At 41.6% G+C, this 72089-nt stretch overlaps 1 long non-coding RNA gene and 1 other non-coding gene across 2 annotated transcripts; both read right to left on the bottom strand.

Annotated features, from left to right (window-relative positions):
* Positions 1 to 42612: 42612 nt before the first annotated feature.
* On the bottom strand, positions 42613 to 48004 carry LOC103277823 (uncharacterized). The gene is made up of 2 exons (XR_010002891.1): positions 44401 to 48004; positions 42613 to 42747 (listed from the first exon to the last, which is right to left on the bottom strand). It is a non-coding gene; the product is annotated as an uncharacterized LOC103277823 (long non-coding RNA).
* On the bottom strand, positions 45148 to 45333 carry LOC134297269 (small Cajal body-specific RNA 16). Its single transcript, XR_010003997.1, has one exon. It is a non-coding gene; the product is annotated as a small Cajal body-specific RNA 16 (non-coding RNA).
* Positions 48005 to 72089: the final 24085 nt, after the last annotated feature.

The raw sequence follows: 72089 nt of genomic DNA, 5'->3' as shown, positions 1-72089 counted from the left end.
ATGTCCCTGAAGGCTATGTGCTAAAAAAAATTCTGCCACTGCAAATGCTTGGAAACATTTCCAACCTAACAGTTGCCATAGCAAATGTTAGAAAAGTAAAAGAAAGAGAGAAACTGTAAACTCTTTGCATGATTCATTTAATGTATTAAATTTTGGAAAGTAGGAAATTCTTATGCTCAAACAATTTGAAAGCAAGTGCTTTTGGAATATCTTATATGTCATAACTGCCCTTCCTTGTGTCCTTCCCTGTTGTCTTGGAAATTGTAATTAGTGGCAATTTCATAGTTTGTTGTTTTATTTCAAACCAGACTCAGAATTTGTTCCTAATTTGAAAATATTATTTATAGACTAACTAAGGCATGACAAACCAGAAGTTATTAAAAACCCATTGGGCCTGGAACCAGAACCAGAGTAGATACCAAGGCCCCACTGTAATGTAATAAGTTACTCTCCAAGCATAATGTAATATGTAATCCAAACTGTCACTAATGAATAAAACCTAGTAAGTTTTAAAATATTTTATAAAGAAACAAGGACTGGTGAGAAAGCTTCAGTGGAGATACCGTTTCTCAATGATGATAATAATAATAATAATAATAATAATAAGAAGAAGAAGAAGAAGAAGAAGAAGAAGAAGAAGAAGAAGAAGAAGAAGAAGAAGAAGAAGAAGAAGTTTATTTGTATCTCCCCGAAAGGGGACTCGGGGCGGCTCACAGAAATATCAGATATAAACAATAACAATGTACAATACATCAACAAACAATGATATGCACCAGTAGTAGCACTTACACATTAACCAGAAAATTAAAAAAAACTTATTAAAAACATAGAATTAAAACCAGATCAGCAAAGTGCACACTATAAGTTGTGAATTCAAAATGTAGATAAAGTGCTACAAGTTCGTTTGAGGTCAATCTGGGACGAGAGGGGCCCTGAGCCAATGTCAAGTAACTCTTTCAGGAATGGATTTCCCTTACTAGGAGTAGATTTCACTCACATCCTGTTGTCTCGTCCCCATTTTTTACCATGAGTCATTTGTAACTTGGATGTTTATAACTCGGGGACTGCCTGTAGTTCAGAAGCACACCTTGATTTTGTCATTTTACATAAAAGACATTATTTTATTACACCACTAGCTGTGCCCGGCCATGCGTTGCTGTGGTGAAGTATGGTGGTATGGGAAATAAAGTATTGAGGAATTGGTGGTAGTTAAGGTAAAGGGTAAAGGTTTTCCCCTGACATTAAGTCCAGTCATGTCTGACTCTGGGGGTTGGTGCTCATCTCCATTTCTAAGCTGAAGAGCCGGTGTTGTCCGTAGACACCTCCAAGGTCATGTGGTCGGGTTACCTTCCCGCCGGAGCAGTACCTATTGATGCACTCACCTTTGCATGTTTTCGAACTTCTGGGTTGGCAGAAGCTGGAGCTAACAGTGAGGGCTCACTCTGGTCCCCCAATTCAAATCTGCGGCCTTTCAGTCCAGAAGTTCAGCAGCTCAGCGCTTTAACATGCTGCACCATCAGGGGATATTATTTCCTAAAGGTTGTGAATATACAATATTTCGGATTGTTTGGGTTTTTTTTGTCTGTTGGAGGCAAGTATGAATGCTGCAATTAGGGAAAATGATTGCGATGTAATGGCCTTGCAGCTTTAAAGCCTGGCTGTTTCCTGCCTGAGTGAATTTTTTGTTAGGAGGTATTAGCTGCCTCTGATTGTTTCCTGTCTGGAATTCCCTTGTTTTCAGAGTGGTGTTCTTTGCGATATTTTATGTACTTTGCAATATTTTATGTGAGCATAACACGGCCGTAAAAGTGGAAAACTTGGGATTTTCTCTAAGCCCCCCTTAAACACGCACAAAATACCTGTACTGGCATGGTGGTTGGGTCCAGTACTAGCATGGCCCTTGGCATCTGCTAGGGTTTTGGTTCCACCCCATGGATACCAAAATCTGTGGATGTTCATGTTCCCATTACACACAACGGCATAGCAAAAGAGTGTCCCTTGTATAAAAAGAAAACATCAAGGTTTGCTTTTTGGATTTTAAAAAATATTTTCAAGCTGTGGATGCTTGAATTCGTGGAATACAGAAAGCTGTTTGTACTTATTCTGCTATTTCCTATCTAATTATCTTTTATTACTTTTCTGAGGAAGGAAAAATCCTAGACTAAATAAGTCAATTGCATAAAAGTAGAAAATTCCTATTAAATATCTCTAAATATGGTCTTGAAAAGTAACTTATCAAATAAAAACTATGATCTGTCACACAAGACAACCTTTTTGCTTCTGATTTTGAAAGGCAATTTCATTACATTTTTTGTTATTTAGAAAAGAGAAGCAGTTGCCAGTAATTACATTTCTTGTAACTTGTTATGTCTAAGCTGTGTTCACCACCCATACATTACAACTGTTATCTACACTACAGAATACCAAGAGAAATGCCTTCCAATTGGGTGTGATTCATCACAAATTTGCCATGCTACCTTTGTTTTTATGGCATCTACTGGCCTGTTACTTTCCATCCATTTTAGCAAGGCACAACAAGGCTATAATTACATATAGTGCCTATAACTCCACCCAAAATTAGTGCGAGCTGTATTAATGCTAAGGTTCAGCCCTAAGGCTTGTAATTTTTTTAAAGCACTTGTGTACTGTACTGCTTTGCTTTGTCCTACTGCCCATACACACCCAAAAAGTAGGCTAGATAATAAAACTTCCATATTAGACTCATATGTCTCGTTTCATAAGTGAATATACCTATCACTTATTTGCTTGTCAAGGGTATGTGCAATCACAACATATTCCAAAACTGCATGTTCCAGGACTATAACAACACCATTTTTGAGTGGTTAAACGTGACCACTCCTTCCCAAATGCCTTTTGTGAGTAAATCACACTCCAATTCAAAGCTTTTACGAGCTAACTTTCTTTCCGTGTTATTGGGCGGGCACTGGATGGTGTTTTGTTTGTTTTTACAGGTAAAATCATTCCCAACACCCCATTATGTTTGCATTTTTGCAGGGAAAGATTGAACACAATGAGCAAGCCAACCTTTCACACAAATAAAATTCATCTGCAACCAGTCCTGTAAATATACATCTCCTGTTGAGCTTTCTGTCAGTTCCACTGTTCTTAGAATGCTTTTGAAAACTGCTGCTAAGATACTCAAGAAAGTAAATATAAATAGTCCACATACTTTTACATGGGGAAAAATCAGTATTTATACTACTGTTGAGTCATTTCTTGTAAACAACACAGAAGGATATTTCTAGATGACTACACAGCAAGTTACTGGAGATTGTGAAGATTAAGAAGTATTGCTGGTTGTTGATTATGAAAATATAATGCATTAACCAATTGCTTTTTCAATACCCAGAAATGAGAATTCAAGATTGTATGTATGGTGCATACTTGGAAACAGAATACAATATTGATTGTTCAGTCTTAGGGTATACATCTTATTAATGGCAGTAAGGGCTGGAATGAGTCGTGACCTATGTAAGGACACTGCTATCACGTGGTTTTTTTTCTCAAGCTTTTCGCATTTTAGAGCCCAGCTTATAATGCCCAAGATTTGCCTAACTTTCTCACCATCACTCTCAAAAGCTGCTGTCAACAAAAGGATTTTTATGCTTGCTTGTTGTTTATAGTACTGCTCCAGGTTTACGGTTTGGACGAGGTGTTCAGTAGACTGTAGACCAAGCAAGAAACATCCACATGACAGAGATTTCTCATTGAATCAAGAAGTATATTAGACCATTCCTATTTCTGTGCCCTTTGACAACAGTCTGATCTGTAGGAATCAGCAGATTGACTTATTATGATTTTTGGAAATAGACTTTTCAGCACCTTCCAGTTATAATAATTATTAAAGCTGGTCCAAAGAGCTGCAGCCAGGTTGCTAACTGGGGCTGGCTACAGGGAGTGGACAACCCCCCTGTTGCAGCAACTCCACTGTCTGCCTGTCTGTTACTGGGCACAATTCAAAGTGTGGATTATGACCTTTAAAGCCCTAGACAGTTCAGGTCCAGGCTATTTGGTCGACCGCATTCCCTTGTACGAACCTGCTCGGGCTCTGAGATCTTCAGAAGAGGCCCTTCTCTTGGTCCCACCTCCATCTCAAGCTCGGTTGGTGGGAACGAGAGAGTGGGCCTTCCTTCTCGGTGGCTGCCCCGCAACTCTGGAACTCCCTTCTTCCCAGGGAAGCCAGAGTGGCCCCCTCTCTGGTGTCCTTCCAGCTGCAGGCTAAACCCTTTTTAATCAAACAGGAATTTAAAGATGAAAGTTTTTAAGATCTAATATGGAGGGTGCTGTGGTTTTTAACTTTGAATTTGTTTTAATGATTTTTAACTGCGATTTTTAAAATACTGTTTATATTTAATCCTGTTTAAATGTTTGTATAATTGTATATTTTAAATGGTTATGCTGATGCTTTTATGCTAAGCCACTTTAAATCCCCTTTGGGGAAATAAAGTGGGGTATAAATAAATATTATTATATTAATAATAATAATAATAATAATAATAAATAATTAATATAATTAATATAATATAATATTAATAATATTACTATTATTCGGATGATCTGCGCGCATCATCCGAAAATACATCACACAGTCCTAGACACTTGGGAAGTGTTCAACTTGTGATTTTGTGATACGAAATCCAGCATATCTATCTTGTTTGCTGTGTCATACAATATAATAATAATAATAATAATAATAATAATAATAATAATAATAATAATAATAATGATGATAGGTCAAGAAAAGGGTGCCTATTAGATACCTCACTAGGCTTGTCAGGGTTGCTACCTCATCAAATCCACATATTTGATTTGTATATTTTGCAATTTATAGAGTAAAATCAACACTAATTATTGCACTTTCACTCCGGCTGGATATCCACTGTCATATAATGCAGTTCAAATTGCATTATATAGCAATGAAGATCCAGCCTGTGTTTCAACTTTCTTACAGTTGTTATAGTTCCAACTGATTTAGAAGCAAGAACCAGCATAGTGTAGTGCTTTGAATGTTGGAGATGGGATGTATCTACACTGCAAATTCAATGCAGTATAACACTGCTTTAACTGCTCATCAGGAGCGGCCCTAGGTTTTTTTTAGAATGTAAGCAAACCTAGCCCCCCCCCCCCCGCCGAAATTACGCCCCCCCCCCAACTTACTGGCGGAGGCGGTGGCGACCATTGGGTCGCTTGCCGCAGAACAAGGAAGTACTTGGTATTCTCACGAGATTTCGTGAGATTTCTGTGAAATCTCGCAAGATTTCGTGAGATCTCGCGAGATCTTGCAAGAATACCAAGTACTTCCTTGTTCCACGGCGAGCGACCCAATGGTCGCCGCTGCCGCCACTACCGCCGCCACCACTTTGAGTGCACACAGCAAGAGCTGCGCCTGAAGTGGCGGCTTCATGGGCCTCCATAAAGAACCGGCCCTGCTGCTCATGGCCTGATGCTATCGACTCCTAAGAATTGTAGTTTTACAAGACCTTTAGCTTTCCCTACCAAAAAGGTGCTGGTGCCTCACTAAGCTACAGCTCCTAGGATTGTGCAGCAGTCAGCCAATTTAGTTAAGATGGGATTAAACTGCATTGATTCTACAGTGGAGATGCAACCAAAGGCTTTGGAGACCAGAATTCAAGTCTCTGCTCAGCCTTGGAAATTTCCTAGGTGATCTTGGGTGAGCTACACTCTTTCAGGTTCAGAATAAGATAAAGTAAAACTTCCTCTGAACAAAATTTGCCAAGAAAACACCAAGGCTCACCATAAGTCAGAAATGTCTTGCACATGTCAACAACACAGTTGAAAGTCAATAATGAATCATATTTAAAGTGCTGGACTTGAAACAAGATCAAAGTTAAAATCTGCTTGGTTATGGAATTTATCATGCGAAGTTGGTGAGGTCAAATTTGGACTAGGACATGTATCCAATCGAAGAACACATTCACCAAGGGTTAAACCAGCCTCAGAAAGGATGCAAGTATGGATAGCGCCAAAAGTTCAAGTATAACCACATATCGTATAGACATGGGTTTATATACATTCGACGGCTATTCAAGTTTCCCGCTCCGCCCGCTCCTGTCCCTGATGGACTGGCAGAGGGGCCCACTTGAATCGGTGCCTTAACTGGCCAGTGCTGCAGTGACATTACCACCCTCAGGTGGGGATTTCAGTGTATTGTTCAAGTCAAGAAATATAAATGGGTTTTGGGTCGGCTTTGATTGTCTTAGTCTTTGGCAAGCATGAAATCAGTTGAGAGAAAGCAAGAATGTGGCCTTCCAAAACAAAAGGTGATGATTCTCTTCATTCAAGTCTTGGGTGAAAAGAAAGGAGTGCAATGTGTGCACATCTTTTGGGCTTCTGTTTCCACGGCCAGCCACTTCTCAGCTCAGTTGAGGTGATCAGTAGATACGTATCAGTCCAATGATATCAGATCACGAATGGAAGCCTCCTGCTGGGCTGCACACGTGCACACACACACACACACACACACACACACACACACACACACACACATGAGTCTTTTGATGGTCACTTTTATACAAAGGCTTCGCCTAACCTGAAAGCCCAGGAAATTCCTCTGTGAGGTCAACTAGAAGGCGATGACCCCGTGGCCGTTTCTTGCAAAAATCATGTTTTGTTAATATACTTTGACATATAGAAATATAGAGAAAGAAAGGACGGGATAAAAGATATAATGTGGCCAAAAAGCAGCAGAAAGGGGATAGAGTGTAGGCAGGGGCAACAGAGAAAGATATATATTATTTTTTAAAGCTTTGTTGCCTCTGTAAGAGATCTGCTGCTGCAGACCTGGTTTTTACATGCGTTATTATCAATCAGCACATATATATATGGACCTTTAATTTTAAAAAATGAGAAATAAGCTTCTGAGGGGGTTGACAGCTGCTGGTCCGTCACGAAGACCTTGTAAAGGGAAAATAAATAATTTCATTGTATTTTGTTTAGGTGTTCTTGGCAAACTATACATCTCTGTAGAGGGGGGTATTGTTTGACAACATTGGGATAGCATACTTTTCAGCACCCCTCTGTTATAGTGTTGTGGGGAGAGATAGGGAAATTGTCTGGGTACATTGCTAGTTCAGCACAAATGAAAGAACATACACACACCTCCAGTAGTGTTCTCATGAGATCACTACTTTTGCCCATTATTTTTTCACTGATAGAAAAATGTTACAAATCCATGAAAATATTACAGGAGGCCCCTTGGAAATACTGTTATCTGATTTACAGGGGAAGGTGTAGAGGAAACCAAGGATGATCAGCATTAATTGAAAGGGAAAATGTGGTGAGATTTCACTCAGAGATACAGTTTAAAGTTTTCATTAGAACTAAAAAGCAGTATAGTAGTTTAACCTTGACAAGATATACATTCATTAATGCTCCTACCCAATTATTACTTTCAAATTGCATGTAAGGTGATGACAAATGTTTGTACTGTTTACATTTCCATTCTCTTTCACCTCTAACATTGCGCCCTCCCGGCACCTCAGCTGTGAATATTTGAAGGAAAATATACATGATTCCCTTCTACTTTTCCCTACAAATACATATTTATATAATTTTGTAGGATACTGATGTTACTTATCCGGATATATAGTTCTTTGTTTGGCCCATTTCTCCCCTAAACTTAATGAAAAGACAAGACACAGACTAAGAAGAAAGACAACCCATACTGTAGTATAGATTTTAAAATTACAGTATTATTTTTCTGTAGTAGAAAATGGTCTAGAATAAACATGGATTATTATTCCATACTGGAATGAAGTGTCATTCCTTTTTTATATATATATAACTAGAATTTACAGCAGTACATTAACAGAAACTCAAGAAAATTTGTGATGTTACTTTTAGATATTAAAGAAATTTTCCTGACTCCCCAACAGTGTACTGTTGGAAGTTCTAGCATTTTATTTTTAAAATGTTCTGATAAAGCAATGATACTACCTTGCAGTATGGAATTAGTAAGAAAAATAATCACCAAGTAGTCACTTCCTGTAAACAGGGAACAGCCTCTGAAAATGGGCATCTATTCAGCTAGCCGGTTTTGAACAGCTATAACACTGTGCAGCATAAAGCTGGGCAAAGTATTATTATAGGTTTCATGTCAGATTTCTGTGTGAATAGGTTAGGTTGCCCCAAGGCAATACTTCACATTCAACAAAAGTATGTTGACAGCCTATGATGGCTAAACAGGCTGTTGCCATCGCAACCACATATTAAGCCAATTGATAGAGGGCTGTTCTTTGGACTCTTTTTTTAGTGCAAATAAGTTTTTTTCAACAAAACAGAAAAAAACTCAAATTATTTAAAAAGGGAAAAAAGAAGGGAAAGATGGGAAGCATCATGGAATATGGTATGTAAGTTACAGAACCATGTTAGTTAAATGGTTCTACACATGAGTCTATTGTATCGTCAAAGACATAGAGGGGGACAGAGTATCTTTATACATATTCTTTGGTGTTGGAAGTGAAGTAAAATTAAAAAAGTTCCAACTATGACATCTTCTCTAACAAGAGTAACAGATTATCCTTCAGGATCAATGTTGATTTTTAAAATCTTATATTGTCCCTTCTTTTATTCTGTTTTCATTTTTTTAACTATCAATAGGTGTGTGTTAATGTCAATATCAGTCTTTCTATCACAGTCATTGATATTTTCTGATAATTTTACAATAACCTGTCATCCCTACAATCCTCTCCTTTCCTAAAGTAGAACATTTCCTTTTGTATAGAAATGTGCTCCAACTTCTGATCATTTTAGTTGTTTTTTAAATATTGTTGTTCCTTTTGCAATGAAGATGGATCCTTATTTTTTTAATCTCAGGCAAATAGAACTGTATCAAAGCTGTGCTATAGTTTTGTACAATAGTGTTATGATACTTGTAGTTTATAGTTTCAATTTATTTTTTAAGAACTAATAACATTGGTTTTGCCTTTTCCCTTACTCTTACATTCCACTTCTGTTTGGTCACTGTTTTTATTCTGCTGGTTTTATTTTTTTTATGAAATGTATCTTTTATGAAATGAAATGTAGAAAAAACACAAATGACAGTGTGAGCCAAATGAATTCTGCTGCCAGTTTTCTGACTTCACCTTCAAAACTCAATACGCCATTGCTCACGTTTTGCGCAGACCAGCATTGGTACGTGTCCAAGGTTCAAACCTGACTCATAGATAATTTGGAACACCATCCATCGCCTTGGCAAGGTTGCTCCATCTCTACTGCTTTTGAATGGATACAAAATGTAGTGAATGACGTCATTCCCCAAATCACGAGGCTTTTGAAGCGGCAGTATTTCTGCTGATGACACAGAAATGAAAGCATGAACAAGGGAAGCATGGACTTCCCAGAAATTGAGCAAATTGCCAGTCTCAGGAAATAAAAAATCCAGTAAACATTTTGTTTAAGGAAATAGGATTTGGCAACATTTTTGAGCATTTTCATATTTAAAATTTGAAATTAAAATGTATCCACTACATTTTAATAACTTGCATCTGGTGCAGTCAGTTTCCTGACCCAATGACTCTATTTCTTCTGCCCGCACTCCAATTCTCCCAAGGGCCAGTAGATTGTCTAAAATAAAGTTTTGTTTTTTTTTAATTGAGGGCAAGAACTGTGAGACGAAGAAGGAGGAGATGGTAGAAGTGGACCCCCCTTCCCCCCCGAACTACTGGTTTGTCATGAGTTTGGAACAAAGTCATATGTAAAAGCAATGGTACTTTGCTGGTATAATGAGTAACAGCTTCTAGTTATTGTAAGAGAATTTTAAGAAGCATTTTGACAGGAAGTTTTCAAGTGTTGTCCATGTTGTTGAAAACAAGGGAAAAGTAAGCCATACAAGCAGTAATACAATGGCTTAACTTTTTTCCCATGACTATAATGAGTAACAGGAACAGGTTAGATTTTAAACACAATACAAAAAACAGCAGGATTAATTACAGAGCTGGATTGATCAGCAGCCTGACCTGTATAAAGCAGTATTCACATCCCTTTAATTGAAAAAATTATCTGTATCCTGTCCATTTTAACCTTTCAGTGTATCAAAAGTGATCGTTTCCCTCATGCAATTGACTCTTTTGCTAATTATTGTAAGGATTATTATCTTCCCCTCTTTTGATATCATCATTCATTATCAATTTTGAAGAAAACAACACACACAAATGCCATCTGTAACCTTTGCATGAATGAAAAGCCAGGAGAAGTTAACACAGCAACCTGTGCTTTTCTCCCTATTGAAAGGATCCCACAGTTGTTGCCTAAACTCACTTCTTTCCAGTTCCCCTTCCTGGCCTTGGCACTGTGTGCCTGCTACTCCTTTGGCTTTCTGTTCTCTGCAGTTCCTCCATTACCTGTCCATTCCGCTTCTCACCCACCCATGTGGCTGACTTTCCCAGTGTGATAGCACTGGCTTCTTCTCATTGCTGCTGCGCCTGCTTCCTTCTCATTTCCACCTCCTGCTCACATGGCAGCTGTTCTTCCTTCTCCTTGCCAAATTTAGCTGGCAGGGCCAAGGTGCCATTAAAAAAAACCCAAAAGGACAGGGAAGTGATAGGCAGTGAAGAAGATGTCTATGAGATGGGATCAGCAGCGAAGTCTGAATCAACAAAAACACTTGAGTCTTCATTTTCCACAAATTCTTATGTCAAATGCAATTTAGTAGTCTTAGGGTGCATGGGCACTGTAGAATGAATGCAGTTTGATACCATCTTATCTGCCATAATTCAATATTCTGGAGTCCTAGGAGCTGTAATTTGGTGAGGCACAGCATTTTATTTGTCAGGGAAGACAAAAGGCCTTATAAAAACTACAACTCCTAGGGTTATATAGCATTGAGCTATTCCAGTTGAGGTGGTGCCAAACTGCATTAATGCTATAGTGTAGATGCACTCTTAGAGTGTGTCATTGATTCCTTCTCTGGATAATTTTAAAACAAAAATTGGAATTGGTTTGTTCTTAAACACTGTCAGAGGTCCTTTAATTGTGTTTTGCTGCAATGTAGTGAATTTGACTGGATGGCCCTTGTGGTATTTTGCAGCTCTGTATACTAGGCATGGGCAAATTAAGGCCTGCAGGCCGAATGCGGCCCTCTGGACACTTACCTCAAGCCCTCCTAATTTTCCCTGTCATCTCAGCATAAGAACACGGTGGCCCACCACATCCTTATGCAGAAAGGACAGGGGAAGAAGGCACACAGCTCTGGAGCCACCGCATGTCTCGCCTTCCACCTAGCATAAAGACAGTGCAAGTGGCTCTGTCCTTATGCCGAGAGGATGGCCAAAGGAGGCATGCAGCAGCGTGTTGTAGCCCAGCCTGAGATTGGGCCCATTCAGCCAGTGATTGTTCCTGCACCAGCTTTGCCAGAGAACTCTGGGTTTGGGCCTGAGATGCAACCAGAGTCTGTCCCAGTGGATTCTGGAACCAGAGACAGAATGGTTGCAAGCAGGCACTTTGAACCACATTTTTATTATTATTATTATTATTAAACTTTATTTGTACCCCGCTAGCATCTCCCGAAGGACTCGATGCGGCTTACAAAGGCCAAGGCCTCAACACACAATATAACAATACAAAACAAAAGGCAAATTAAAAACAATTAAAACAGTATAAACAACAAGCAATAAACAATACGCTAAAACACAATAAAACTGGGCCGGGCCAGAGTAATGGGTACAAGATTAAAAGTGCTGATGTGACAGGTGATATATAAGGCTTCTAGGGCAAGTGCAGAGTGTGATATACGATCTTAGTTCTAATAAAGTGCTTATGGGACTTGGTATTGGAGTTTTCCTATTAATCTGGGAAGGCACATTGGAACAGCCAGGTCTTCAGGTTCTTTCTGAAGACTGCCAATGTAGGGGCCTGTCTGAGATCCTTGGGGAGGGTGTTCCAGAGTCGGGGGGCCACCACAGAGAAGGCCCTGTCTCGTGTCCCCACCAACCGCGCTTGCGACACAGGCGGGATCACGAGCAGGGCCTCTCCAGATGACCAAAGTGAACGCGTGGGTTCGTAGACGAAGATGAGGTCACGGAGGTAGGATGGTCCCAAACCGTTCAGGGCTTTGTAGGTAAGCACCTGCACCTTAAATTGGGCTCGGAAAATAAATGGCAGCCAGTGGAGCTCCTTGAACAGGAGGGTTGACCTCTCTCTGTAAGGGGCCCCAGTTAACATCCTGGCTGCCGCTCGTTGGACCAGTTGGAACTTCCGAGCCGTTTTCAAGGGCAGCCCCACGTAGAGCGCATTACAGTAGTCCAGTCTGGAGGTGACCAAGGCATGGACCACCCCGGCCAGATCAGCCTTCGCGAGGTACGGTCGCAGTTGGCGCACGAGTCTCAATTGTGCGAAGGCCCTCCCAGACACCGCCGACGCCTGAGCCTCGAGCATAAGCGATGAATCCAAGAGGACTCCCAAACTGCGGACCTGTGGCTTCAGGGGGAGTGTAACCCTGTCCAGCACAGGTTGCCACCCTATACCCCGTTCAGGTTTACGATCGACCAGGAGGACCTCTGTCTTGTCGGGATTGATCTTCAGCTTGTTCCTCCTCATCCAGATAGACACAGCGGCCAGGCACTCGTCCAGCACCCGAGAGGTGGAAAAGAGTAGTAGAGTTGTGTGTCATCTGCATAGAGGTGACACCCAACTCCCAAACTCCGGATGACCTCTCCCAGCAGTTTCATGTAGATGTTAAAGAGCATGGGAGACAGAATAGAGCCTTGCGGGACCCCACAGCTCAAAGGCCAGGGGTCCGAGCAGGCGTCTCCCAGCTTCACCATCTGGGATCGACCCTCCAGGAAGGATTGGAGCCACAACAAAACCGTGCCCCCAAGACCCATCCCAGAGAGTCGTCCCAGAAGGATACCATGATCGATGGTATCGAAAGCCGCTGAGATGTCCAAGAGAACCAACAGGGTCACACTCCCCCTGTCCAGCTCTCTACGGAGGTCATCCACCAAGGCGACCAAGGCTGTCTCAGTGCCGTGACCAGGCCTGAAACCAGACTGTGACTGATCTAGGTAGTTGATGTCATCTAGAAAGCCCTGGAGCTGGGAGGCAACCACCCGCTCCAACACCTTACCCAAGAAAGGGAGGTTGGAGATTGGTCTGAAATTGTTCAGCACAGTGGAGTCAAGGGAAACCTTTTTAAGGAGTGGATGAACCACAGCTTGTTTCAGGTAAGATGGAAAAACCCCCTGCTCCAACGATGCATTAATGATCAACACAAACCAGTCAACCAGCCCCTCCCTGGCCGATTTGATTAGCCAAGACGGGCAAGGGTCCAGAACCGACGTGGTTGCCCTCACAGCCCCAAGGACCTCTACCACGGTCTCAGGAAGAACAAGCCTAAAAGAATCCCACAAAATCGGACAAGCAGATGCGTCAATCACCTCCCCTGGCACTGTGGTGAAATTGGAGTCGAGCTCAAGGCATATCTGAGCGACTTTGTCTGCAAAATGGTGTGCGAAATCGCAACACCGAGTTGCTGGGTCGTCAAAAGTCTCCTCCACCACAGGTGGCTGAAGGAGTTCCCCAACGACCCGAAACAACTCCGATGATCTATTTGCTGCAGACGCTATACGGGTAGTCATATAGGACTCCTTGGCTGCCCGTATAGCCACAGTATACGCCCTAAGAAAGGCTGTAGCCCGTGCTCGGTCGGACACGTCCCAAGAACTCCTCCAAGTGCCCTCTAGCCCCCTCCTCGTATGCTTCATCACAGCCAGCTCCCCGGTGAACCAGGGAGACGGCTTGTCATGACGCAATGTGATGGGGCGTTCGGGAGCGATCGTATCTATCGCCCTGGTCACTTCCCTGTCATAGAGATCGACCAGGACGTCAACAGGATCGCCAGGCTCCATGGCAGGAAGGACCCCAAGATTCCTCAGGAATCCCTCCGGATCCATCAGTCTCCTGGGGCGGACGATCTTAATTTGTCCTTCACCCCTGCGGAGGTTTAGGGTCGCCGAAAGTCTAAAACTGACCAGATAATGATCAGACCATGACACAGGAAGGGTGTTTTGTTCTTCCACTCTGATCATTCCACTGTCTGCCACAAAAACTAGGTCGAGTGTGTGTCCAGCCTGATGGGTAGGACCAGCTATAATTTGTGATAGCCCCATGGTCGTCATGGCGGCCATGAAATCCTGAGCTGCACCAGTCAAGGGGGTCTCAACATGAATGTTAAAGTCTCCCAGCACCACCAGGCGCTGGGAGACCAAGGCCGAATTGAAGACCACCTCTGCTAGCTCAGTCAGGGAAACTACTGGGTCGCGGGGTGGGCGGTACACCAGCAGAAACCCCACGCTATCACGGTTCCCCACCCTCAGGTGGATGCACTCCAACCCAGATGCTTGCGGAACAGAGCATCTGACCACGGCGATGGATTGCTGATAGACAACTGCGACCCCTCCTCCGCGCCCCCCCCCCCAGCCTGGCCTGCTGATGCACCCCGAAGCCTGGTGGGCACAGCTGAGTGAGATTTACTCCCCGCAGCTCGCCAAGCCAGGTCTCGGTAATGCAAGCCAGATCCGCCCCCCCATCCAGGATCAAGTCCTGAATGGCAGCAGTCTTACCATTGACTGATCTGGCGTTGATCAGCAAGACCTTAAGGCTAAGGGGACTGCCATGGGGCCTACCACTTCCTACCTTTTCAAGGGTCGCAAGCACTCTGTTGCGCTTCTCCCTAGGGTGTTGGTGACCCGCAAGTCTCCTCCCCCACACGACCTGAATGGTGCCCCCCTCCTCCGGTCCCCCCTCCCCCCCTACATGGTTGGGATCTGTGGCTAGTCAACTTTCAGAAGAAGTAAGGCTGGAGTATAGTCTCCCTTGGGCTTCAGGTAGGGATGCTTCCGATGTTAAACTGGAAGGAGAGCCATCGAGGGAACTAAGTGGACTAAACAGGGGAAGTGTTCTTGGGCGGGACAGTGTGGCTGATTGTGTAGGGACAACTGGGACAGATGGAGTTTCAAATTGGTACAGACCAGGAGGGGCGGATTCCTCCCAGCAGTCAAGGCCAGATCACCAGGTGTCAGGTGGACATTCTACTTTAGAGGATGATAATTAGTTTGATAGGAGAGCAGCGATAACTCATTGGAGGAGGGAATGAGAATGTTTGCGAAGAAGCAAATGGTTGCTTTTGAAGCACTCCAATGAGTAGTTTTCTCATGAGAGAAAGACCTTGGGTTTTCCTTAAAATGCCTTGTTTTCTCTGCCACAGCCAGAGGTGGCCACTTTGCTTATTCAAGAAAGAAGGGTCTTTGCTCTGTGTTCCTGTATCTTGCTTCAAGTTTCAGCCTTGCCTGCAAATCCAGTTGAATATTCCAGTGACTTTGCTGTTTGGTTTTTATTCCAGTCAAGACCTTTGCCTTGGGTTTCATCATTGACTTTATACGTTAGACTACCTTGTAATTAATCCTGTACTCTAGTCTTGTTTTCCTGTGGTTATCCTTGATTCATGCCTTGGAATTAATCCAGTTTTGGACTATGCTCTTCAAGTGGTTTTTATAGACTCTTGCTTCATGAACTTCAAGTACCTTGCTCTTGTGGATTTAAACCCAGTTTACTGATTCTAAACTGTATTTTGCTTTTGCCTGCATATAATCATCAATAAACCACTTGCTGGCTTTATTCTGAGGCTCCAGTGTGGTTTTGAGGTGCCTACGTAGCCTAGGGGTGCAACATGGCTGAGAGCCCTCCGGAGTACTCTCGGCCGTCATCTATCTCACCCACCTCCTGGCATAATGCTGAGAGGACACCCCAAAGATCGGGGGAGGAGGACCAGGGAGGACGATCAGGACAGCTGCCACATGTCTCGTTTTCCTCCCAACATAAGGATGGGGTGAGCATAAGGATGACCCGGGCCCTTCCCTTCCCCCTCCTAGCCCTAGCCTCTTACAGGCCCTCTCCCTCCCGGGCCCATCCTACCCAGCACATGCCCAGCTCTGCCCTCTGGGTCTGACCCCAAGGCAAATGCAGCCCCAAGGCAAAAAAGTTTGCCCATGCCTGCTGTATACAATATCACAAGAATCTGTTGAGTTCACTACCATAGCTAAAATGGCTATCTCCTCATTTTCATTCCTATGCCTGAGTGTCATAGCTTTACGTATATGCAGCATTTGCACACAGCTCTGTAAAAACAGATCTCAACTACAGTAGAGTCTCACTTATCCAACACTCGCTTATCCAACATTCTGGATTATCCAACGCATTTTTGTAGTCAATGTTCTCAATATATCGTGATATTTTGGTGCTAAATTTGTAAATACAGTAATTACTACATAGCATTACTGTGTATTGAACTCCTTTTTCTGTCAAATTTGTTTTATAACATGATGTTTTGTGCTTAATTTGTAAAATCATAACCTAAGTTGATGTTTAATATGCTTTTCCTTAATCCCTCCATATTATCCAACATATTCACTTATCCAATGTTCTGCTGGCCTGTTTATGTTGGATAAGTGAGACTCTACTGTACTTGCAATCAGTCTCTTACCTTCAGTTGCAACATTCCATCATGGAAACTGGGACAGGGTGGCTCTACAATTAAATCTTATCAAGCTGCAAGATTTCACCCACTGAATAAGAACCAGGAAACAATAACAGTCTCATACCTTGCTGGATAACATGTCTAGAACCTGGATAAAACCAAGCCCACCGGGCAATATGCCAGCCCTTTCAAACAGTGGCCAACAGTGTTTTCAACATAAGGCAGTTTGCATAAATTCGTAGCCCAACAGGGATAATCCCAATTAATCCTCTGCTATCCCACTTTTCAATCTGATTTTAAAATGACCCAGTTTTAATCTCCTCTTCCCAGTAGTTTGGGAAGCAAACTACTGTAGCCTCTTCTTACTCAATAATATTTTCACCACATACTGGTGTTGCTTGACTGCACATGTCCTGGTTTCATTGGCAAAATGTTAGAGGGTATGCCATTGACTACATCCCTGATTCTTAGTTGGACTAGGAAACCCTTCCAGTTCCAAAATTTGAAGATTCTAATCAGATTGTTTTGGAATGACAGTAAGAATTCTGAGGAGGGAAAGAAGTTGAGTTGATTTAAAAATGTGCCACCACCCTAAGAAAAGTTCAATCCATTTGCAACTGGAAAGAACCCAATGTTCTGTTCTGTTTGCTAAATATCCATTGCAGTATTTCACAGGAGGCACACAAACCCATACAGATTTGTAATAAATCATCCATGGTTATGGCATAGCATGTGACTTTGGGTGACTTTAGCGATTTCTTCAGTGAAATACAATGTCCTTATAAGCAACTCCGGTCAGCTGTTTCCAAGCCCCAGGGTTTTCAGAGAAGGGGGTGGGGACAAAAATGGCTTTCTCCTTCAGGCATGAAGGGGGAAAGAAGAATCTTAACGATATTCTATTTAACAAGTCTGAACCAGAACTGGATGTGGTCAGGAGGAAAAGCAAAAAAAAAAAAAAAATCTTGTTGAACCACTGCTAAGAAGTTATTTGAACAGTTCCATATACTCAGCATTTCGGGGAGGTTTTCTACAGCATAACAAGAAAAACTGAACACTGGGCCCTTCATAAATTATATACATGGAACAAAATTCCTATTTCTATATTTTTGCATTGTTTATAGAGCTCTGTAGTCTCACCTTTTCTGAACTGAAAAGATAGTTCAGCACCAACCTTTGAGATAATCATATGTCTGAAAACTAGAGTTGATGTTTTGAAAAACAACTGAATATTACATTCCATGAGATGGAGGGGGATGTTGAGTTTTTGTAGATTTGTGATTATTAATACATTTCAAACATACTTAGGTCAAACCTGCCAGCAACTGCTGTGGTGGATGGAGGAATACTCTTTTTTTTTTTTAATTTACAATAAAATGTTGACATTCTGTTTTCCTAAACCCATGCCAATTTAAGTTAGATTAGAAAAAATTGTAAATAAGGAATGATTCAAACTTTATATTTTATAAATATACAGATGTAGCAGGAAGACCCTAATTTAGTGCTACTAATAACAGATGGTGATAGTTATCATAAATAATAGTAGCAGTATTTTGAAAGCCCAGCAATGTCTCTCTATTGAGGAAAGTCCTAATCTCTGAGAATTAAAAGGGAAAATTTCTCTATCACCAACTGAACCATGCCCTCCAACATTACACAGATGAAAACTAGGATGCTCATGGTTGGGCAATATCAAAGTGTGGTATAAAGGATCAGGCCAGGTTACAAGAGGGCAAAAATTTATGAATGAGAAACACACAAAAATTACTGTTTTAAGCACAGAACACATGGAGTATGTTTAAGAAACCCAGAAAAAAGGGAGGAAAGGGCCTATTGGGAAGTTCAAGACTCCACCATCTCCTCCCCGCACCCCCGAAAGTTAACTATGGGAACCATTTCTCATTTCCTCTTTTTACTCTATCCTCTCCCCGCCTGAGATAACTATGAGCACCTTTTCTTCCCTCTCTCAGGCCCCTTCCACACGGGTGAATAAAATCCCACATTTTCTGTTTTGAACTGGAATATATGACAGTGTGGACTCAGATAAACCAGTTCAAAACAGATCCTGTGAGATTTTTGGCCTTGATATTCTGGGATATAGGGCTGTGTGGAAGGGTCCTCAGACTTTTACATTTTGAACTCAATTTGTAGTAATTGATGTCAGTGGAGGGAGGAAAGAAAAACTGGGCTTGTTTTTATACAAATGAGAAAACTGCACTGTGGATGATTTATTGGGGCTGTCTCTGCCAAATCAGGACAGTTAGAGGGCATGCTGAATGCAGCTATATATATATAGAAGGCAAAATATGTTTATTTGTTTGCTTATACCACAAAGTATCCTAACCATTAACCATTTTCAAATCATTGCATAGTTTCAGCTATAAAATCAACCCTATTTTGGAGTGAGAGCCACACACACACACACACAAAAAAACAGCAGCGTATAGATAAAAGCCTTCGGTGGCTCAATGTGTTAAAGCGCTGAGCTGCTGAACTTGCAGACCAAAAGGTCCCAGGTTCAAATCCGGGGAGCGGAGTGAGCGTCCGCTGTTAGCCCCAGCTTCTGCCAATCTAGCAGTTCGAAAACATGCAAATGTGAGTAGATCAATAGGTACCGTTCCAGCAGGAAGGTAACGGCGTTCCATGCAGTCATGCCGGCCACATGACCTTGGAGGTATCTATGGACAACGCTGGCTCTTCGGCTTAGAAATGGAGATGAGCACCAGCCCCCAGAGTCGGATACGACTGGACTTAACATCAGGGGAAAACCTTTACCTTTACCTTTATAGATAAAAAGGATTACATATTGCCCTATAGGTATATATGTATGCAGCACTCATATACAATCAGAAGAGAACAGTACATAGAAAACATTAGCTCCTGGTATACAAAATGGCCACATCATTAGGGTAAAAAACATAGCCATGGGAGTACACCATTGGGACATCCACCCGCTGAGGAAGTAAGCAATGTAATTCATGCTTATATTTTGAACGGGGTGTGTGTTTGTGTCTGTGCCTTGCCTTGATGCTGAAAGAGTGTGACTTCCAAGAAGAAGCCAATTGAAGGAAAACAAAGGAAAGGGGAAAGTTATGATGGAAGGGAAGAAAGACAAAGAAAGAAAGAGAAATTAAAGTGGAAAGTACAAAAATGGCGGGAAGAAAGAACAGAAGAGAAAAGAAAGTATGGAAGATAAAGGAAAGAAAGAAAGTAGAGGTAGGAAAGTGTATGAAGAAAAGCAAGAGAAGGAAAGGAAGGAAGAAAAAAGATAATGTGCATGAGGGAAAGGGAGGAAGATAAGAAAGAACCACAAAGAAATGCAAACCCAGGCAGCAAAGGGAAAAAGGGCACTCAAGATAACTATGTCTTAATACAGTACCTAGCTTATGTACCTATTTTGTCCCATTAGTAAATGTATGCCTGGGCAATCTGGAGGTAACTAAAGCGTGGATCGCCTTGGCCAAGTCAGGGTTCTTGAGGTATGGTCGCAGCTGGCGCACAAGTTTTAATTGTGCAAAGGCCCTCCCGGCCACCACCAACACCTGAGCTTCAAGTGACAGTGTCGCTATATTTATGCCCCCTCCCCCCTTCCCATATCATAAACGAGGGTTGTTTCCAAGTCAGGGACATTGGGGGGGGGGGGTTATTCCTCCAGCTCCCCTCCCCCATAAAATCGACTATCTCTTGCTAGTGCGCCCAGTGGCCTCCTGAATAATGGAACTGTACCAAAATAACAAAAAAGTATTGTAAAATAATTAAAGAACAAAAGGATACATAAATAAATTACAGCCACCACATGTAAAGAAGGTTCAGGTATAAAACTGAAATTTCAATTCATGGAACAGATCCTAAAGTCACCAAAGATATTTTTAGCACAAATATTAGCTTGGTATGCTGCAGTGGGCAAACAAAAACCTCAGGGATTAGTGGGAAGCTGACACACAGCCAACAGCCATGAATCTGGTTGTGACTATTGCTCAATCCAGTGCTACGGTTCTGTTTATGCCAATCGTTGTTATTGCATAGATACGGGGGTGATGGAGATTGGTAAAGATTTCCCATGGATGGGAATTACTAAGGCTGGTGCTTATTTTCATACCAAACAAAGCAAATCCACTTCCATTTTTCCAGGATAAGCGGCCTGTGCAAACACTTCTCTGTCTAGCTTTTGTTCTGCATTGGCAAGCACATTTTAAATGCTGATGTTGGTGGAGCAAACCAGACTAAGCAGTGTTAACTGTATGCTTTTTAAAATTCTGCTGAGAAAAGCATTCTTACAAGCAGCAAACGGCCTTGGTCACATTCTTGGCAGGCAAACAAATCCACTTTCTAATGAAATGTAGAGCAAGTGGAATTTAGGTCACTTCCCAGCTGTGTTCAGTTTATTCTTAACAGCTTTTTAAATATTGAAGGAATGACTGTCTAATGAACTCTGGTCCATTAGGAGTTTTTTTTAACCAGCCAGTGCATTCATTTAAAAAAAATGTTTTGTAACTTTCCTCTCCCATTTTATATATTTTTCATGTGAATAAAGGATCTGACACCAATCATTTTCTTTTGACAGTAAAGGGAAGGCTTCTCTCTTTTCCACTCACCATAAAACAAGTGACCCAAACCCATCTCATATCTCAACAGTTTTCTCTTGTGCTGCTATTTTGAAACAAAACTTAATTCTGCTGTCTTACTGTGGCATTCTTATCAGTTTCCAACATAAAATGTAACAGAATATATAGACCTTAGTTTACAACATATAGACTGGCGGCAGCCCTATCACCGACTTCTTATTGGAGGAAACCTCATGAACAAAGAGTCTGTCTGTACTGGAAATGATCCCCTGCCCAAATTTGTAACAGATACTGACTAGTCAATATGAATCTGCACAGAATAATTTATTTCTTTTATGTATACATAAAGCTACATCATGGGTTACAATAATGTTTAAGCCCCCAGATGTGAACAACATAAGACATAAAAGATATATTAAAAATAAAGCAGAAAGCTCTGTGAATTATAGCGTGTGTGCATGTTACTGAGAACATAGGGACAAGCTGATTCCAGATACAAAGCCCTATCCAAATGTGAACAAAGATACGAGAAGGTCAATAATTCTCTGACCTATAATAAACTTACAACAGGTGCAGCAATGGCTGATGCAGTCAGCTAGCTGATGAGATGGGAGCCAGCCAAAAGGCAAGCTTAACACTACCTGATTTGTTTAATATTGTCTCCAAGAACCTTACTGGAGGAAAGAGGGTTGTTTATGTACAGAAGGTTAACTAGAGAGCTTTTATTTTTATTGGACCAGATAGATCTGCTGTTTACAGGTAACTAGGTCAGGTAGCAAATAAAATAAACTGAGAAGAGATAAAAGTCAGACTAGTCTGCCAATCTCCAATGAAATAAGAGAAGGCTGCATCTAGGGGCCCTTCTACACTGCCATATAATCCAGAATAGCAAGGCAGATAATCCACATTATCTGCTTTGAATTAGATTATCTGAGTCTGCACTGCCATTTAATCCACTTCAAAGCAGATAATCTGGATTTTATACAGCTGTGTAGAAGGGGCCTAAATGATCCCCGACTCATAAACTGCCCAGACATGGTGATAGATATTGCTACTACAATGTATATAAACTTGAATACCATGGAAAGCTTTGCATTTGATAGGTCAAGGGTAAAGACCCCAAATTTGGTCACAGTTGTAGGACTGCATGGGAGAAGTCCTCACTCTTGTGACCCTGGAGCGACTGCCTAACTGAAAAAACATACTTGATATATACTGTAGTGCGATACAGAGCAGAATCCATGCATGAAGGCTGGAAACCCCACATATGGTGGCCCCAATGGTGTGGTAGAAATAGAAACCCTCCCATTTTTTGGCAGATGTGGAACTGATTAAAGAAAGAAGCTCACACATTCTCAGGCATCCTGTAAGTAATAAAGGGACTCCAGACACACTCCAGGCAAAGAGCTCTTTCAGTCCAGCAGGATAGAGGTGGGGGACCATGTGTGTTTCATAGAGAGAATAATACAGGTTATACTTTCTGATCTTAGACATATTATTCAGAGTCAGATAGTAACATTGTTATTTTGTTGTTGGGTGCCTTCAAGTTGTCTCTGATTTATTGGGGTTTTCTTGCCAAGATCTGTTCCTCTGAAGCTGAGAAAGTGTGACTCTGAAGCTGATAAAAGTCATTAAGTTTCCATTGCCAATAGAGGATTAGAACCCTGGTCTCCAGAGTCATGCTCCAACACGCAAACCACTATAAGGTGAAGAACTCAGGGAGTTGCCTGTGTCCTGAGTGAATAGTCTGAGAGACAGTTGTTTAGCACAGTGTTGTTTATAGAGATTATTAGCAGATCTTCGAGATATCAAAGAAAAGACTTCCCTAGCTCATCTTGGAGATGCCAAAGCTGTATATTTTGCCAGTTACTTATGTATTTATGGCTTCCCCACATCGATATAGTGTAGTGGTCAGACAAATGTTGGACTGGGATTTAAAATAATAATAATAATAATAATAATAATAATAATAATAATAATAATAATAATATACTTTATTTCTAGAGCGCCCTCTCTCCCCAGAGGGACTCAGGACAATTAACATACATATAAACTGTATAGGTGTCTGGCTGCTGTGTCGGACTGGATGGGGGCCAATAAATTGAAATTGAATCCAGACAAGACGGAGGTCCTCCTGGTTAGTCGCAAGGCTGAACAGGGAATAGGGTTACAGCCTGTGTTGGACGGGGTCGCACTCCCCCTAAAGACTCAGGTTCGCAGTCTGGGGGTGATCCTGGACTCATCGCTGAGCCTGGAGCCTCAGGTTTCAGCGGTGGCCGGGAGAGCCTTCGCACAACTCCGCCTCGTGCGCCAGATGCGCCCATTCCTTGGGAGGTCTGACTTGGCCACAGTGGTCCACGCTCTGGTCACATCCCGGCTGGATTACTGCAACGCACTCTACGTGGGGCTGCCTTTGAAGACGGCCCGGAAGCTCCAGCTGGTGCAGCGGGTGGCAGCCAGGTTAATAATGGGAGTGGCTTACAGGGAGCGTACAACCCCCCTGCTAAGCCAGCTCCACTGGCTGCCGATATGCTACCGAGCCCAATTCAAAGTGCTGGTTTTTACCTACAAAGCCCTAAACGGTTCTGGTCCTGCCTATCTATCCGAACGTATCTCCTCCTATGAGTCCGTTAGAACCTTAAGATCTTCTGGGGAGGCCCTGCTCTCGATCCCACCTGCCTCGCAGGCGCGGCTGGTGGGGACGAGGGACAGGGCCTTCTCGGGGGTGGCTCCCCGGCTGTGAAACTCCCTCCCCAGCGATATCCGGCAAACCCCTTCCCTCCTGGGATTTAGAAGAAAACTAAAAACTTGGCTCTCCGCCCAGGCATTCAGCGAATAAGCTCACTGGCTGATGTAATCGGGTCGCAAATCTGTAATTGTAGCAGTATTGAATGACTGAGGATGGTGCAATATCGCTGCCTTGCAGCGTTTTAATTTTTTATCATGTTTTAATTGTTTTGTTTTATATTATATTTGTTGCTGGCCCTCGTGGCAGAATGTAAGCTGCTATGAGTCCCCTCGGGGAGAAGGGCGGGGTATAAATGCATGTAATAAATAAAAAAATAAAAAAATAAACAGCAAACATTTAATGACACAAGTACTTCACTTAATATCAAAAGTATAAAATGATGATAACATACTCATTATACTAAAAATTTCAAATTAGAAAAAAACAATAAATTTAAACATGACACTCAGTAAAAACACTATTGCACTGAGCAAGCATATACCTGGACTTAATTAAATGTCCAAGTTGCAGAAAATGTTCAGTATTTGTTCTAGTTTCCCTTAGACCATAGCTGCTATGGGGTGACAATTATGTTAAGGTGATTGAAATAAGTTTGACTTCGATCTTGCTTATTCTGATTTTTCGCAGCTTGGCTTATGTGCAAGAATAGTGAGAATAAAAGTAGAGGAAGATAATCAGGCTTGTCACATTGAAACCATTACAACCACAATTCCCAAACTCTAGTCTTTGATGTGTTTTGGACTTCCAATCCCAGAAGTCTCAGCTGTTTTGACGACTCTGGGATCTGCAATCCAAACTCTTGGAAGACCAGTATTTGGGAAACATTGCATTAGAGGAAAGGTGAGATACAAAGACAATTAGTTTCCATGGTGCTAGAAGAAAAAGGGCCAGGGCACATTGGATGGGCAAAAGTGCTGCTTCTCTTCCAAACTGATGCAACACTGGGGAGTAGGTCAAGCATGGATTCCTTGCACAATCTTCATGCTTACTCACATTATCCATACAATGCTTAAGAAGCTGCTATGCTTTCAACAGTCTCCTCTTGCAATGTGTTTTCTGTCTAATGCAGATTGTATACTATCTCAGAACAACTGTGCATCCTTTATATAATCTCCACTGCATCCAACAGATTTGTATGGCTGGCCTAGTGTTATCGAGCAATTTAAAATAGCAGTGGATAGTGAGATCCAGGCTGCTCTGGGTTAAGCCTGGTGAGAAAAAGAAGCCAATATTCCAGAATAGACCAAGCCGAAGCAGAAGCCACCAAGGTATTTATTTAATTTCAGCTGAAAGTGATGCCAGCCTGCAGTAATCCACCAAAATTAAGCTGAGATACATCATATAGCAAAACAGGCATGTCAAGTTCAAAGTTCCCACTGCCCCCAGCTGGACCTGGCTTGCCATGATTGGCCAAGCCTGGATGACATCAGAGGTCCCCCATGCAAAGGCAGGAGTCCGGCACGCCCCAGCCAATGGGAGAGCACTGCCTGCTTCCGATGCAAGTTTCCCTCTGTCCAATTATGAAAGAGGGGCTGGCAGGTCTCTGAACAATGGGTGAGATGATGTCTGATAATGGGATTAAATATTCCTGATGTGTGGACACAATGACCCTGATGGGTCCCAAAGCCTTTATTGTCCCTTATATATCCAGATGTGATTGAGCCCAGTGTCCCGAACACCAGACTCCCATGCAAATTCCAACAGAAAGTATTGCCCAGGTAAGTATTCAGTGTTTGGAAATTTAAAAAAAGGGGGGGGGGGAATGGCCTTTCCAAAGACAGTGGCATGGTTCTCTGTGACTGGAAACTCCATACTAGGATGGCAAATGTAAAGTATTGTCCAAGCAGCAACACAAAGGAGTGTTGGTCCACCTGGCTCTGGTTGACCTCTGTGTCACCTGGGTCTTATGCGTTCCATTGAGGTAGCTGATTAAATCCAGTCGAATACAAAAGAAGCCTGGCAAGATGTTGGCTGATCTTCCCAGGACAGGAAAAATATGCTAAAGGTCATCACTGGTGTGAAGACCCTGGTGGCTTCTCCAATATTTTCATAAAGTGATACAAAAGCATGAACAAGATTATACATATACACACACATGAGGGGCTGTGGTTACAGGTATATCGTCTACTGGAAGTCTGGTCCCTACAGATTGGGGCTTACATACACACCAAGCCCAGGGAGATACAGGGGGCTTTCCACCTCCCTTGCATTACCCATGGGGAGGAAATATGAAATTATAGAAAAGGATAGTGGAACATCCACATGAGGGTCCAGGAAGGCAAGGAAATCTCTATTAGATAGGCTGGCCTCCCTGGAATGGTAAGACACACGCAGAAAGGATCTGGATGAAAGAGGGAGACCATCAAGATCTCCATATCCACAAGGGATTGGGTTGACACAGGTGATGAGATAGGGAATCTGGCAGCAAGGGAGGGGATTATGGGTTAGGTAGTTAGTGTGTGTGTGTGTGAGAGAGAGAGTGGCAATGAATCTAGCCTCAGCAGATTCTCTCTCCCCCCCCCCCCCCCCCCCCCCCGCTGAGCCAAAGGTGAAACAGAGAAGCAGAAGGCTACATTTCAAATTTGAGAAGGGCTAGATTATAAAATATATTGTTTTCACAGCTTTTCCCTTTTCTATCCTTATAAAACCTTGGTTAAATGTACACAGATTTAACATAAGAAGAGGTCCTTGTTGTGGTTGTCAGTCTCTTTGCAAATTGGCAAAGACTTAACCCTTATATCATTCCAGCCTGGTGTCCTTGGCAAAACTACAAGTTCCTTGACATCACAAGGACATTTTTTTTGCCAGAGGCAGAGAAGCAAATGGTGCCTCCCCAGTTCAAGGTGTATGATGCTGGGGAGAGGGAGGAAGGCATTACTGTTTTAGTATGTGACAAATAAAATCCCACAGACTCCTTCTTCCATCCCTATCTGTACGGATAATAGCAAGTTAAACCAGCTACTGCATTTCATGATATCTAAAATCTGCTTCTTAAGGCAGTCTCTCACTCTGTTTAATGGAAGGATAATTTGAGGAAAATTCACATGTATATGTAGGAAATTATATTTGGATGCTTTATTCTCCATCACTGTTCAAGACTTTAGTTTTGTGACATTTCAGGAAAAGATTACCCACTTAAAAATAGCAGCAGCACAGCAGTTCCTTCTCAATATCTCTCTTGTAACTTGCAAGTCAAATGATCTGTGTCAGATACAAAATAATCAACCCGTGCTTAAAAAAACAAACAAAAAATATTGGTCTAATGTGACTTTCTTCAGTTCATTCCTTCAAGTATCTTTTTGCAATTATTGGGAAGGGAGTTGCCTAGTGGTTTTGTTCCAGTTTCATTGCACAAGCAAATATCCAGGGCATGCATTTAAATGGACACAATTTCTTTTTTATGTGAAGCAATGCCCTGAGGCATCTGGCCATTGCAGCTGTTCCCTTCCTACTGCAAGAAGGGGAGGGGATATTGCAAAAGTAGCCTCAGCCCCCTTTCACCTCACCCACCCCCTGTTCATTAATTCAGTTCATAAAAAGCTTGGCACCAGAACAGACACTTCTATTATCTGGTAAAGAGCAGCTGCAGATACAGAGCCACACACAACTTGCTGGTGGGAGTACAATGGAATCACAGTATAGGCCAGGCTCACAGTTTGAGCAAATTGAAACCTCATGTATTAACTGGATTGGGGAACATGTCTGAATCCCACAAAAGGGATTGAGCTGTACGTGCACACTTTCACGTTCAGTGCTCAGCTCCATGTAAACCAAGAAGAACTAAAGGGCAACACTCTCAAATTGTTTTTACTTCAAAGAATTACAATTCCTGTGCCTGGGCACCCCCTTCCTCCATCATAATGTTGCAGGATAAGTTTTGTATTCTATTGAGTTAAATGCCACTAACCACTCCTGGAGGGCCACTGTCAATCAGAATAGACAATATTGGACTATCGATCACAGACCAGAAAATCAGATAGTTTCATATATCTATCTCCTCTTTCAAATATCCATCTGCAAAGTCACAAAAAGAAGGCGTTTTGAATCCAAACTATCCTAGAGGCAATTGCTTAAACACATTAATGTGAAGCAAAGAGTGAAGAAAAAAACCAGAAAAGCCCTGCTGTGATTAGTCACTGTACCATGAGCTAAGATATTCCAAAGCACATTAATGATCTAGGAACATTGCCTCCCACTAGGATGATTAAGTGAACAAGGAGAGGAAGTAGAAATACCAGTAGATACAGAATCATTTAACAGCACACTAAACCAGAGAGTTGCAGATCAGTTGGGATTTCATACTCCCAACTGCTCAACAAAGAACATCAACAAAATGACCCCCTTTCCCCTAAATTATACGCCTAGAAGGCACTAGATTTGAGATAAACAGAAGAGATTTGTTTTTGTATCTTTGCTCTTTTGGTTGGTAGATCTCAGACTCTAGAAAAAAAGTATATCTTGTAATGAAGACCCCTTGCAACTTTTCATAGGGGGAAATCTGGACATGTAGCCCAGCAGCACCAATGTAATTAAGATGGCAGAAGTTTTTTAATAAAGGAAAACAGACAAGCAAAGAGGATCGGCAGCTTAAGTTTACAAGTAAGGATAAGATTCCACCCTTTCCTATCCTCTGTCAATTCCCACTGACTTAGGCTGTGTCTATAATGCTCCAGATTGGCCCCACAGAGGTGGCCACATGCATCCTTCCAAATCAGGTGCAATGGAAAGCTGAAGTCTACACAGACCAACCAAGTCGAGACTGTGTCATAGAATCATAGAATAGTAGAGTTAGAAGAGACCTCATGGGCCATCTAGTCCAACCCCCCGCTAAGAAGCAGGAAATCGCATTCAAAGCACCCCCGACAGTTGGCCATCCAGCCTCTGCTTAAAAGCCTCCAAAGAAGGAGCCTCCACCACAGTCCGGGGGAGAGAGTTCCACTGTTGAACAGCTCTCACAGTGAGGAAGTTCTTCCTCATGTTCCTTTCCTATAGCCTTGCTGGTCTGTCACCTCACCATCCATGTTGCAATTGTCACTCCTTATGAGCTCCTGTTTGTCATAACCAGCAGAGGCAATCTCCTCATGTTCTTCCTAGTCACACAGGCACCTCTGTTGATGTCAGCAACATACGGTGTCTGCAATGTCCAGGAGTTCACAAGGAGCTCAATAATAATCATCATCATAATCATAATCATAGTAACAACTTTATTCTTGTATCCCACCACCATTTCCCCAAAGGGACTTGGGGTGGGTTACACCACACAAGTTGCCTAAAAACAAAACATAAAATAAAACAAAATTTAAAATCCAATTAAATAAAACATATAGGCATATAAAACAACAACTTTAAACTCAGTTAAAGAGCACTCATCAACCAATGGCAGTATACTACTGTAAAAGTGGCCAGACTGTAAACAACCGGACAGGGAATGGGATGAGTCAAAGCTCTACGGCAGGCTGGGAGGAGCAACAGTGGCAACAAGGGCACAATCCATCCCTTTTCCACTATGCTCTTCAGTGCAGGGAAAGGGAGAAGGTGGCAGTGCCCCGTGTAGACTGCAGACCGGTCTGAATCAGACCTGATCCTGCTGTCTGCACTTCCCCAAAGCCATGGAGATACTCCAATGTTTCAAGCAAACCTGGAGCACCCATCAACTTTTATGAATGTGGAGCTTAACAGGATTAACCCAATTTAACTTGTGATACGTTCTGAAAGTGAGCAATATTGTAGGGAACAGGAGTCATCTCAGGATGAGTCCATATTTTTGTACACATATAGATGAGTCTTTAATTGAGTGCAAATGACATTTTCACTTCAGTTTGTAGCAATTAAAGTACACCGAGAAGAAAAGAGGAGTGGGGGAGGAGAAACAGGGACATTTTAAATGAAGTTAGAAAAGTGTAATAGCAGAGGATTAATCAGGATTGTTCCACAAGACCGGGATAGTTGGAAGGTATGCTGTTATTTGCCCATCCTTGCGTACAGATCTCCTGTGCTTTGTTCTAGTGGAAAATATTAATTGCTGCTCAGATAATATTGTCTCTAGTGGAAAATATTAATTGTCTTACAAAATTGGGACAGTTGGAAGGTATGTTGTTGTTTGCCCTTTCTTGCTCACAGATCTCATGTGCTTTGTTCTAGTGGAAAATAGTAATTGCTTCTCAGACTAGAGACCCAAATGGTTAGAAAGTGATGGAATTACATGGGGGAAAACTGGAGTGAAACCTACATCAATATCCCCTGAGTTTAGGAACCCACAAAGAAGCGGAAAACAATATTTTCTGGATCTTAACACAGCCACAGCATATTTCACCTGTATTTCTGTTTAGTTAGCTCTTCATATCTACAGATTCTGCATCCACAGCTTGAAAATATTATTTTAAACATGAAAACCACTTTATTTTGCCATTTTATATGAGGGACATCACTTTGTTACCTCACTGTATATAATGAACTTGAGCATCCATGAGATTTGATATCCATAATGAATCCTGGAACTAAACTCTAACAGATACTAATGACCCAGAGTACTGAAATGTGTGAATACAAGCAAATATGACATGGGATCATTTTTCTCCATACTAAGATACAATAATTCTTCAGGAGATCCATGCAGTCTCCAAGAATCAAGAGCTGGTCTTACTCCAAAAAGCCTTAAACATAGGTGTAAGATAAAAGTAAAGGTTTTCCCCTGACATTAAGTCTAGTTGCTCATCTCCATTACTAAGCCGAAGAACCAGCGTTGTCCGTAAACACCTTCAAAGTCATGTGGCCGGAATGACTGCATTGAGCACCTTTACCTTCCCGTTGGATCAGTACCAATTGATCTACTCATATTTGCAAGTTTTCGAACTGCTAGGTTGGCAGAAGCTGGGGCTAACAGCAGGAGCTCACTCCCCAGATTCAAACCGCTTACCTTTAGGGCAGCAAGTTCAGCAGCTCGGCGGGTTAACCTGCTGTGCCACATACAACATTGCAGGTCTTGGGCTTTAAAACAGGCATGGAGAAACTGGCCTCGTAAATGTTGGATGTCAATTTTCATCATTTCTCATGAAATATGGGGCTGATGGGAACTGTAGTCCAACACACCTGGAAGGGGAAAACTCCTTCAGAATTCTATATTTGGCAATCTTAAAACCTTTTAGATAAACAATACATTATTGAAGGATTTTGTGATAAGACAAGTATTTTCTTTTAAAAATCCCTGTAAGTTTATATTCCTTGGAGCATTCCTGATGTTATTTTTAAAAAGAAAGAGAAAGAAACTGAAGTTTAGTATGCTAAATTTCCCTGGAAGCCTGTACAGAATAAAATAAGTACTATTTAGAAAAGCAAAGTGCTGTACCTGATGTCAAAACTATCAGATGGTTTGGGCGTGATAAGGATCAACAGAGATTGGTTAGTCCATAACAGCCATGTTTATCATGCTGCAAGCACTGGAGCCAAAAAACGTGTTTGTTTACTAAATGGAAAAAACCATTTGATCTCAGGGGAAATTCTCACCCCTGTATTTTCTAGCTGTGTTTTTTACATGCACAAATTTGTCATCTGGGGAGGAAAAGAGGCAGAGATGTGGAAGAACAACACACAAGATTTAAGCTAAGCAAAAAGAAAGCATCCAAAAATATCTGTCTGGATTTCTCCCCTGGAGGTAGGGCATTTTCCAAATAATATTGAGGAAACTATTATGATTATAGTGGTATCACTATAATACAGTGTAATTACATCGCAGAGGAAAGACTCTAGAAGTGATATTCAGAAAGTGGAGCCAGGAGGCTAGAGATAACAGGAGGAAGAGGCGAAGAACAAGAAACCTCAGGGACAAGCATTGTAGAAGATTACAACTAATTGTAAATAATTTTATCTAAATCTAAATAAATTCAGTGACTGAAAAAAGAGTTTCTAATCTCAGTAAGATGGAACGATGCAATCCATTTCCTCCTGGACAGAGTATAGTCTCTTCATATAATTAAAAAAGTTTGATCTAGAGGTCTTTTTTTGGCATATTAGCATACTATTTTGCCAAATGTTCCATGAGTAACATGGAAGAATGCCTTTTATCACCTCATGATATTAGATGTTGACGATGGAAATGGCAATATCCCCAAACAAGTGACAGAATATTGTCATCTTCTTGGACATGCTACAGGTGACCTTCAAGCAATATTCCCAGAAAAAAGGAATTTCAAGGGAAGAATGGAAAGAGAAACAGTTGAATAGGGATGGATTTACAAATTCTAACCCTTCAGTAGAATATGAACAGAGTTCACAGTCTCTTATGTTTTCATAACTATGTAACAAGAGAATTCTCCCCGAAGAAGATACTGACTTCAACAGAACCAAATCTGGGTAAAGAGATTTACTGTTTTCACACTTCAAGATTACTGCCAATTTGCCAGATCTGCACTGTGTTCCACAACCATTTGAAACTTTACAGCAGGATCACAAATTGCAACTTTCTGTGTTTTATTATAATCCCATCAGTGGGTTTGAGGAAGTGGACTGAAATGCATGATAATTCAAGCTAAAACAAACCACTTAAGGTGCTGATTGGTTTCCACTCCCTTTTTTATGCTGCAGCAATCTTAACATAGCATTCTCCTTGAAAACTCTCCATGGCTAGGAACAACCGCAATTCTGTTCTGGGCTGCACAAGTGATTATGCATCAAGGTCATTAGTCAAGTACACACACCTACAAATATCATTATTTGATACAGAGATCTCTTTTGGCATGTCTTGGGCCAAAAGCATGCCATTTCAATGCCTCCCTCAGCAACCTCCAGCTGCCTAATGCTTTCAACATTGCATCAATTGTAATGTTGTAAAAAGTCTCCTTGATGCATCAGGCAGCTTATTTTGGGCTGTTTGTTTATGATAAACATGGACTTTCTTATGTAAAGGTATATTTTGCAGACAAAGGAGCTACAGTGAAAACTGCTTTGGGCAGCATTAAAGCACTCCTTTTGACACTTCTGCCTCGCTTTTTCTCCAGGGTATAACATGTTTCAAGCAGGGGAAAAGATTAGCTTCTACACACATGAAGGTAAAAGATATGGACACATTAGATACTGCCTTATAACAAATGACACCACTGGTCCATCTTACATGATATTTGTGGTGACTGCCAACAGCTCTTCACTCTTAAATACAGAGGTATACCCAGTCTTACCTGTATATACCTGGGATTGGATCTAGATTTTAGTATGTAAGGTATGTGCTCATATAGCCACTTTCTCACAAAGTTTCTCTTTTTTCCAAGCCTGCACCAACTTTTGGACAAAAGTAATCACATTCTGTCAAGAATGCCAAGTTTTCATTTGATCACCTCACCCTACCAGCTTTGAAACTGTGCCTTTTCATGCATTTGGGAAAGTGATTTAATGCATGATATGAATCTGAGGACTCAAGTAATGCCACAGCACACTTAGAATGCCCAATATATACTCTCAGTAGTTATTTCCCCTTTAGCCTATTAATAGGTCACATAATAAAGAGACAGACCTTAAAATGGATAATGTATGAGTCTCTAATCCTTTGTCGGACTGCATCTTAAATCCTCTCCATACAGCTTGCTAGTGGTGAAGGATGGTGATAGTTACAGTTCCACGTAGTCTGAAAAACCACATTTCCTCCTTCCCTGTGCCACAACAATGCTAGATGCCAACTCCATTCTCATATTCATCTATCTCACTTTCATGAAAGATTTAATAATCTCAACCACAGCATCAAAGTTTTCATTTATTTGCTCATATTTCAACATGATACATGCTACTATCTGCCAGCAATGCCCTTTTGCAATGAATTTGGTAATATTCAGCATTCTGGAATCATCACCATCATCTCCCAGGACATTTTGTTACTGATCTTAAAGCAAATGTATTTGAACTTGAAAGAATATATGGGAGTACTACTCAGAAGAAATCTACCCAAAAGATCACTTCTGTCACTTGTGGCTTGAATAAAGATTACAGGTTTTTATTACATAATAGATGTTGCTTGTTTGCTTGATTGCTTCCAAGATCTTTTATCGACTGTAATTTGAGGATAGTTGCTTTGATAGTATGACATGTTCTTTAACACATTTGTTGTAATTTTTGCATTTAATTTAACACGCCTACCTGTATTTTATAATGTGTTTTATGAATACTGATGTAAGTTAATAATAATTTTTAAACTGATTTATATTGCACTGTATAATTTTTATATATGTGTTTTATTGTAAGCCGCCCTGAGTCCCCTGTTGGGTGAGAAGGGAGGGATATAAATATTGTAATAAATAAATAAATAAATAATTCCACAGATGTCATTGTTAACAGTTGTCTTCACCCTTCTGAAAAATATACGTATATGTGTGTGTGTGTGTGTGTGTGTATGTGTGTGTGTGTGTGTGTGTGTGTGTGTAAATATGTATGTGTGTGTGTGTGTGTGTGTGTGTGTGTGTATATATATATATATATAACTGGCAGATCAGGACAACATTCTATGTACCTGATTATGTGGCTGCTGATTCAGTAATGCATGTGTTGTGAGAAGTTTGTTAGCCTAATAAGTTCAAATGTGGATGAGGACTCACTGGACAGCAGGCTTCATTCAGCCCATAGAGGTTTCTGATCCAGCTCACAGATGTTCTTAGCCAATCTGTCTCTCTCAAACTCCCCTTTCTGAAGGCTAGCAGGTGGGATGCAGGAGGATAGTATTCCTGCTGTTGTTGAGGATTAGTAATCAGAGACAAAGGCAGGAATTCCATTCTTGTGCTGCAGACCCTTAAATTCAGGACAGCCAGCAACACTTGATTTAGCTCAGTTGGCTTGATGACATAGGGAGTGGAGAGGAAAATTCACTAAAGCACTGGCAGAAGAAACTCCAACTGGTATGATGGTCAAGGATTCTTGTGCCATGGAGCTGATAGGAGGAACCCGAATCGGCACTCCAAATTGGTTCCCAGCTTGGCCATAAGATTGTAATTTTTTAGTAATTTGTTAAGGGACATCAACATTCTCCCCTTGCCTAAAATCTCCAGGGATGTCTAATGAGGTTACAACAGAAGTGAAATTGGAACCTGGGGATTTGTTGTTATTCAAGCTCCATCTTCACACAGCAATGCTATATTACCTCTTGCCACTAAGCTACATCCCAAGGCAATATAAAGAACTATTTCACGAGCCAATTCCAGAACAAATAGTAACATTTCTAAAGGACAAACGGTGTGGTGGATAATTTCAAACAAACTGGAGCCTGAAATTCAAAGTTCACAGCATGCAACCAATTCAAACAGAAGCAAGGCGTGCAATCACCCTGCTGTGGAAGAGAGAAAAACTTCCCAATTCAGTGCCCAAAACAACAGGAAGTACAAGATGGTTTTGATCAGTTATCAAAGCCATGATACCATTTCCCATCAAAATGTTTATTTTGCTAGGTTCACATTTCGCTACATATAGCCACTTTGCAGTCACTGTGTTCCTTCAAGTCATTTCTGACTTATTGTGACCCTAGGTCAAATTTATCATGGGGGTCTTCTCAACAGGATTTGTTCAGAGGCGGAATAAGGATGAGGATGTGGTTTGTTCAAGGTCACCCAGTGGGTTTCCATGGCCAGCCAGGCTTTGAACCCTGGTCTTCAGAGTCATAGTACAACACTCAAGCCATTACAACACTGTGGCTCACATAGCCACTTGGTCTCATACAGGTCCATAGGTTCTAGAAACATCTGACCCCAATATGGAACCTGGATATTTCCCAAGTACTCCAACATGTGTACCTGTTCCTCACCCCTCATGAATACCATAGGGAACAGTTTGTCCGTATAGTTTGGCAATAAAAGTTTTTATTGTTCTTAGCTGATTCTTTTTATAAGCCATCTTGGGTCCCCTTCCAGGAAAAAGATATAGAAATAAAATGAATCGAATAGTTTTCATTCCTGTACCAACCCAATGTCACTTTCATTATGCACTGAAGGGTATTCTGAAATATAACATTGACCAAATAAATGCCCTTTTAATGGAATTTATTTCAGTTGTACACAAATAGAAGTTTCATTGTGAAATGGTTGAGAAATAGAAGTGACCACAGCTTAAAAAAAAATATTGAAGTCCAAGACAGAGAGGAATTCAGGGTTGGATAAGTACCTTAAAATATGAAAAATTAATACACCCATTAGCAAACTATCAATGAATAAATGCTTTAAAATAAAACAAATCCACCAATTAGCAAACTACATTTATTGCAAATCTTGTAATAACTCACCAAAGCAATTTTCGGAAGAAGATTCTTAAATGTCTTTTTGGATATTGTTGTTGTCTCTTTGCTGTCCAGGAAAAGACAAAGGAAATCTCTTTTACAGTGGCATATTTAAGGAGGGGATCAGGCAGCTGCCACATAAGGAACATTCAAACTGACCAATCAATACATTTAGAGAGACTAACCATCCATTCAGTTGATTTATCTAAAGCTGAGTCAGCCTGGAATGTGCCGATCAGTGCAGCTGAAACCTACAGCTAACTGGCTCTTTCAGGTATTTTTCTACAAAGACTGGCACAGTATGCATTCAGAATCAACAGATGAAGTGAGATTCCTGGGATTCCTCCTTAGGGTGAGGGAAATTTCCAAAATGTAAATTATTTCTAATTGGGAGGAGATATATTCGTAACATCTACCTTTTATTTGCATTCTGCATAGAACTGATAGATGCCTGCTGCATTACTTGAAGGCTTTTTACATATCACACACACAGGCAAAATTGGCTATCAACTGTATGTTTCTTTTAAAACCACACGCAATTCATTTTAAAATAGCTAAGCCAAAAACCCTGGATTTACTTATCTAATGAATAATTATCTATCTGTTCTGAAAGCTCTAATGTATCTCCACATTTAATTAATGTGTGTAAAAAAGTGTTGCCATTTTAATCTTCCAATGCAAGCCAATAGGAAATCTGATCTTTCAGATAACTGAGTTATAGTTCAGATTTGGGATTCGTATCAGGATAGATTGGATCTGAACCAAGGATGGTTTTGCCTTCAAGTCGTTTTCTACTTATGGTAACTCTAAGACAAATCTGAGTATATGTGATTTGCCCAAGTTTACACAGTAAGTTTAGATGATTGAGCAGGCTATCAAACTATACCATGCTAACTCTTAAGACAAGGCCCCAATATGAATTACTGCACTGGGTTGCAAACCAAACTGTAAGGTAGTTTTGGCACTTCTTTATTTATCAGTGCTCTGATTGGCTTTCTCCTGTCTCATGTACAGATTTGGGGAAGAGAGTCCATAGGTCATCATCTTTCATTTGTAATCCTTCTGTTTTCTTACAGATTTATCCTTCTGTTAATCAAAATCTGTTTACACTCTTCCAATTTTACTTGTTGGCCTATATTCGCTGCGTATTTAGTCATGCATTCTATTTCTGTGGCCCATTCTAGAAGTTTCTTATAGATTTTGGTGATTTTTTTCCTATTGTCATTATTTTATCCCAAAAAGGAACCTTTTCCTGCAAAACCAACCTTTTAATCTTTATTAAAGTTAATCTTTATTAAGTATATAACCTAAAAGAATACTGGTACAAGATAATGGTACATCACACCACAAAAATTGTCCACATGCTATAAAATTCTATCAGATAAATGCTGGAAATGTGAAGAGCAGACAGGTACTTTCTTCCACACATGGTGGACATGGAAAACTGTTAAAAATATTGGAGAAAAATCCATGTGAAAATCCAAATCCAAATATCAAATTGGAACCTAAGTATTTTCTGTTGGGAATGCTAGACCTAGAGACAGAAAAAAATGAGATTTTATTTAACTACCTACTCCCTGCGGCAAAGATAGCATATGTTAGGAAGTGGAGACTTAAGGAAACACCTTCAATCAAAGATTGGCTGGTAAAAATAATGGAGATTATGAACATGGACAGATTAACCTAACTGATACAAACAAACCAAGGGCTACCAAAAACTCAAACAAACTGGCAACCAATTAAGGACTATATGAAACAAGTCAAGATGAAAATAATAATAATATAGACTAAAAAGAATATATAAGAAAATAGCTACTCACAAATAGTTACAGAGAGAAAGGGGAAGTTATGAAAAAGAAGAAAAGGGAATCAGTTCTTTCTGTATTTATGAACTTGTTTTTGAGAAGACCACACCAAGAAGTAGATGGAAGTCAACATACCCCAAAATCTTTCCTTTTTTATTGTTTTTGTATTTTCCCATTTTTTGAAATGATTTGGCTCCTTCCCCTCTCCTTTTATATATTGGATAAAACAATGTTGTGTTATTAATTAAAAAAAAAAGAAAAAAGAATGTGCCTTTTTGTAAAAAACCGCTACACAGTTGAATCACCTCACTTCTTTTTTCCGCAAACAACTAAATTACATTATGCATAGCATTTGAAATTTCCTGGGAGAAGGCTTCCCTCCCATAAAATGCAATCCCTGAAGATGTAATCAGACATATGGGAGCTGCTTTTTAACCCCTTTATCTCACGCAGATTTGGTACTGAACACTGTGCCTCCATGTGACTGCCAGTGGGTAAAGATAGGGATATAGTATATTTTTCCCCCCACACAATGCAAAGAAAGCATGGAAAAGGAGAACAGAGTTGTTAACAAAAAAATAAGAAAAAAATCAAACAGCTTCTTTCCCTTTGTACCTTTTTGCAGCTTGCAACTAGGAAGGGAGATTACAAAGTTAAAGGTAACACAATAATTATGATCTTAACACTGCACTCCAGCATGGCCACAGTAACACCTTTGCCCCACTTCTAAATATGTTTATTTGGAAATAATGTGCCTCAGTATAAAGTGAAATTCCTACCACGTATTGCCCCTTAATCTTATAATATCTCTAAACTGCAGCTCTCACTGTTGGAATAAATATGTGTAAGTAATTACAACAAGGAAGATTTTTTTTAAGAATGGGAGTCTTCCACAGAGTAGACATTTCCTCTTTGGTACATGCAGTCAACGTGTGGCATTAATCCAAACAGATAAAATCACTGCTGTAGATTAACATACTTCACAACAAACGTTTATTCTTACGCATTCAGGGAAAAAAAAAAACCTTTGTGCTGCAAGTCTGGACAAACATCATGTCTCAATAAACACTGTTCTGTTCTTTGTGTTCAAAGGTAATTATTTTTAAACTTTTAAAGGAATAGCCAGTTTCTAATGACGCAGCTTTTTTTTACAGCAAAAAGGGGTGAGGTTGACCAAGTATCATTGAACCATCATTTGCCTCAGGAAAAAAAAATGGGAAAAATATTTATATACCTACAATAATATTTTGAAAGCAGTAAAGACTACATCATTAAAAATTGTGAGTTTCAGGAGAGGTCAATCTCCTGCAACACAAGCCAGAAATGTGTGTGTATGTTTGGAGTCAAGTTCACAAAAAAGAAGAAGCACAGGAGTCAGGATAAGAAGAAAGTTGAAAAGGCCATATGGTCAGTGTTGTAACCAAATTATGTAATATGGAGTCCTGGCTTGAGAGAAAATGCAGAACTCTAAATTCCATCTCCGGTGGTCCATGCACTGCAGTTATGGACTGCAATCACCCCTTGGCCTGTGTTTGTACATAATGGGCCAAAAGAGGAAGTTTTCTTTCTCATTCTGTCTTGGTGTGTTCAAAAAAGATTGAAATACACGATATCCTTTTGACACAAGGGTTGCTGGAGATACCTCCCAGAGGTCTCCTCCTGCTTTTGCAGTCCACATTTTATGCTTTTGATGTGTGTCAAAGTGCAATAGGTCTCTATGCAACTGAAGGAGCACAACCTGTCTGCATTTAATTTAGGGGATAGGAGATCAGCAGACAGTGAAAGAAAAATATGATGTATCTAACTGTTGTAAAGTTTCAGATCCTCTTGTTATATTGCTTTTTCAAAAACAAACAAACATTTTTCTTGGATTTTGGACAGTAAGGTACTCTGGGGATTTGTTTGAAAGACAGGATATAGATTTCTCTAATAAATTAAACATTGCCAACATGCAACCATTTCTGTGTAGCTCTTTTAAACTCCATAGGTGAATTTCAACCATGTAGTAATGTGTCAGTAATACAGTACATACCTCTGTATTAAGTGAACTGTTTTCACTATTTGTAGTGAAGTACAGTAGTCTCACTTATCCAACACTTGCTTATCCAACGTTCTGGATTATCCAACGCATTTTTGTAGTCAATGTTTTCAATACATCGTGATATTTAGGTTGGCCAGCTAGCTGTCAGGAATGCTTTGATTGTATTTTCCTGCATGGCAGAATGAGGTTGAACTGGATGGCCCTTTGTATCTTTTTCAACTTTATGGTTCTGATTCTTAAAAATTAAAAGGCAACAAATAAATTGCTAAAAATAGAGCATTTAGGGACCTAAACAGTCACAATTATGTAGGACAATCTAGCTGTAGCTGGAGTAAGAGGGTACTAAAGCTGAAGGGATCATTTGCCAGCAGTTAGCTTGTGCTTATCCTTGTACACAAAAGGAGCTGGCCTTTAAAGGTCATGCCATCAGTTTAATCTACCCTTTTAACCTTTTCTGCTCACTTTGCAGGATTATTCAAGTTAATCTAGTTTAAGAAACAGGAAAAACAAACCCTGGAACTACCTGCTTCGATAGGTTATGCCTAGGAATTTTCCACTCAAATCCATGTAAATAAAGCCAAACACTTGGTTCATTAAAGCAAGTATTTAACTTTACCGCAACATGTCACAAATGTTAGGTATAAGGTTTTCAGTGCTTTCCTAACTACCAGCTAAGGTTATTGCAAAGCTACAAATATAGAACAAAAATGTTGAAACACAGTACTACATTAAGCAAGGCTTTTTATTGTTGTTTCTATGCCCTGTAAACAATACAAACAAGCAGAGTTGTCTGTAGGGTTACAACACAGTGCAAAGGCTGACTCTTGTTGCCCTAGTCAAGAGTATTTTTGCTTTACAAAGCAACGAATCTGATAACCTGGTTTTACTGAAATATCTTGTGTTTTTTGCCAGCTATGGAACAATTTGGTGGCAGTGACATTGAAACAGATTTCTTTTGGTACCATGTTGTTCCAGTAAGAAGTCCATGAAGGAATTACATGAGTAAAGCTAATTGATCCCTTGGTACACCATTCTCAAAGATTTCTTCCTCTGTTCTTCTAGTGCAGATGAGAAAGCCTTATTGACAACTGTTGTCAGGTTCTGGAGCTTCCAGAGACTAGACTGGCACTCTTCTTGCTATATTTCTGCAGGCAGGTAAACACCTTTTTATTTCAGGCGGCTTTTTAAAACTAGGAAAAATTGGGCCTTGTATAATGCCTTGGTTGTCTATTTGTTGCTTTCTTTTTCATGTTTAAATGGCTTTAGCTTTTCTGATACTTAACATTTTTAATTTTTTGCATGTTCCTATTTAGTTGTACATTACCCTTGTTAGCCACCTTGAATCCTGAACTGGGGAAAAATCAGGATAATAAATATAGCAAGGCATAAATTCTTACCTCTTGGCTTCATCATGCATCACAAGCACAGTTTATGATGGTGATTCAAAAATAGTTGGTTTATGGCCCTCAGGAGCAAATTACTTTGAATAATGCCATTAAACATGCAGGGATCAACTGAAAAGCATGTGATTTTAGGCAAGTACAAACACTGCCAACTGTTTACACCAGAATGACCATTATATAATATAAACAAGATTACACAAACAGTCCAACCATATCCCAGCTATTTACTAAGATTAAGTATTCTTCAGGACATATTAGCTAAGGCTAATAGAGTTAAAAGAGACCCCGTGGACCATCTAGTGTAGCCCTCTGCTATGCAGGAAATGCACAATCAAAGCACCCCAACAGATGGCCATGCAGCCTCTGTTTAAAAGTTTCCAATGAAGGAGCTCCCACCACACTGTGAGGCAGAGTTCCACTGTTGAACAGCTATTACAGTCAGGAAGTTCTTCCTAATGTTCAGGTGGGATCTCTTTTCCTGCAATTGAACCCACTGCTCTGAGTCCGGGTCTCCAGGGCAGCAGAAAACAAACCTGCTACCTCTTCTTTATGACATCCTTTCATATGAATTTCTAGTGCACAGCATTACATATCATCTACACACTGTACCCCTTCATTTCTTTTTTCCCCCCATTCCTTTTCGATTGTTTTACTGATATTGTTGATTTATTGTTGTAAATTTGTGTTTTTGTTTTGATTTTATATTGTGATGTTGGGCAAGGCCCCATGTGAGCCACTCCGAGTCCCTTCGGGGAGATGGGGCGAGGTACAAGAATAAATTATTATTATTATTATTATTATTATTATTATTATTATTATTATTATTATTATTATTATTATTCCTCTTCACTTTAGTTAACAGGCAGATATTTAAACTAAGAAATTAAGGTGCTCATAATTCAAAAGAGAGCACTGCCAGAAAGTTGATGTTTCTCCAGACTCTAGAAAATGACTGTATAAAAGCCACAATGATCGGTCTACTGCTTGTTTTTGGTACAGCTACCTATATTATGAAAACCATCACATTAACAATTCCTGGAATGCAGTAACAAACAGTTACTCAAACAAGAAGAGGCACAAAAGAATAGAGTACATCATTTTGTTAGCTTCTTCTCCCTCTGGTGGTAGAATAAGATGCTACATTTAGCCTGATGTGACAGTGTACATAGTTGCCGCATCAAAAATGGCGACAAACAAGAATAATGAAAATACCTTATTTTTTGGGGAAGGGGGTGCAATTCATAAATCTAAAAATTGAGAAGTGTGTGTTTTTATAAAAAATTAAGAGACACAAATCGTGGTAATATTTGAAGATTAGCTTTTAATTAAATTGCTATGACTAAACCAGAATTACATCAGAAAAAGACATCACAAAGGAATATGATGATGGTCTTCTCAGTGCAGTACCTGATGCTTGCTTTCTGATCAATGTTTACCTGGAAAGTGAGAGACAATGAGGAAATATAAAAATCTGAAAATTCCCCCAGCTTTTAAAAAAGAGTTACCTGCCTTTCTCAGTTAACCCTGGTGATTTTATTCATAGTGTTCAACACAAAGAGTTACCAACCACGTCCTACATTTCTAAATTACTGATCTGAGCTTGTTTATGGACTGGCAGTTAGGCCAGTGATTTATTCAGAGACACTGTAAGTAACCCGACCTAAGAATGGATAATTCTACTAAAATCTCAGCATTGGGTTTAGCAGGGTGACTGATGCAGAATTTAAAAAAAGGCAACAAAAAGAGGCAAAGTCAGAACTGAGCAGCTATAGCCTCATCTGTGGATTCCTGGTCCCATACATGAGTCATTGAAATCTCACAACCCAATACAGTTTGAGAAACTGCTGCCATGCAAACCCTGATTTTCTTTTTATATACAGCAACTGAACAAAAATATAGTAGTAAGGGCAAGTTAGCTGAGTCTTTGACATCTCTGGGTTATTTGTGCTTGGGTCATTTTAGTCAAAGCCTCTAATCAATGATTCCCTGGCCACTCATGATAAGTTGCATGTGCACAACATTTCTGATTAGCAGATGCTCTGGAAACGGATCCAGACTTTGAGGAACAATGTTGGCCACCTTTACAGAGGCATTCCAAGACTGCACACAAGGGCTCCCTGCGCCAAGGTGGCCAGTTAGTTTACCACTCTATTAACAAAGGTAAACAAAACTAATATGCTACCTATGTAAGGACAGAGTGTGTAGCTCAAACTGCCCTAATACTATTGCTTATTTCCACTCCTTGGGAAAACATTATCCCCCCAAAATCTCTAATAACAAGATAACCACAACATATCTCACATTCAGGCTTGACATACACATTTATTAAGAGATTTTATTCCCAATATAGGCATGCAATTATTCTTCACCTTCCAGTAATTCAAACAATATCTGTTGTGTGAATTAGTTGGCATCCTTAAATGAAACAGGCAACACTACATCCTATCTGTATATATCTACTCTCTTAAAACTTACTGATTTTAAGTTAAAAAAGAAATTATTCCAATCATGTATTAGAGTGATACTATCAGCAGTATATCTATGTCAAACCTTGAGTTTCTTAAGATCATAATTATAGTGCTATCATTCCACATTAACTGCCATAGCAAAGATCTGTGGAATTTTGAAGTTTGTAGTGTAGCTATGCCCAAGAGCTCTATGGCCAAGACTCCTAAATACTCCTCCATGAACTGCAAATCCCAGGACACCATACAATGCAACATGGTAGCTAAAGTGAATATCATATTATGACAGTGTAGAGTGACAGAGCCCTTTCTTTATAAGCATGGTTGAGATAACATGTTCCACAACTTGATTAATGTAGAATAAGGAAAAGAACAAAGGCGTGATAACATATTAACTGATAAAACATAAAAAACACAATACATCAATAAGTCAGGTGGCACTGCAAGAGAGCTATAGTGCACATAACAATAACAACAATAATATAAAAAACTTTATTTATACCCCGCCCTCTTTCCACAGAGGGACTTGTGGAGGTTGGCTTTTCCCCAAGCTTATAGTGCAGCTGAGAAACATAATGTTTAGTTCTAATGAAATTTAGGACCTAATATGAACTATGAATTCACCTGTATGCATCCAGAATATCCCCAGGAAGATCTGAAAGACATGGAATGCACCTATAAGGCATAGAGTTTATATTCATTTTCTGCTCCTTTATCCTTTATATCATCAGCACCTATGATAAATACAATGTGTATCTTGACAGAGTTTCATTCTAACTTCAAGCAAGGAATGTTCAACATACCAATGTAAACTACACTAATGCAAAATTTTCATATTTAAAAGAAAAAAGTATGTAAATTCTAACGAGAGAAATCACAAGGCCAATTCTCTGCAATTTTTATGCATGGCCTTCTTGGACAAGCCTAAAATAATTTGAAACTGTCAGAGTTTAAACAGCATAAGTAACATCATACACTGAAGACTAAATATACTTTGTTGTACTACTAAGTGAACAAGAAGAAGTTCAACTACCACTTTCTCCTCTACAGGGTGGTCTACATCATATTCAGGGATGTACGTCAGCTTCTGAATGCAACCTGTCCTATGTAGTGCAGGCAATATTTATATGCCTCACTCCTGGGACAACTGAAAAAAACCTTTTGATTCCCCCCTACTCTGGTGCTTTTGGTTAAACCGAAGGGGATTCAATGAGCATGGGCACAATGGAAAACTAACAGAAAAAGGAATTGATCCCTTACCTGAAAGCAGCTCCCTGTGATTAGCCCCTACCTTATATTTTAAAGAACTCAAATCTTTAAATATCCAGACAAAACAGACTGTAGTAAAAATTTCTGTAGAAGCCAGATTAGACGTGTATGCAGTATCATACATGATCATCAAAATACTGGTAGAATGTTCACACCTGCTACTGCATAGGGCAGACCCCAGGAAGGAGTGTGCCAGTTTTCTTTTTTATCTAGGGCAAGGTTCAGGTTAGCAGGTATAAGGCTGGGTCTCAGGAAGTCCAGCTACACAGTAACCATTTCCCAGCCCACACTTTGCAGTGAACATCATTGTGTTCTTAACATAAAAATTTGAAGACCATAGCTCTGCATAATTTGGATGCATTACCTCACTAGATATCCAGCAGTCCTAGAAAGTAGAGTTGGCATGTTCACACGTAAGGAGGCTTCACCCTAGGAATAACTCCAAAATTAGATAAACCAAGTTGCAGCACAGATAAAATCACATTTGACAGAAATGCTCACCCTTTAAATATAGAACAACATACATAATGCCAACATATACACATTCTTTCAGAGCTACAGGAGGGGAAATGTTTTCCCATTATTAAAGGGAATGATCTCCATCACCTGCTGCTCTGAACTTATAGTCCTTCTGTGAAGTTCCTTTGGAGGCCTTTAAACAGGGGATGGATGGAAATCTGTCAGGGATGCTTTGGTTGTGCTTTCCTGCATGGCAGGAGATTGGACTAGATGGCCCCTGGGGTCTCTTCCAACTCTATTATGCTATTATTCTAACTGAGAGAAAGAAGTTGATAGCATCAAATGACTTTGCTACTTAGGCCATGCATCTGAGAATGTAGGCTTAGTCTACAAAAGCTGCTGCTACAGTAGAGTCTCACTTATCCAACATTTGCTTATCCAACATTCTGGATTATCCAACGCATTTTTGTAGTCAATGTTTTCAATACATCATGATATTTTGGTGCTAAATTCGTAAATATAGTAATTACTACGTAGAATTACTGCATATTGAACTACATTTTCTGTCAAATTTGTTGTGTAACATGATGTTTTGGTGCTTAATCTGTAAAATCATAACCAAATTTGATGTTTAATAGGCTTCTCCTTGATCTCTTCTTATTATCCAACATATTCACTTATCCAACATTCTGCCGGCCCGTTTATGTTGGATAAGTGAGACTCTACTGTACTAACATCTCTCTTTTTCTGTTAGGTCGCAAAGGTGGTACAATATCCCTTTGCATACCTTAGTTCCTTTTAATCTTAATAGGGCACACTGGTATTTTGAAATTGGGATGACATAGAGTAATAATATTAATAATACATTTTATTTAATACCCGCCTTTCCTGGTGGCTATACTCCCAAATCAAGAATGGAAAACGGAATGTTGGTGGACAGGAAAAGAGATTTAAAGTTGGTCTTAAGGCCAACCTTAAAAACTGGGGCATAGACATCGAGAACGGGGAAACTCTAGTCCTTGAGCGTTCTAACTAGAAGTCAGTGGTGACCAATAGTGCTGTGGAATTTGAAAAGGCACAAATGGAGGGAGAAACGTGCCAAGGGAAGGCTCGTTAAGCCAACCTTGACTGGGACTGCCTTCTACCTGGAAACTGATGTCCTCACTGTGGAAGACCATACGGGTCAAGAATAGGTCTCTACAGTCACCTACGGACCCACCGCCAAGACCCTACACTTGGAAGACCATCATACTGGGCCACAGGTGATCACCTATGACGACGACTCTATTTTGATTTGGTCAGGCCTTATCAGGAATATGGAGTTAAGTTTTGAGCACTACAATTCAAGATGGATATTTACAAGCTGAAAGGTGTCGAGAGAAGAGTGACCAAAATCATCTCCACAGTCAAGACACTACCATTGGAAGGCCATCCTACCCGGACAACAAGGGATCTCCTAAGTAAACAAGCAATATTGAAATGCAGTAATTTAAAAGCAAATAAAGACAAACTTAACTTAATGTAACATTATTCAGCTGTATATAAAAACAGTTTTTAAAAAAGAACATTTTTTAAATTGTCAGTTGCTTCAGAGTTCTGGTGAACTGAGCAGGGTTTTACATTTTTATCTATGTTAGGGTTCCTCAAACTTTTTAAGCAGAGGGCCAGTCCGCAATCCTTCAGACTATTGAAGGGCCAAATTATCATTTTAAAAAAAACGAACAAATTCCTATGCACACTGCACATGTCTTATTTGTAGTGCAAAATCAACAACAACAACAACAATGAAAGAACAATACAATATTTAAAAATATGAACAATTTTAACAAACATAAACTTATCAGGATTTCAATGGGAAGTGTGGTCTTGTTTCTGGCCAATGAGATAGTCAAGTTAATTAGGACTGTTGTTGTTGTGTGCCTTCAAGTCATTTCAGACTTTGGGCGAGCCTAAATCTAAAACTGAGGGCCAGGGCCGGATAAATGACCTTGGAGGGCCGCATCTGGCCCACGTGCCTTAGTTTGGGGACCCCTGATCTATGTATTTTAACTATGCTGTACCCCACCTCGAGTCCTGAGGGGAAGTAAGTGAGAAAGTTTTCAATTACTACTGCGATTATGACTACTATTATTGGTCTTTGAATTATGTGAAAGGGGGAGCCTCCATTTTAAATCAATTATATAACCAGGCATGGGAAAACTTGGGCCTCCAGGTGATTTGGAGTTCAACTCCCACCATTCCTAACAGCCTCAGGCCCTTTCCTTTCCCCCCTCAGCCGCTGGAGGGCCCAGGTTTCCCCATGTCTGGTATAAACCAACCTCAGCAGCGCCCTAGCCCTGGTTCCGCTGCGGGTCAAGATCAGCATGAGGGGGAATGAAGGCCTGAGCGCCAAGGCCTCCGCTCCTGGGCCAGGCCGCCCTTTAGGGTTTCTATAGAAACGAAGAGGCTTCCTTCCTCCCCCCTCCCTCCCTCCTTCCCTCCCGCCGCGCGCCACTCTCGCCCCTGCCTCCAACACTGCCTTCCTCGTCGCCGCGCGCCTCCGCCGCCTCTGGATCCAAAGGAGGATCACGCACGCAGGGAGCTCACATGAAGCGGAAGTACGTCATCCCCAGTCAGGCGGAGAATGCATGCAAGCAGGAAGCATTATATACGCCGGCACCTCGGACTTTCTGAGTTCACAGTAGATTGTTATAGCTCTACGTTCCACTCGGGATCGCTGTATTTGCCCTTGAGGGAGAGAGCCTTTACAGTCCTCAGCCGGTGAGCTCTTGGGCCCAGAATCCAAGGAGATGTTGCTGTCGGTGTTAAAGGAGACTACAGAGCTATCATAGAGCCATGGGATGATAAGTGACACGGCTGCCTGCAGCGCCTTCTGCAGGGCTATAGGGGAATGCTGCGCCCTGCTTTGGCTTGGAAGCGGAACAAAGCACAGGATTGGGTTGCTGTGTGGCCATGTTCCAGAAGCATTCTCCCCTGACGTTTTGCCCCCATCTGTGGCAGGCATCCTCAGTGGTTGTGAGGTCTGTTGGAACTAAGCAAGGGAGGTTATATCTGTGGAAGGTCCAAGATGGGAGAAAGAACTCTTGTCAGCTTGAGGAAAGTGTGAATGGTACAATTGGCCACCTTGATTAGTATTGATTAGCCTGGCTGCTTCAAAGCCTGGCAGCTTCCTGCCTAGGGGAGTCAGCCATAGCAGAGCATTTGATGAACCAACCTGAACACAGAATATTATTTGAGAACATAGAAATGCTGGACCACTCTAACAACCACTATGTCAGACTAAACAGAGAAGCCATTGAGATTCACAGCATGTGGACAATTTCAACAGAAAGGAGAAAACCATGAAAATGAACAAAATCTGGCACACAGTATTAAAAAACTCTAAAATCAGGACAGTAAATAAAGAACAACACTCTGAATACGGGGATCCCAGACATGAAACAATTACCCGCAACAAAGGATTCCCCCAGGCAGGAAGCAGCCAGGCTTTGAAGCTGAGAGACCATTATATGCTAATCAAGGTGGCCAATTGCAACATTCACACTGGCCTCAAGCAGACCAAAGTTCTTTCTCCCACCCTGGACATTCCACACATATATAAACCCCACTTGCCTAGTTTCCAACAGAGCTCACAACCTCTGAGAATACCTGCCATAGATGTGGGCAAAACATCAGGAGAGAATGCTTCTGGAACATGGCCACACAGCCTGGAAAACTCACAGCAACCCAATGATTCCGGCCATGAAAGCCTTCAAAAGCACAGGATTGCGTTTATGGTACAAAGCAAATCTGGTTTGACTTCAGTGGTGGTGCTGGTGTAAATAAACTCCAGGCTACTTTTCCTTTAAAATAATTTAAAAAGGGCCACATTTTCCTGTTTTAGGTGAGGGAGACGTGGGTTTAAAAAGAATTTTCAAAGATACTTGTAATGACTATAAGTCCCATATGTTTTGATTGACCTAAGTTGCAAAAGGCCTATGTTTGAGGGAGGAAGGCCTGCGCTTGAGAGAAAATGCTGATGTTTGGGAAAAGAGTTGTTCCAGAGAAAAGAAGTTACTTTCAAATAATAACAATACATCAAGTCAGAACTGGTTCCCATACGATTTCGAGCATATACTTGCAACAAGTCAGGGTCAATGACATGAAAGCACCATTGTCTAAAGAATTACATGTTGTTACAGCATAGAAAACCAATGGGATTGCATGATGGTTAAGATGCTTGTGACGTAGACAACATTAGACAAATGGGGTAAATGATCTTTGTAAGCCAATAAGGATATGCTTGCTAATTTCTGTGGAGGTGATAAAACCCTTGCAACCATTTTGGAAATTCGGACAAATCCTTTGATTGCATGTATGCATGTTTTTGTCTCATTGCTATGGCCACGCAATAAATAGTTCTTTTGCAGTTTGAAGATCCAACTTTTGTGGTGTTTTTCCTCGCCCTCTTCACAGAAAAGGGGCCTCCTGCTTTTGACTTTGGATTAAGAGGAGTATTTTTACATCTTTTACAACCTTGCCCCTTCATAGGGACACAGCTGCTGATCCCATAGTATAAAGAGACACTTAATGTCAAAAATATAATATAATATTTGATGGTGAAGAACTCAGATGTAATAATTTCATTTATTGATTGGTTGAATTTATATCCTGCCTTTCTCCCAAACTGGAGTTTAAAGCAATTGTTCCTGTGCCATCAGTGTGGTTTTAGTAAATCAGTAAAGCCAACAGACCATATGGGAAACACTCGAACAGACTCAAGTGTCAACTGACTTCTGACATCCTTTTAAAACTGAACATTCTAAACTGATACTGAGCCAGTCACATTATCTGCAGTCCATCCCAAACCAACACATTATAAAACAGACAAACGTCAAATAGAGGCGGCTTGGGGAAGTTGCTTTCTCCAACAGGATTGACACCACTGTGGTTTTTGTGATTCTGTCTGTGCCCCTGTTCAGAGGATTTCATCTCACTTTCTGTCCCTGTGATCATTGGATTTTGAAAAAAAAAGAGGCTTGTTGTGGAAACAAAGATGGGTGATAAAGCTTCAGTGGAGACACCTTCTCCCCATGATAATGAATTTCCCTTCCGAGGGGTTGATTTCTCCCACTTCCTGTTGTCTCAACCCCCCCCCCCCCCCCAGCAATGAGTTGTTTGTAATATTGATGTTTGTAACTTGTGGACTGCCTGAATTAAAAATAAATAGTTAAAACCATTAAAATAATACATATACATAAATCCCCATCAGCTTCCTCTGTCTTACTCAGAAAAAATGTTTCTTCTTTAAAAGTCTGCTTGAAAAGAAAGGCTTTATCACTGCTTTTATGAAGCATTTATCATTTTCTCTTAATCTGGTTTCTGCAAGTAAAATTTTAACTCAATTTCCTCATGCCTAAAATGGAGATAAATTACTTTTAATAAGCCAAATCATCCACTTTTGTTGAACTGCATATACAAACTCTTATTTGATACTGAGATTCCCCAAAATCTTTGTTTATTTTATTGTGTCTATCTACTCAAATTAAAGTTTCAAAAATAAATACTATTCTTCACATTAATTTTATGCTTTTGCTATTTATTTCCTAGATTCTGTATCTGACAAGGTTGTATGTCTATAAGTGCTATTAACATTTAATATCTTTGGCTTAAAAAGATTTTTTTCTTAAAAAGATTTTTTTACCTTTAGAGCTGAAAACATAAGGCCTCCACACTAAAGCCATAATTTGATAGCACTTTACAAAAGTGAGCTTGTCACAATTTCTCTGAAGTTTTGATTAATTTCTAATTTAAACATTTCTTAGGGAGCCTATCTTCACGTATTTAATCCATTTTACAACAATAATTTAATAATCATACATGCATCAAGTGTGAAACAGCTGTTATTCCAAATTCAGATCTAATTATATGAGCTCGGGAGACTCAATATTTCCAATATCAAACATAAACAGTTCTGAATCCTTTCAATTTTCTTATTATTGTTAAAGTCCCAGATTTCTGCACCAAAAGTTAACACTTTTGCCTTTAAGTCTGGCTGTACAGAACCTAAGTAACTCCAGTTCAAAAACTCATTTAAAGATTGGGCATAGGCAGTTGCTTTCAACTATCTAAAGATCCAAAACCCTCTAGAGAAAGGGGGAAATCTCAGATAAATAAAATAACTAATCTGCTCTGTTTCATTAGAGTTTAAGAACTATGTATGTTATTTTCTTTTCTTGCCAAACATTTGATTTTGTGTGGTTGATTACTAAATTATTCTGACAATCTATATATATATATATATAAATGTAATGTTTGTTTTACAAACAACAAAACCACTGAACCAAATCACACCAAATTTGGCCACAAAAGACATAGTCATCCAAAATGTCTTTCAATCAAAAAAACCTAGAAAAATTAAGCACAAATTGGATGAGAGGATGAGAAAGAACTGTTCCCCCCCCCCTTGCTGCCAGTTAGAAGGGTAGGCTCCGCCCGCTTCGTCTCCTAGCAACCCACTCAGCCAGAAATGGCGCCCAGGGCCTGTTCACTCAGGCCTCTTGCACACTGCCTATAAAATACAGATTATCTGATTTGAACTGGATTATATGGTGGTGTAGACTCAAGGCCCTACCACACACCTATATAACCTAGAATGCCAAGGCAGGATAATCCACAGTATCTGATTTGAACTGGATTGAGTCCACACTGTCATATAACCCAGTTCAGTGTGGATTTTATACAGCTGTGTAGAAGGAGCCTCATATAATCCAGTTCTAAGCAGATAATATAAGACTATAAATATAATATATAATCATTACTGCGGTATAATAATACAGAACAATATCATCTCTAAAATTGGGACAGTAAATAAAGAGCAACACCCTGAAAACAGGGAAATTCCAGAAAGGAAACAACCAGGGCCAGCTAACACTTCCCAACAAAGGATTCCCCCAGGCAGGAAGCAGGCAGGCTTTGAAGCTGCAAGGCCATTAAATGTTAATCAAGGTGGCTAATTGCAGCATTCATACTTGCTGCACTGAGACTATTAATTGCTTTCAACCTGGCCAACCAAGAATTCCACAAGGTAGAAAGCGGCCAGGTTTGCAAGCAGTAAAGGCTATTCAGTGCTGCTCAACCTGGCCAACCAAGAATTCCCCTGGGTAGAAAACCCCCAGGCTTTGAAGCCATGAGGCTATTCTGTTCCATTCAACCTGGCCAACGAAGAATGCCCCTATGTAGAAAGCAGCCAGGCTTTGAAGCAGCAAGGTTATTCAGTGCTATTCAACCTGGCCAACCAAGATTTCCCCTAGGTAGAAAACCCTCAGGTTTTGAAGCCATGAGGCTATGTCCCATTCAACCTGCCCAAGGAAGGATGCCCCTATATAGAAAGCGGCCAGGCTTTGAAGCAACGAGGTTATTTAGTGCAATTCAAATTGGCCAAAAAACCATTCCCCTAGAACGCAAGTACCCAGCCTTCCAAGCAGCAAGCCTATTCCATTGTATTCCAGCTCACCAAACAAGGATTCGGATAAGAAGAAAATGGCCAGGCTTTGTGGCTGCAAGGCTATTCACTGCTATTCCACCTGGCCAACAAGTGATTCCCATAAGCCACAGCAACACGTGGCCGGGCACAGCTAGTATGTACTAAATTTTCTCAGTAATGTGTACGGGATAGTTAACAAAATCATATCTTCCTATGAAATAATATTTTCTAGTTTATCCAAAACATTTGACATATAAAATCATTAATATCACAGACTGCTAAAACTACATCATTAATATAAAATTTAAAAAGAAGTAGAGCTAAAATACAACCCTGCCCTTTTACTTGTGACAATGTTTTTGTCCAGACATGACTTACACCCAGGGCCGGCCCCACTATTGAGGCACCTGACGCCGCCGCCTCGGGCGCAGGCCCGGGGGGGCGCCGTCAGGCTGGGCGGGAGGCGGGGCACCGCCCTGACGGTGCCCTGCCTCCCGCCCAGTGCGCCCTGGCCCGTCTGGCCTTTTCTAGCTGGCCAGAATGAAGCGGAGGTCCCTGCAGGCCGCAATCGCGGCCTACAGGGACCTCCGCTGCAGTCTGGCCTGCTAGGAAAGGCCAGACGGGCGAGCGGGAGTAGCGGAGGCGGAGCCAGCTCTGACGCCGCTCCCCCCGCCCAGCGTGCCCTGGCCCCGCCTCCCACGCTGCGTGGGAGGCGGGGCCAAGGCACGCTGGGCGGGGGGGGGGAGCGGCGTCAGAGCTGGCTCCGCCTCCGCTACTCCCGCTCGCCCGTCTGGCCTTTCCTAGCAGGCCAGAAAGCAGCGGAGGTCCCTCCAGGCCGCGATTGCGGCCTGGAGGGACCTCCGCTGCTTTCTGGCCTGCTAGAAAAGGCCAGACGGGCAAGCGGGAGTAGCGTGGGAGGCGGGGCCAACTCTGGCCCCGCCCCCCCGCCCAGCGTGCCCTGGCCCCGCCTCCCACGCTGCGTGGGAGGCGGGGCCAGGGCACGCTGGGCGGGGCCAGGGCGGGGCCAACTGTGGCCCCGCCCCCCTCACTAATCGCCCTGCCCCCGCCTCCCACGCAGCGTGGGAGGCGGGGCCAGGGCACGCTGGGCGGGGCCAGGGCGCGGGAGGCGGGGCCGGTGGCGGGGGTGCTTTTCAGCACCCCCGCTTCCCATTAAAAAATATCTCCGGCCGGCCCTGCTTACACCAGTGCTAACTTCCATACTCCTTGAAGGAACTGGGGCAGTGATGGCCGACAGGGGCTCTGGTGTGGACTGGTCCATGAAGTCACGAACAGTCGGAAACAACTGAATGAAAAAAGAAGAAGAAGAAGAACTTCCATTCTAGTGTTCCTACAAAGAGACTTTATATGAAAGAAAAGCCTCTACCTCATATCTGTTTTTAACAGCTTTTCCCATAAAGGTTTTCTATTTATTGCATCAAAAGTTGCACTGCAGTCAAAAGTTGCACTGCATATGTTTTATTACATATGAAACTCCCACTATATGTTTTGTCAAATATCAAATGAGACAGGGCAAAGCAGTTGTTAACCACAGATTTTCCCAGTTTAACATGTAAGTTCTCCTGAAGTCATAAAGTTTGTTCTGCTCAGTCCTCTAATTTTGGGTAGAGAAACTTTGCATAAAGTTTTAAGGCAGTTCCAGGCATACATCAAACACTCTTCGGAGCAGGTTTAAGAAACCCCCTCCAAAGGGGGTTTAAGTCCGCACAGCCGGGGGGGCGGGGGGGCGGGCTTTGCCCATTGGCTGTCTACATGCCATCCCAAATGGGGCCCATAACCCATTAGACCTGCAGTTTTCACAAAGGCGCAGGTCTAATGGGCTATCAAATTAATACGGGATAAAGCTGGGTTTCCTGCTTTGTCTCATGGACGCCTCAGTAAAAGTGCAATAGGGCCCCTGTCTGGGTGGGCCCTTAGAATCATAGAATAGTAGAGTTGGAAGAGACCACATGGGCCATCTAGTCCAACCCCCTGCTAAGAAGCAGGAAATCGCATTCAAAACACCCCCGACAGATGGCCATCCAGCCTCTGCTTAAAAGCCTCCAAGGAAGGAGCCTCCACCACGGCCCCGGGGAGAGAGTTCCACTGTCGAACAGCTCTCACAGTGAGGAAGTTCTTCCTGATGTTCAGGTGGAATCTCCTTTCCTGTAGTTTGAAGCCATTGTTCCGTGTCCTAGTCTGCAGGGCAGCAGAAAACAAGCTTGCTCCCTCTTCCCTATGACTTCCCTTCACATATTTGTACATGGCTATCATGTCTCCTCTCAGCCTTCTCTTCTGCAGGCTAAACATGCCCAGCTCTTTAAGCCGCTCCTCATAGGGCTTGTTCTCCAGACCCTTAATCATTTTAGTCGCCCTCCTCTGGACGCTTTCCAGCTTGTCAACATCTCCCTTCAACTGTGGTGCCCAAAATTGGACACAGTATTCCAGGTGTGGTCTGACCAAGGCAGAATAGAGGGGGAGCATAACTTCCCTGGATCTAGACGCTATTCCCCTATTGATGCAGGCCAGAATCCCATTGGCTTTTTTAGCGTGGGAGGCGGAGCCAGCTCTGACGCCGCTCCCCCCCCCGCCCAGCGTGCCCTGGCCCCGCCTCCCACGCTGCGTGGGAGGCAGGGCCAAGGCACGCTGGGCGGGGGGGGGGGGGGGGCGGCGTCAGAGCTGGCTCCGCCTCCCACTCTACTCCCGCTCGCCCGTCTGGCCTTTTCTAGCAGGCCAGACTGCAGCGGAGGTCCCTGCAGTGAAGTATTAGTTGTGCTGATTGAGGCGGGAGGGGGGCCAGGGCATGCTGGGCGGGAGGCGGGGCACCACCCTGACGGTGCCCCGCCTCCCGCCCAGTGCCCTGGCCTGGCTGGCCTTGCCCAGCCGGCAGCGGCCATGTGGAGCTTGCTCGTCGCCGAACAGGCCTTCCTGTTCGCCGGCGAGTGAGCCCATGGTCCCCGCCGGGGCAGGGGAAGCCTGGCGGCGCCCCCCGGGGACCTGCACCCGAGGCGGCCACCTCACGTGGCCTCCGTGGTGGGCCGGCCCTGATAACAGTACATCAGGACAGAACTGGCTAGCTACCACTCCCTAAGTTTCCCAGCCATTTTGGACTTATGCTTGCAAGAGAAGTAGATAAGCAGGTGCAGTGTTCAGGGTCAGAGAACATGAAAAGACCATTGTTCATGAATCATATGTTGCTTTTGCTTGTTAAAACAGAGAAAACCAGTAAAAATGCGTGTTAGTAAACATGCTTATGACGTAGTGAATTGTTAGCCCAAAGAAATTATTAATCTTTGAAAACCATTAAGAATATGTTTTCTACTTTCTGTAATAGTGAGAAAAAGCCTTGCAAACCTTTTCAGGTTGCTACAAAACTTTTGATTGCATTCCTGTATGCATTTTTGTTGTTATTGCTAAGCTCGCAATAAACAGCTTCTGCAGTTTGAAGATTCAACTTTTGGTGTCTTTGCTAAACTTGCCCTCTTCACCAAGGGGGCTCCTGCCTTCAGTGAGATTGTAGGACTACCAGCACGTCTTTGGCCCTTCACTATCAGTTGTTTTAACTGTTTGAATGTCGTAACCCTGCTTCCTTCTATACACTGATCCAATGCTTTATCCAATCTTGCTCCTAATTGTGTATATGTTTCACCTGTTTTCCTCTTTATTTCTCTAAAATTCCTTCTGCTTTGTTCTGGTGTTATGTCAAATCTTATTTTCACCTTTTATTTAAATAACTGGTAATCTGTTATCTCTTCATCCCTCATATCAGCATACACTTGGTTTAATTCTCCTGAGATCAATGGTTTGATATATGACATCTTATTCTCCTCAGAAATCTCAAGCTCCACAAATGTCCATTCAAAAGATGATAAAAAGGCTTCTATATCATCGCCTTTCTGAAATTTTGAAAATGTCTTTAGCTTGGCTGAGAAATCACTATAAATATATGGATTAAATACTTCTCTTTCTGTGTCTCTCTCCTGGAATCTTATTCGAAACATCATTCTCTCATGTTCCCTTTGCTTCTGTTCTCTCTTAGCCTCCATCTCGGCTAACTGAAACTCTTTCTCTTTTTGAGCCTCCATCTTGGCTAATTGAATTCTCTCCCTCTCGGTCTCCAACTCCATCCTTTTCATTTTTAATTTCAATCTCAGGATTTCAACTGGCTGTTCTCGTGTTTCTTCCTCCACATCTCTAGCCTGTACGTCTTCACCTTCTGTCACATTCTCAGCATTCATTTGCCTCGTCTTAGGAGGTGCCATTTTTCTTTCTGTGAGGTAAACCTCAGCTCTAAATTAGATTCTATCACTTCGTATCCCGGCGCATAAACTACTGGATTTTAATATTTTTCATATCCGGACGCTGCCACCATTAAATATGCAACAATGGATCCCACTGAAGGGGCAAAGATGTAAAAGAAGTCCCTTTTCTATGGAGATGGTGAGGAAGGACACCACGAATGTTGGATCTTCAAACTGCAAAAGAACTATTGTGAGCTTAGCAATAACGACAAAAACATGCATACATCAATGCAATCAATAAAAGGATTTGTCGCCCTTTCAAAATGGTTGCAAGGGTTTTTATCACTTCTACAGAAAATAGTAAGCATATCCTTATTGGCTTACAAAGATAATTTCCCCATTCGTCTAATGTTGGCTACATCACAAGCATCTTAACCATCATGCAATTCCATTGGTTTTCTATGCTGTAACAACATGTGACTCTTTAGACCAGGGGTCCCCAAACTAAGGCCCGCGGGCCACATGCGGCCCGCTGAAGCCATTTATCCGGCCCCCCGGGGGTTACTCGTTCTGGATGGGGGACGGGCAGCCAAGAGGAGGAAGGCTGCTGCTGCTGCTTCTGAAGGCTGTTGGCAGCGAGCGGGCAGGCAGGCGGGGGAGGGACTTCAGGAGCCCCCACGTGTACTTCTCTTTTTCCTTTCCTTCCTTCCTCTTTTCCGAAGTAGCAGGCATGGCAAGGACGTTAGGAGCCTGCGTGTCGCCCTTCTCCTCTTCCTCTCCTTCCCTCTCTTCCAAAGTGGTGGCGGCGGTAGCATGGCTGCAGGCTGGGTGGCATACTTTCCTCTCCTTCCTTCTTTTCTTCCAAAGCAGTGCTTTCACCATGGCTTTGGATGAGGAAGAAGACGACGCACTGTCTCTTTTGCCAATTTGGAAGAGAAGGCAGGAGAGGAAAAACAAGAGACCGGTGATCGGGCTCCTAAATTCTCTCCCCCGTCCATGCTTTGGTAGAAGAGGAAGGAAGGAGAGGAAAAGGGCGAGCTGGGTCCTAAAGTCCCTCCCTCCGCGCTGCTTCTGTAATAAAGACATTGCTTTTGAAGGCTTTCATGCCTGGAATCACTGGGTTGCTGTGAGTTTTCCGGGCTGTATGGCTGTGCTCCAGAAGCATTCTCTCCTGACATTTCACCCACATCTGTGCCAGGCATCCTCAGAGGCTGTGAGGTCTGTTGGAAACTAGGCAAGTGAAAGCCTCTGGTGCCTGGGATTCCTTGGCAGACCTTTGGGGATTGATTGGGGAAGTGACTTTTTGGACTGCCATTCCCAAAATCCCCCAACCAGCTGTGCACCTTTTTGAGCAGTTCTAATCTGCAGCATTGAGGAAAAAGATCTGCATGCATGGACTTATGGCAGCCCTATATATTTCATAGGGTTCCTTAGGCTAGGAATCCCTTGTGTACAACGCAAACATTTCTCTTCTGAGTTGTGGAAGGCTTTCATGGCCAGAATCACTGGGTTGCTGTGAATTTTCCAGGCTGCATGGACATGTTCCAGAAGCATTCTCTCCTGACGTTCGCCCACATCTATGCCAGGCATCCTCAAAGGCTGTGAGGACTGTTGGAAACTAGGCAAGGGAGGTTTATATATCTGTAAAAGGTCCAGGGTGGGAGAAATAACTCTTCTCTGTTAGAGGCCAGTGAGAATGTTGCAATTAATCACCTTGATTAATATTGAAAAGCCTTGCAGCTTCAAGGCCTGGCTGCTTCCTCCCTGAGGGAACAAATATGGAACCAGACATTGAGCATCTTATTAGCCAAAAGCAGTGTCACAAGATATGTGCAGTGTGCATAGGAATTTATGTTTTTTTTTAAAAAAAACTATAGTCCGGCCCTCCAACGGTCTGAGGGACAGTGAACTGGCCCTCGGTTTAAAAAGTTTGGGGACCCCTGCTTTAGACAATGGTGCTTTCATGTTATTGACCCTGATTTCAGTACCTCCTTATCTTCCTCTTGTTGCAATATAGATTCGAAACCATATGGAAATCTGAGGGAGTAGTGGGTAACCGGTTCTGACTTTATGTATTGTTATTATTGAAAGTAACTTCTTTTTCTCTGGAACAATTCTTTTTCCAAACATCAGCATTTTATCTCAAGCGCAGGCCTTTCTCAAACATCAGCCTTTTGCAACTTAGGTCAATCAAAACATATGGGACTTATAGACATTGGAAGTATCTTTGAAAATTCTCTTTTTAAACCCACGTCCCCCTCACCACTAAGGCAGGGGACAATCTTTATTTCAAGATCCCAGCCACTGCCAACTATAAACACGTGCAAGCGAAAGAACGAGACACTGTGGGGAGAGTCTATTTCTGCCACCACCTTTTGGGTTCAGGAGCCTTGCTTTATTTCTTTGAGGTTTAGAGATGAGAGTAAGACTTTATATATGATGAAACAAGAACTATTTGTTTAGTTGACTCTTTTGAGGTACATCAGCTTGACGATTTTCAGGAACATAAATATGGTACAAAATGCTTGATGGATTACAAATGGATTTCAAATGTTTTCTTAAGAGGTTATTACTTCAAAACGTTTCTGTGTAACTCTCCTTTATGAAATTCCTTGGCCTTTCCTTCCCAAAAAGGGGGAAACTGGCTGTGCTGCCTCCATGCTTAACTAAATGAACTGGAAGGCACCATAGCACAAAGGACAGATCGTAGACTGTATTTGGGAAATCAAAAGTCTCTGTGAGGAAAGGAAATCTTTGAAGTCTATTCAGTTCTGGATGGTTATTGCTACACAGTATAAAGTCCTGACATGGCTGGATTCTACATATCTTTGCACTGACTTTAATACAATGTTGACACAACTTTATGTATCACTGTCTTATACAGCACTGTCTTAATCTAATTTGAATACAATTCTGATGTGACTTGAATTAATACAGTTCAGACATGACTTCAGTTAATACAGATATGACATGATGTGAATTTCTGTGCTCCTTCTAGCTTCCTATGCTTCCTTCCAGTGCTACACTAACTGACAAATCCTATCAGACAAAAATAACTGCCATTTGGAAGCTGGAAGGAGCTGAGGCTAAGATCCGCTCCCTTAGAACCTTACAGGCACAGGGCAGCAGATGAGAGCCTTCTGGTGGCATGACAATGGCTCTTCCTTATCCTCCAATTTGAACTTTATATTTTTAGGTGGGTTTTTTTTTAAAGACATATTTTGGATGACTATGTCTTTTTGGTGTGATTTGGTTCAGTGGTTTTGTTGTTTACTCCATAGTAAAATGCACATTACATTTATATATATATATATATATATATATAGAGAGAGAGAGAGAGAGAGAGAGAGAGAGAGATTAAAAACAAATAAAACAGTGATTGACTGTTTCCACATTATGGCGATAGCAATCACTTAACTACTCCCCAAAATGTGTTTTTGCAACATTAGACAACTTACGAAAATAAGCCATTTTTATCTGTAGTCTGCACATTTACCTTGTAGGGAGTCAGGCTTCAAATGCCTTCGGCAGATTCCACCTCAAACTGCCTAGTCCTGATAATCTTTGGAATTATGCACAGTGGTAGATGTGAACACCTTTGCTGTGCTAATATATTGCAGGTAGAAAGTAATTTGCTGGAACTTTAATAGTTGAAGATATGTGCAAAGTGTTAACCACCTATTATGGTCAACTGTTAATGAGATGACAAGAGAATGAGCCACATGTCATCATTTGTACCTCCTGGATTTTAAAATGAACATTTCTTGGCAGAAGGCTATATAATTGGTCCATATTAATGCATAGTAAGAAATGTAGGATTAAATTATTCACACAGTATCAAAAGTGAATGCTGCAAATTTCTTGAAATAACACAGTGCATTGATTGTTATCAAAAATCCAATGTGGTGCAATGGTTTGGGTGCTGAATTAAACTGTGGAGCCCAGGATTCAAATCCTCACCTAGCCATGGAAACCCACAGATGACCTTGGGTGAATCACATACTCTTGAGAAAATGCCCCAGAAAACCCCAGGATAGAGTCATCTTAGGGTCACTACCACTTGGAAGACACTTCAAGTCACACAATAATAACACGTAGCACACCAGGCAGTGGCATCTGGTGACGCTTGGTGGAACCAAGTTTATTCAATGAGCTATCCAAGGTGCAAAGTGAACAAGCCAAATAAAAGAGAGTAATTTAACAAGTGTGTGGAAATCCCCGGTATACCAGAGACCAGGGCCGGCCCCACTATTGAGGCACCTGACGCCGCCGCCTCGGGCGCAGGCCCGGGGGGGTGCCGTCAGGCTGGGCGGGAGGCGGGGCACCGCCCTGACGGTGCCCCGCCTCCCGCCCAGTGCGCCCTGGCCCGTCTGGTCTTTTCTAGCAGGCCAGACTTCAGCGGAGGTCCCTGCAGGCCGCAATCGCGGCCTGCAGGGACCTCCGCTGCAGTCTGGCCTGCTAGAAAAGGCCAGACGGGCGAGCGGGAGTAGAGTGGGAGGCGGAGCCAGCTCTGACGCCGCCCCCCCCCCCCCCGCCCAGCGTGCCTTGGCCCTGCCTCCCACGCAGCGTGGGAGGCGGGGCCAGGGCACGCTGGGCGGGGGGGGGAGCGGCGTCAGAGCTGGCTCCGCCTCCCACGCTACTCCCGCTCGCCCGTCTGGCCTTTTCTAGCAGGCCAGACTTCAGCGGAGGTCCCTCCAGGCCGCGATTGCGTGGGAGGCGGGGCCAGGGCACGCTGGGCGGGGGGCGGGGCCAACTCTGGCCCCGCCCCCCTCACTATTCGCCCTGGCCCCGCCTCCCACGCAGCGTGGGAGGCGGGGCCAGGGCACGCTGGGCGGGGCCAGGGCGCGGGAGGCGGGGCCGGTGGCGGGGGCGCTTTTCAGCACCCCCGCTTCACATCAAAAAATATCTCCGGCCGGCCCTGCCAGAGACTGTAACATATACAAACTACTGTATATGTTTACTGTTCAGATGAATGAGGAAGCAGAGGCTGATATTCCTTGAATACAGGAAAAGTAGATGTCCTTCCTTAGCTCACACAATTGCAGGTGAAGCCTTTTCCTGCCACAAAGGCTCTGGATTTTGCTGCTGCGGAAAATGACATGATAGTGCCTATTTAGAGGAAACATGCTAACAAATATCAGATTGAAAACTAATCTTGTCATTATCTGTTAAGACTAAGCCTTTAGGAAATATTTCCATAGATTTGGGAGAAATAACAAAAATGCAAGACAAAGCAGCTGAAACAGATTTGTTTTATTGCATTTGGGAAGCTCTTGAGCATGCAGAGGATCCACACGCCAACAGAATTCAGTCACCAAACAGATGCTGTTTACAGATTCTCTCTTGACTAAGTCCCATTGATTTTAAAGGCATTGATGACAAACCTGACACAAAATCTATGTTGTGACAGTACATATTCAAAATAGCAGGAATGGGTGTTCAGCACAGAGATGGGTCGATCTTACTACACTGATCTGTGTCCTGATTCCACAATCTTCTTCACATTTACTTGCCATGTACCCAAGTGGAATTTATATCCAAGGAAACAGAAATATGCTCAAGCTGTGCTGTTTAGGACCAGAAGACTAGGACATCAATAGGGCAGTTATGAAGGAATTAGACAAGATCCTGAAGGGTAAAGACATAATTGGAGACTAAAGTCTGGATGGTCCATGCCATCATATTTCCCATTTATGGCTGTGAAAGATAGACAGTGAAGAAAGCTAATAGGAAAAAAATAAACAAATTTGAGATTTGTTGCTGGAGAAGGGTTCTTCAGATCCCACAGTCTGTTAGAAAGACAAATGTAAATCAAACCTGAACTCTCCTTAGAAGCCAAGATGGCTAAACTGAGGCTGTCCTACTTTGGTCATACCATGATAAGATATTATTTGTTAGAAAAGACAACTATGTTTGGGAAGGCAGAAGGCAGCAGGAATCGAGGACAGGATTCTAGATGTATAGGCTTAATGAAGGAAGCCGCGACTGCCCCGACAACATCATTAACAACAACAACAAAATAGAGGTCTGGCCTCTGGGCAGCTCTGTTCACTCATATAAATAATATAGGCTGTACTCCTACTGCTTGGCACCATAGCAATTATTCTATTCAAAAAAGGAGATTGAGGAGAGGGCCTCCCGCCCAGCGTGCCCTGACCCCGCCTCCCACGCTGCGTGAGAGGCGGGGCCAGGGCGAGCAGTGTGGGAGGCGGGGCCAGGGCGCGGGAGGCGGGGCGCTTAATATTTAAAATTATCCCCACCCCCGCTTAATATTTAAAATTATCTCCGGCCGGCCCTGACTGTTATCCTTGAAAACTAACTCCCTTTCTGTAACAACTTTTTCCAAACATCAGCATTTTCTCTCAAACATAGGCCTCACAAAGACCTTTTGCAAATTAGGTTAAATTGCAGTAAATCAGGACATATGGGACTTATAGTCATTGGAAGTATCTCTGAACATTCCCTTTTTAAAACCATGTTCCTCTCAATAGCCTTAGAACAATTTTATAAATTAGTACCTATGCAAATGAGATGGTACATTAGGGACAAGAGAATTGATAATGCAGCTGGAGTTGCTACAATTCTTGATGAACTAGAAGGAGATTTTGAAATGGGAAATATGATTATGCCATATAAGAAGCAATACAGAGAAAAGGCGGGAAACTTTACAGATAAAGTTTCTGTAAGAGGGGATCCTACGGGAGGAATAGTAACACTAATAGAGAGGAAGTGCTAGCCCGAGACCATGAAAGGAATAATAATTACTTCAGGAGAGAAATGTCACCAACAAATCTTGAAAAGATTATTTGTTTTAATTGTCAATAACCAGGGCATATTAGATCCAAATGTCCAAGTTAAGTCTAGGAAAGAAAGTCAGTTTACCTCAGAGAAATGTTAGAATGATACAGAAGGCAGGAGATACAATGGAGGTAGAGAAAAAAGCCTAGTGAGGATACAGAGAGAAAGGAAGAACCAATTAAGATACTGAGAGTACGGCTAGTACATGAAAGTCTTGATCACAAACATAGAGAGGAGATTACTGTAAATAATAAGAAAGTACTAGGTTTTCGAGATACTGGATCTGATGTAACAATATTGCATGAGGAGATGGTAAAACCAGATCAAATTGTTCCTGATAAGAAATTTTTGCTGAAGGGAGTTCGAGAGCCAGCATTTGAAACACCAGTAGCTGAGATCCCTATTCAGTTTCGTAATTACACAGGAGTGTGGCAAGTTGGAGTAATGGAGGATTTAGAAGTGCCAGTTATTATTGGGAATGATTTAGGTGACAACTGTCAAAAGTGAATGTTGTTACAAGGAGTCAGAAATTTAAGGAAGATAGTGATAGTTCAGCAATAGAAATGCCAGCAATAGAAATAAAGAGCAACATTCAGAAAACAGGGAAATTCCAGATAGGAAACAATCAGGGCCAGCTAACACCACTCAACAAAGGATTCCCCTAGGCAGGAAGTATCCAGGTTTTGAAGCTGCAAGGCCATTAAATGCTAATCAAGCAATGTGATGCGGCTGCTAAGAAAGCCAATGAGATTCTGGCCTGCATCAATAGGGGTATAGCATCATGCTCCCCCTCTATTCTGCCTTGGTCAGACCACACCTGGAATACTGCGTCCAATTCTGGGCACCGCAGTTGAAGGGAGATGTTGACAAGCTGGAAAGCGTCCAGAGGAGGACAACTAAAATGATCAAAGGTCTGGAGAACAAGCCCTATGAGGAGCGGCTTAAAGAATTGCATGTTTAGCCTGCAGAAGAGAAGGCTGAGAGGAGACATGATAGCCATGTACAAATATGTGAGGGGAAGTCATAGGGAGGAGGGAGCAAGCTTGTTTTCTGCTGCCCTGGAGACTAGGATGCGGAACAATGGCTTCAAACTACAGGAAAGGAGATTCCACCTGAACATCAGGAAGAACTTCCTCACTGTGAGGGCTGTTCGGCAGTGGAACTCTCTCCCCCGGACTGTGGTGGAGGCTCCTCCTTTGGAGGCTTTTAAGCAGAGGCTGGATGGCCATCTGTCGGGGGTGCTTTGGATGCGATTTCCTGCTTCTTGGCAGGGGGTTGGACTGGATGACCCATGAGGTCTCTTCCAACTCTACTATTCTATGATTCTATGAAAAACACAACCTAGGAGAGGATAATGTAATTTTGCTTTAGCTTACAAGGAAGGGAAAGATTTCCCCCTCTCCTTTCCATTTCCCAGTGCTGAATTAATTGGGTGCAGACTACTTTTGCCCTTTGAACTCAGGCCCACCTATACTGCCATTATAATGAAGATTGAACTTCATTATATGGTCAGCGTACACTTGTATAATTCAGTTCAATGCAATTAAACTGCATTAAATGAGTCTACACTGATCATATAATGCAGTTCAATCTGAATCATAATGGCAGTGTAGATGGGGCCCCAGTTTGGAGCAAATGAAATAACTTGGGGATGAAGGGGAAAGGAGGGAAAAGGAGAGAAAAACTGGGAGATTTTAAAAAATGAAAAAGTGGGATTGTCCCTGCCAGCTGAAGAGTATGTACGTAATTCTTCATAAGGCTCAATATGTCAGTCTGGTCCGGTTGTTCTCAACGTGTGGGTTCCCAGATGTTTTGGCCTTCAACTCCCAGATATCCTAACAGCTGGTAAACTGGCTGGGATTTCTGGGAGTTGTAGGTCAAAATACCCAGGACCCACAGGTTGAGACCCACTGGTCTAGCCAAAATATTTTGTACCATATATGACATTAATTATTTTGATGCAAACACTAGAATTATAAAGAACTTCAGACCCCTTGCTGCTTTCTCATCATTCAGTTCCTTATCTTTAAATTAGACCAATTGTGCATCTACTATGCAGAAGTAATGCAGTTGGATTTGTTTCAGAAGGGATCTAGTATTTTCTGCCAGAGTGCTGTTGCCTTACTAAACTACAAATCCCAGGATTCTGTAATGAGAATGCAGCAAGGGGTTTGAAGTTCTTTATTTACAATTCAAAATACTTAATATCATATGGTACAAGACTCCACTGAATTGAGCTATGGCAGTTAAAGTAGTGCCAAACTGCGTTAAATCTATAGTATAAAGCCAGCTTTAGATAAACAATGCTTCAAATAGAGGAATGACCTCTGTAAAGTAGGACACATGACCATTCTAGTACTTTGGAGGTATTCTCAAGTAGGTAGGCGTAGGGGCCTTGTGCTTAAGCACACCTAAGCACCATGGTAAATCCGGCATTGGCTATAGCACAGTTCTAACTAATAGCCAAGGGAAAGCTGAACTAGAATAGGCCAGCAGACAATATGTTGAATCTAAGTGCCTTATCGCACTAGAGCTGAAAAAGTAGACAAAGACTATGCATCCCATTTAAAACCCTGTGGTTGCCTTCTGCAGAATTCTGGGGCTTTCATTTAATGAGACCAGGACCTTTCTGGCTGAGCATTTTAAAGGCTCCTCCCTTAAACTACAAGCCTCTGAATTCTGCAGGAGGCAGCCATGGGATTTTAGATGGGATGCATACTCTTTGCCTACTTTTTCAACTCCTAGTATAAACCTTTCTAGACTTCCGGAGTTCTGAAAATAGTTTAGGAGTCCTTGTGCCACAGTCTATATTAGAACAAGTGTGATGGTGTGCCTGGGTTTGGAGGAGGCTTGGCCCTGATGTAGCTCAGGGTGCATCTATATAGAAAAATTAATGCAATTTGACACCATTGCACTCCACTTTTCTCACCTCCAACAGACCTCTGAAGATGCCAGCCACAGATGCAGGCAAAATATCAGGAGAGAATGCTACTGGAACATGGCCATATAGCCCAAAAAACTCACAGCAACGCAGTGATACTATTTTACTTGCCATGGCTTAATGCTACAGAATAACGTTTGTTGGATTTTGATGGGGCACTAGCACTATTTGTCACAGAATGCTAAAGACTTTGTAAATCCCATGATTCTCTAGCATTGAGCTATGGCAATAAAAGTGCTGTCAAACTGCATTCATTCTACAGCATAGATGCATCTACAGTTCTTTCCTCATCCTGTTGCTTTTCTGCATTCTTTTATGGTTCTTCTGCAGACAGATCGTCGGCAGCAGAACAGTTCTGATGCCAAGTCTCTGAAATCAACTGATGGAAAATAGTTCTGCCATCAGAAGGAACTAGTACCTGATCCTTACGTCTTTGATCCACTGTGTCTTTGTGTTCATATTGCACTGGTTTTTTCAGTGTGTAGATGAAAAAATGCATCAGAGGAATAAGTTATCAGTCCTGTGGATCCTGTTTTAATATATCTTTAGTGATGGAACCACCTGATATTATCTGGAAGTGAGATTCATTTTGTTGAGGACATATTTCTGAACAAACTGGATTGGGTTGTAAAGCTGTAATTCACATCTGCACAAATAGATTTGATCAGCGTTGACATAACTGAGTTTAGTGATTGATTTGGATTCGATTTGATCCCTGGAAGCAGCTGCCCTCAGTACTTGGGAAAATGCTGAGAAGTAATTTGTGGATAGGACTGATACCCAATTTAAATGTAAGTAGGTCAACATTAGGGAATTGCAGCTGCAATACTGTGTTACAAAGAAACCTGGCCACACGTCCACCATGAGAAATGAAAATAAAAATGAATCCAACTGACTTTTAAATATATCTTTATTTAAACCACTTTTTCGCCCCCTCCCCCAAATGAAATTGTTGGCAGTGGTAGTACTCAGATTAATTTAAATGTGTTGACTGCCATCAATTCAAACCTATTTGTATTTCACAACCCCTAAATAAATTTCAGTTTGGCTAGATGAATGAATATGTTAACCTTCATGCTGGCTGCATTTAATTTTTTCCTGTCTTTTCTCTTTCCAGATGTAATGCACTTCCCAGATGTTTATCATTTGCCTCCATGAATATTCTTGAGAGCAGATCTACCAGATATATCTTCTTCAGCCCAAGAAACTACTAATCAGGCACATACCTTCCCTAAGGGATATAGGGAATATTTTTGATTTTCTGAAAATAGATTTTAAACTTCAGGAAAGGGGTGTGAAATTTTTTTTTGAGGCTTTGGGAATTTCTTTATGCTGGCTGCTAGACTATTAATCTGTGAGATACAGGCTGTACCATTTAAATGCTCTTCAATGAACTGTTTGTTCAGTATATTTCTTTAACGTTTATTTTAAATCTAATAGCTGTTGTTCATTTGTTTGTTTTGTGGTAGCTTTTTGCTTTTAAGGCTATAATTCTAAACAGCTTTCCTAGAAAAGAGAATATATAAATACTAGCACATGCTTGATAACTGTGATAATGGGCTCTCCCATTATCTTGACAACACAGCCGGGGAATTTGGCCTATCCTCTGGGTCAGGAGTCCTCAATCCTTTTAAGCAAAGGATCAGTTCACAGTCCCTTAGACTGCTGAGGGGCAGAGTGGACTATAGACTGAAAAAAACCAAACAAATTCTTAGACACACTACACGTATCTTATTTTTAGTGTAAATAAACCCATGAGAAAACAATACAATATTTAAAATGGAGAACAATTTTAACCAACATAAACTTATTACTATTTATTTCAATAGCAAGTAAGCTTTTAGCTGGTAAGATAGTCAAGTTAATTAGGATTGTTGTTCTTGTGTGCATTCAAGTTGTTTCAGACTTAGGGCGACCGTAAGTCTAAAGTTTAGGGCAGGAGCTGGGTAAATGACCTTGGAGAGCCACATCTGACCCATGGGCCATAGTTTGGGGCCACCCGCTCTAGGTAAACAAAGGGTTTAGGATCAGCATAACTAGGAATCATAAGAGGCAAACATCTAGTTAGGATGGACAGCTTTGTTAATTATGAAATTTGGAATCCCTTTCAAAGCTGGACCAAGGTTTTGCAATAGTTTGACATTTTGCAACACCACCAACATTTAGATACAAGTGTATCCCAGCAATCCTTGAGGAAATAAATATGAAAGTGCTGGGAAGATCTGGGACAATTTCAGAAGATTTGGAAAGTTATAGAGCAGTGGTTCTCAACCTTTGGGTCCCTAGATGGTTTCGCCGTCAACTCCCAGAAATCCTAACAGCTGGTAAACTGGGAGTTGTAGGCCAAAACACCTGGGGACCCACAGGTTGAGAACCACTGATTTAGAGAGAGTGAGAATTCTGGCCCCAATGATCATGTCCCTAAGCTCTGCTGACTCTGGGCTTTTCATTCTTATACTCCACTGTTGTGCTTTCACTACCTGATGCATTTATTTTCCCTGTCCTGTGCTTATCTATTAGACATTGTGGGAAAATTCCTGAGTTATAGGCACTGCTATTGCATATCCTCAGGTTTCTTTAGAAACCTAACCAATTTCAGTAAAACATTGTTCATCAACAAGCACCACTGTTCAATGCACAGGCAGCTCAGACTGAAAGAGAACAGGGCTCTTGCACATTTTATAGGCAAATTCCTCTTTCAAGCTAGAAATTTAAGATGCAAGAGGCTTGCCTCCCATTGTATCTAGAATTCTGAGTGCCCAGTAGTGCAGCCAAACTGGGGACATATATTATACTGTGTTGCTGAAGAAATAAATTGCCCCCTAATACGTTGAACCCATGTTCATTTAGACTGGGTTGGAAGGAGGGAGACAATGGTGCGGATCACACAGAATGGTTTCCGATGGTGCAGTAGATTGCACGGGCTGGGTTAGACTTATGTGCATCCACTCATAACCCTTCCTTCTTTTTGCATCACTTTGGCTTTCTTTCTTTTTTTCTTTCTGTGAAAAAAAAACTTGTTAATGAGAAAAAGATGGAATTGCAGCACAGTTCCTTCCAGTGTGAGCAGCCCTCTGGCTGGAAGCAGCAAGGGAGTCATTGTGCCACTCCATGATTTCCATAATGATTAATTACTACATTCACATCCCAATTTATCAACCATTTTAAAGGCAAAATGCAAACCTACACTTATGCAAAAATAGAACAATTCAAGGAAGTGTAATAAATAAAATGACAGCAGGTGTGTTTTACAAGCAATTGCTAATAAAATAATAGAAGGCCAGATTAAAAGATGTGGGCACATTAAATCATTTTTACTTGACATTAAAATGCATATGGAATTTAATTCATGGACTACAAAGGTGCCACCACTGAAAAGACATAACCCGCAGTTTCTACTTGTCTGATTTCAGGATATATGGATCACTCATCCTCAGGTACAGATATTATCTACTATCCAATAAAAATATTCCAGCAAAAGTTGTTTCAATAAATGATTTGTCAAAGTGAAGCAGATAACTACATAACTATTAATCTACAATACCATGGTCCAAGTATGATATACAAGTATCGTATGTGGAACTAATATCTTAACAATTTCACAGGTGTTGAGGAAACTCTTGTTTGTTTGTATTTCTACTTGCTCAATAATCACAAGAGGGCAAATTAGGAACAACCTATCACAAATGATTATTTTATACAAAAGAAACATAATATAGAGTGCACAAATCACAAACAGTAATAGCCCTTCTCCATTTATGATTTATGCAAGGAATATTTCTTTTACAGGTGAAACTATCTGCTCAAAGACATCCTACCTCTGCACAACACAACAGGGAATTAATCCGTAGGTACTCATTCCCCCCAGAGAGAAATATGATACGTCTATTAAATGTGTGTGGAAGAGTGATCTGAAAAGAAAAGGCAGAAGTGAAAATTTGAAATGAGGGTTTGCCTTCCTTCAAGACAGCATTCTAGACAGCTTTTAAAAAAAGTGTTGGGGTTCTTTTAGAAACAGTTTCACAATTATATGGTGAGCACATCATTTGGGAGTCAAAAAGGGCAACGAGAAACTGATGGGCAAGATTTATATCTGCTTCTAATCAAATTCTGCGTGAATTGGTTCAAAGCACATTAATTAGCGACTAGGTGGCACTTGCACCTCTGATAGTGGTAGTTCCAAGTAGTGATAATGACCAGTAAAGGCTGCATCCAAACCAGAATTACAGCAGCATGACAGTAATTGCCATGGACCAAAGTTATGGAATTTTGGGACTTTCAATTTGGTGAGATATGCCACTACAAGCTACAAATTACAGGATTCTATGAGATGGAGAGATGGCAGCTAAAGTGGTGTCAAACTGTTGTGATTCTGCAGTGTGGAGGAGAGATAAGGAACCTGGTTAACAAAGTACTTTATTTCAGCAATTGCTTTCTGAGCTATATGTCCTTTCAACTCTGTCTCTGTGCTATTGCACCAAGCCACATCATGGGAGATGCCTCCTCAATATGTGTTTTGCTGCTTGTCAGTATCAGCTGTAGTTAACCCCTCTCCCCCCCAGAATTCTTACTGACAACAAAATATGGAAGAAATGTGCACAAACCGCCACATTTCCAAACTACACATTGTCAGATATAATTTGGGATGGTGGTGATGCAAGAATATAAAGTAAGGAGACACTCCTATGAAGACTGGGCAACATGTACACATTATTTATTCTTGGCTCATCTGGCCATACAGAGAATGTTTGCTGTTGCAGGATTCAGCTGACAAAAAACCCCCTCATTCCAGTTTTTCTTTGCCTACAGCAGCCTGAAAAATTTATGTATCTCATTTGTAAACCTCACCTCAGTCTGTTGAACTGAAAGGAAGAAAACAATTCAAAAACAAACTAATTATCTTTTATCAGCCCTTCTGTATTCTCTGTGTCCTCATCTTTTTATTTTCAGTTAAAAGGAAACATTGTCTGCTTGAGATTTACACACTAGATTGAGCATAAACCTGCATTATCTTCTCTTCTTTATCTTTATTTATTTATTTGCAGGGGATAGATAATGGTTACTGCTATCTCACCATCCCTTTTGTTAGATGCTTCCTGGCTTGCCATCTTATTTGTTGCTGTTAGACCATGTTTATCCCCAC

This window comes from Anolis carolinensis, chromosome 2 (genome assembly GCF_035594765.1).
Source record: "Anolis carolinensis isolate JA03-04 chromosome 2, rAnoCar3.1.pri, whole genome shotgun sequence".
Classification (NCBI taxonomy): domain Eukaryota; kingdom Metazoa; phylum Chordata; class Lepidosauria; order Squamata; family Dactyloidae; genus Anolis; species Anolis carolinensis.
This window is presented reverse-complemented; position numbering and strand designations above follow the sequence as displayed.